We start from the raw sequence: 60886 nt of genomic DNA, 5'->3' as shown, positions 1-60886 counted from the left end.
ACACCAAGGATGAGCACAATTACTCAAAAATGTAATAATTCATAATTACATTTACTTACAAAATTTTTGCAACTAATTCTCTTTTGCAAAATTTTAACAAAGAAGAAGAATGGTTAAAATTTTTAAACTTTGGGTACAATACTTTCAAAATACCTGACATATCACTCCAAAAATCATTAACTCAACAAAGAAAAGATGCCGGTTTAAACATCAACACTCATCTTCATGAGTCCCAAATCTTCAGACATCCCATAAACAAAAAAAAAATAACCCCACTTCAACAAAAAGCCTCATTGATTTCGAAGAAAATTGACAGTCTTAATATCAATGGGGCCCTCAAACTCATTTCAACCAATGACACTCTGGCGGAATCCAATTTAGAAACCTTAATTAAGCTTCGATCAAAGCATCCCACAACAACATTTATGCCAATATTGCCCCAACCCTTCTCCCATTGTGCAGCAGATTTCACACAGGAAGAAGTAAGGAAAGCAATCCTATCTTTTCATCGGGATTCGGCTCATGGTCTAGATGGGATTAGACCAATTTTTTTACAGGACATTACCTCTCCTGTGATCTGTACACAGGTTTCAATTCTCACTAAAATCACAAACTTAGTCAACAAAATCCTAAATGGAGACGTACCCAGCTTTATTACCCCCTTACTATTCGGTGCCAGACTCATCGCACTCCAAAAACCAAACAAGGACATTCGGCCCATCGCCATTGGTTCAACTTACCGTAGATTGGTCGCTAAATTAATCGCATCTAGAATCAAACACGATGCCGCACACATTCTAAGCCCCTATCAACTTGGTGTAGGGATACCTGGTGGGTGTGAAGCTGCTGTGCACTTAACAAGAATTCACCTTGAAAATAACCCAAAAAACGAATCCATAGTAAAAATTGACTTCTCTAACGCCTACAACACTCTTTCGCGCAACACGTTCCTACATTCAACTTGCTTCCATTTCCCAGCTTATACCAAATTTCTTTTCTCTTGCTACCAATCACCAACAATCTTACAATTCAACAAAGAAAAGATACTTTCTGTTGAGGGTATCCAACAAGGTGACCCTCTCGGATCCCTTCTCTTTAGTCTTGGAATCAATGACATGATAAAATCAATAAACTCTTCATGTACTCTATTGCTCCACGCTTGGTATATTGATGATGGAATCTTGAGTGGCCCTGTAATTAAATTGCCAAAGCAGTCAACATAATTAAAGAAATGGGCACAGCCATTGAACTTTCGCTTAAATAGAGCAAATCTGAATTCTCACTTTTAAATTCTAATGCTCCCAACACTCACGATTTCAAATTCACATCAAGCGTTGAATTAACACATCTAGGATCGCCTGTTGGAGGACACGAGGCAATAAGCACCTTTCTTCATTCCTCACTTGACATACTCCTTAAACTGGAGGACATCTTTACACTTCTTCCATCACACAAGTCCTTTTTTTTGCTAAAAAATTTCTTTTTTATACCAAGGATTCTTTACGCACTTCGGTCAACTCCAATTTTTAAATATCCTATTCCTCTCCAAACTTACGAAAAAGGAATAAAGGACTTAACCGAAAAAATAGTAAATATCAGATTCAACGAAACTGCTTGGGCCCAAGCAACTCTTCCAACCAAATTTGGTGGTCTCGGCATCAGATCTCCACTTGACTTAGCAACAACTACTTTCATATCGAGTAGTCTCTTGACAAAGCCAATAACCACCGCCCATAATTCTAAAGAAGACCTTTCCTTAATCGTTGCTATGGATATTTGGAAAACAAGGATCAATGCTGATTCTCATCCCCCCACAACCCATAAACAGAAAGACTGGGATGCACCAGTGGTTGCTCGCTGCGTTGAAACTCTCTTATCTAGCATGCAATCTACCGACCTCACCCTATTCTCTTCCTTGCTCAATGGTACGGGACATGAGTTTCTTGAGGCTATCCCATCTACCAATCTTCAGCTTCAACTATCCAACAATGAATTTACCCATGCCATCGGCATTCGTCTAAATTGTTCCATCACTCACCCCCACATCTGCTCAGGGTGCAACTCACCAGTTGACTCGAAGGGTAGACATAGTTTACATTGTCGCTCCTGCAATGGACGATTCATCAGACACAAGCAATGTAATACAATCATCCAACATGCTCTGAAATCCGCCCAAATTCCTTCCACGTTAGAACCACAGGGTCTTTTTAGATCTGACGGTAAACGTCCTGATGGGATCTCTCAAATCCCATGGAGGAGAGGCCAACTTTTGGTATGGGACTATTCCTGTATTGACCCCTTGGCCCCATCCAACCACGCCATCAACATCCTTGACCAGAAGGAACAACTTAAAATTTCTAAATACACAGAAATAATAAACGATCATTGCTTCATCCCAATCATATCAACCACTCTTGGCACCTTCGGCAAACTCGCCTTAGCATTTTTCAAAAAATTAGGATCACAAATCAGCAACTCTCAGAAGAACCCCGAGAGGGTTTTTTTCTTCGTCAACGATTATCCATAGCGATTCACAAAGCTAATTATATCAGTTTCTATGGTAGCCTTCTAGCCAAAGAGCTATCATAGACAACGCTTACGTCCCTTTTTCATTTTTGTATATATTATTGTATTCATATATCCTACTTTCAATTAATTATATACTTAAATAAACTATATTGTTATTATAATTACTAATTCCTTTAATTTTTTTTTTTCATCGAAATAAATGAATTTAAATTTTAATTTAAGAAACACTCAAAGTTTTTAAAATACGACTTATTTTTTATACTAAATGTAGTTTAGTCTATGCTAAATAACTTTTGAACTAGGGCACTCTATTTTGATTTGTTTTATATATTTAATGGTATCGTTATTTATTTTCTCGTATTCTTAAATTTTATCTTTTACTTCTTAGGCTATTTAGTCAAAGATAAATAGCCGGGTAATTCAAATCATGACATGGCCGAAAAATTTATATAAAAAAAGAAGATATATGCAAATTTATAGCAATAATTTACCATATTTAGTTATATACTAACCTCTTTATAGTTTTTAATTTCCATTTTTTATATTAAAAAAAACCAGCAAAGAGCTGGCTATAAAAGAACCGGCGGGGTCCAAATAGAGAAGGTCCAGGTCCAGCGAGAAACTGGATCTTGGATACGATTCATTTCTAATAATATCTATCTCATTCAGTTTACATAAATTAGTACAAATTGGTGCGAGGCGAGGAAATGTCAGTGCCCTATAGGTCTTTATGAGATTTAAACAGCTGATACCTATGATAAGCTAAGTAATTTTTTTATGATGGCATCTACCTGGTTGCTGGCATAAAGCCTTATAGTTTGTTTTCATTGAAACATACCCTAATATAACGCAAGAGTTGACTTAACTTGTTGGCATACAGTGCAAGGATATCTCATAAGTAAAATAATTTAAGTAACCCACACGCCTTAGTTTATTTTTTTTTAAATTCTGCCCATTACAGATCTCTAATTAATATATCACCGATTTATAAACATATGATATGACAAGTCAATAAGTATAATGCACTTAATGTGTAAGAGGGCCATTGATGACTGTTTGTTTTTATGGCATTAAATTACATACTATTCCATATAAATAATAGTTTTAAAAAGGTGGTGATTGTCTTACTTTAACCAACGCTTGTTTAATAAATACAACTTCTAAAAAGAATATACATATAAAATTCGTTATATTTCATCAAGCGCACTTATAAATAAGTTATAAATATAGATTAAATCCTAAATACAAATAGTATCACCAACAAATTTTTTTTATATATTAAATATATATTATTGTACTATTTTTTTTAAAAAAATAAAGATTGTTAATAACAAATTGAATAATTTTCTAATATAATTTCTAATAATATATTTAAATTTTTTAAATAAAAATTACTTAATAAAAACGTTTTTATGTTATTTTATTTATTATGAAAATCGCGAATAACATTCACACAAAGATCATAGCGCAGTTTACTCGGGGACAAAATAGGGAGCCAAATAAAAATATATATCATACGTGATAGATTTTTTTCTGGCATTAAAAAAATAAGGCTATAAATTTTAAACTAAGATAAAAAGCAACTAACTTTTAGGTAAATATCAACAATTGGATTGGTGGTCTGTCATAAAAATAATTTTAATCTTATATTTTTGTGATAGTTTTCAGGATAATTCGAAAGTGATAATCAATCATCATGACAAATTCAAGGATCGCAATCTTTTTTACCATCCCACCATTCCGATATTTTGTATGACTTCGCGGGAATATCCTTGAGGTGCAAATGGCGACAAATTTGACACAGGTAATTATCGCTATCTTCTGCCGGGTTGGATCCTAAAGCGAATTTACTTCTCCAAGCGTGATATTCATTGTAAAGGGTTTCGTTGGAGTCCAATTTCAGCAGATATTTAGCTAACTCTTTTAGATTGTGGACATGAAAATAAGGATGAGGTAACGATATTTTGGACGAATGGTTAAACGATTTTTCTGTTTACAGTGAAAAAAAAAATATGAGTTTAAAAAGTATGAGCAGTATGCCAAACAAGTGGTTATTAAATTGTATTATTCATAAACATCTGACATAGATCTACCTAGGTGGCACTAGCCTTTTCAAATTAAAGGGACTCATTTCCTTAAAATTTCTAACATTACCAAAAAAGGTAATTTTTTAAAATGAGCATAAAAATTATATTTAAAAATAACACAAAAATTATACCTAAAATTAGCACAAAAAAAATATTATTACCTAAAGTTCTCCTAAAATTAGCAAAAAAAAACTTAATATTTTTCAGAGGGGCTCTTCCAAGTTTCCAGAGAGTTTGAGCCCCTTATGTGTCCCCTCCTAATAAAATTACGAAAAATGGGAAAAAAATTAAATTGATAAGATAAGAGAAAATTTTTGATCACTGAAAAGAAGAGAATATTAATTATAAAAATAGTAAATTTTGAGCAGAGGTGTTAAGCGATTTATTTCTCTAAAAAACGTTTCGTTGTTTAAAAAAATGTGCAACTCACGAACTATTTCGCATTTTTTAAGATAAAAAGAAAGCTGACCAATTTGCACGTTCTTAATTGAATCGCATTATTTAAAATTTAAGGCAAAACGCCAACTTGTAAAAACTGAGAAATACGTAAATAAACATATTTTTAAAAAAAAGAAACGTGTTTATTAATCAGAAATGGGGTCCTTATATTTTAAAATATATCGCGAAAGTTAATTCCAACAAACTCTGAACATGAAAATGATAATTTTTGAAATAAAAGGGACATTTATAATATTATGGATAAAATAAATGTAAAAAAATGGTTTATTTAAACATTATGATAAAGGCAATTTATTTTAAAATATTTTACAATAAAAATCAGTGTAAAATTTTTTAGGTGTTAGTTACTCAAAAATAATGAACTCTAAAATTGACTCCATATTACAACTTACGAGGTTTCCCATTCAAAAAAGGAAAAGAACCAAAAACAGGAAAAATTCCAATAAAAAAAAGGAAAAGTCTCCCAAGGATAAGCACACAAGAAAAGGAAAAAGTTTAATCAAAAAAAGAAAAATTCCCATTCAAAAAGGATAATCATTATTTATTATATATTTTTTTTAATTAATCTTGAAATGTCATTTTTTTAGAAGAAAATATTTTAGGCTATTAATTTTCTTTCTTAGTTTTTTCTAAATTTTTGCGCTCTCTCTATAATTTGAAGTCATCGTTTCTCAATTTTTATTACTGCCTTTTTTAAATAGTTTCTTTATTTTCTGCCATCTTTTATCATTTATCTTGTAACGATTGCGGGAAATAAGGTAATTTAGTAATAACATACCATTTTAAAATTAAATAACTGGTAACTACAATAACAATAAAATCACGGATCGAAAGTGGTCATATTCATATCGGGGGCTGACTTAAATATAAAATTTTCAAATGCCGGGCCTAATTTTTATATATAATACTCGAGCCAGATAGATTTATCTCCCATAATTGTAATGAGATAGAGATGAAAAATCAGACATTTAATATAAAGTAATAAATTTATATCTGAAATCTATGTTTCCATTTTCTATATGATATCATGGATAAAGACCGTATCAAATTAAGAGAAACCCAAAAGAAAGAAGGGATGAAATAGACATTAGTAAATATAATTTATATATTGCAATGTTAGAATAAACATAAAAACATATAAAAGTATATACCTGAATAAAATGAGCATTAAAAAAAAATATTTTATAATTCCACATGCATAATTACAAAACCCCGTATATAATCAATTATCTAGTTTAAATTATATACACTCACCCATGGCTTCATCGTCCCTCACTCCCAGAGGGGAGGCCACGTAGATGAAAGAAAATGGCGGGGCCACCTTGGCATAATCCGCATACCGCGCACCATACACCACAGGCACAGTTCCTACAGAAAGTGCGCGAAACACTTTTTCGGTCACGTAATGCGCGCAATTGCTGTTCTCGAAAGCGAGATAGAATTTATAAGTGGCCGTGAGGCTCTGTTCACATGCCTGATCGCGAATGCTTTGATCGTCCTCATCAGCAGTGGAGGAAGTTACACATATTCGGGCACCGGTAAATGATAAAAAATCTTGGCTCGAGCATAGGCCATGGATATCTAAGGAACGTGAGTGGTCTAGATTTAAGAAAACAAATATGATGGTTAAATTTTATTAAAAAAGGAAAAAAATAAAGATAAAATGAGAGAAAGTGGATAAGAACCAGGGCAGTACATTTTATTATATATATTTTTTTTAAACTATATTAACTAAATATAAATAATTATTTTCGGCCCAGATTGTTAAGCCCGGTTCAGGATTCGGGCTGATATGCAGGGCGCTACGAGTAGTGATAACGGTTGACTAAACGTTTATAGCATCGATTTATCTAAATTTATTTTCATAATGTATAATGCTAAATATTGCTGATTAATCTATAATAGGAAATAATACGTATCCTAATATAAAATAAATATACACCTTTTAACAATAGAATAATTGCCTCCCATTCCCATTTTCCAGTAAAAATTCCTAAACAGGTGGAAAAAGACAACAAAAATAACATTTTGTTTAAGTATGAGACTTATGAATTTTTTTTTCAAAGATACTTAGGTGGCAGATATTGTAATTAAATTATTTTTTTTTAAAAGGACTGGCGGTAAATTTCTAAACGATTGTTATGAGGAATTAATTTAGTCTGTTAACATTTATAAGTGTAACTTTGCGCCCACCTGATTTATAACTTTTGGTAAGCAAATAACGTAATAAATTAAGATACAACCGTCACAAGTTTGGACAACAATTATATCTTAATATACTTTACAGGTGAATATTCTTAAATTAAATTATTGATATTAAACTGTTTTTTTTAAAAAAGAGAGAAGGAATATTCTTTTATATATAATTATAAGATCGCATTGTGTATAAAAAAGATTTTTTTTACTCGACGATAATGGTGTCCTAAAGGAAGCTAGATGATCCCGAATTTCGTTTATGTATTCTATATGTAAATTAAATATTTTTAAAATTTCTATTAATATATTTCTTCTTCTAGGTAGACCCAATAAAACTATCGGCGGCCAGCGCGAGTTTTAAAAATATAATCGGCGGCCAGCGGTGCACCGTTTTTAGCCGCCGTCAACATAAGCCGCGTAAATCGGCGCCCTGGCATAAATTTTTCATAATATATACCTATTTATTTTTAAATGAATATTTTTTAAAAAAGCTAAATTAAATTTAAATATACACTACAGATATATCTGCATATTTTTAGATCTTCATTGAAAAAAAAAATTAATTTGCAGGAGATAAAGATGATCTCCTTGAATTCAACATCAAGTGGTAAAGAAAACCCTTTCACTAGGTGTGCGAGTAATCAAGAATTAATATAATATTACAAAAACATAATTAATATGTTAAGATTGTAAGTAATACAAAATATCGAGATAAATCGAAAACGTTAAAAAATATATTATTAATTAATTATAAGGGAAAAATGCCATAATTTTGAATTTCAGTTATGGAGAAGTATCATATAATATTAGCGTTTCTATTTCATTTCTGAAATGTGATGCTATCAATGTAGGCCATAAATTTCGAAAGAAAAATTAATAGTTTATCTACGAGATCCTATTCTTAATTTAAGATAATGCTTTTAATTCTAAACAATATTTATTAAATTTTCATTTAGCTATAGATAATGATTGTCGAGAAATAATTAATATGCTATGCCATCTGGTTGGGACATATTTTAATGTTCTCATTTGAGTGGGATTATTATTATTATTATCACCATTGGAATCGCCAAATTGTGAATGGGTATCAGGGTTTAGATCAGTGCTATCAAGATCTAGCATAATGTAAGATCTATTTTATTTAATCATCATTTTCTTAGATAACATTGTACAATTACAACAGTGATGTTGACCAATAATTAGAGTAAAAATGTATATAGGCCGAACCGGCAAAACTTTTTTAAAAAAATATTTCGAGTTCGGATCGGGCCGGCAAAATATTTGGGCCGAGCTTGAAAAATTAGGCCTGATGCAGATCACTGATATATACTATAACTAAGAAAAAATGAAATTTTACTTCCTTACACTACTTACTCACTAAGATATGGACGTTTAAAGAGCGAAAAAGTGGTACATTTTTGATAAAATTCACTTATTTAATTTTCAAATATCTCAAAAATAAATTAAGTTAGAGCAATAATTTAAATTATATTATAAAGCTTATAATAGATCTATTATACGACATATAAATAAATGTGATAGAAACCCGATTAATACCAAAAACTGGAAGTACAAAACGAAATTGCCATAGGAAAAAAAGGTATTTTTTTTAAATTTTTCTCTGTAGATGTATTTTAGATTGCTTTTATATTTGTACAAAATCCTAAACTGGGCTCATGGGTCTAGGAGTTATAACCCTTTATATGGCAAAATTGATCAAATTTAACATATATCATCATAGTGGCCTGCATCGGGCTTAATTTTTCAAGCCCGGCCCGGAATTTTTCCGATGCAGGTCACTATGATGATATATGTTAAATTTGATCAATTCTCGAAATTTTTTTAAAAAAGTATTGCTGGCCCGGCCCAGCATGAATTTATTTAAAATATAGAAATTAATTTATAGAATTATTCAAAATAAAAGACATATGTTATAGGGTGTCTAGTTTCTATAAATAAAACAAATATTTTTATTTTACATAAAAAATTAAATATAAAATTGTTAAACTTAGATATATTTTAAAAAAACCAAGGCCCGACCCGGCCCGAATATTTTAAAGATATTAGGCCCGACCCGGCCCGATTTATTTTTAAAAAATTAGTCCCGAGCCCGACCCGAAGCCCTTTTGGGCTGGGCCGGGGGCCTACTTTTGCAGATCTCTATATCATCATATTTAAATTTAATGGATGCTTATGTAAAAATTTTTATTTAAAAAAAACTATTTGAGAGGGTGTGAGGGTGGGCAATGTGGTTTCTTTAACAATTTGGTTAAATTTTCTCTTGAAATTACTTTGCAAAATAATTTTAAATCTGTAATTTTATAGCATAAATCAAAAATAAAAGAACGACTATGACGGCTTAATTAGACAAGTAATAAAATTGAACTTATTCTTTAAAGGGAGGGCAGAGTAGCCAAAGTTCATTATTTTTCTGATGGGGCAGTTACCCAATATAAAAATATAAAAACTTTATTAACCACTACAATCATGAAAATAATTTTGGAATAAAGGCAGAGTGGCATTTATTTGAAACCGCACCTGGTAAACGTCCCTGCGACAGTTTCAGTTAGCAGTTCGACCTAGCTTGCAACGTTCATATGATCATATATTGACAACAACGAATTTATATAACTAGCAAGAAATAACATCAGAGGAATAAATTAAATATTTGTGAGCATTTATGAATATCTAAGTATAAAAATCATCTTAAAAACAGGTTTTTGACAACAGAACAAATTTCTGGAACACAAAATTTTATAGTTTTATTTCCCAATAAGAAAATAAAATGAATGTGAAAATTTATTCAAATTCTTCGGGTGAATTAATATATAATATATTTTAAAATTTCTATTTAATATAAATTTGTGATATGTATTACATGTAATTATAGAAATTATTTTGCCAAATAAAGTTATAAATATGTTTTGAATGATTTTGCCACGTAATTTTAAAATAAAGATAAACCATATTGACCATCCCCTCCCTCTCAAAAGATTTTTTTAAATAATAAAGTAAGGGTCTCTCATTTGGACATAATTTTAAAATAAAAAATATTACGTAAGCATCTATTAAATTTAAATATGATGATATTTATCTTAAATTTGATCAATTTTGCCATATAAAGGGTTATAACTCCTAAACCCACGTTCAACCAAGTCTAGGATTTTGTACAAATATAAAACAATCTGGTATACACCTACAGTGAAAATTAAAACATACTTTTTTTAATGACCATTTTGTTTTGTACTTCCGGTTTTTGGTATTAATCGGGTTTCTATCAGATATTTATATGTCATATTAAAGAACTATTATTAAGCTATATAATAAAATTTAAATTATTATTCTCTCTTAATTTATTTTTGAGATATTTGAAAATTAATGAAGTGAATTTTATCAAAAATGTACCACTTTTCGGCTCTTTAAACGTCTATATATTAGTGAGTAAGTGGTGAAAAAAAGTAAAATTTCATTTTTTTTCTTAGTTATAGTATATACTACCAATATACAAATCTAAAAAAATTAGGGGGTTGGGTTGAAAATCGACTTTTTTTTGTTGAATTGATATGGAATTCACCAGGGATTCGAACCGAACCCGAACCCGGAGAAGTGAACCCGGGTTTTTAGAAAAAAACTCTGAACCCGAACCCCATTTATAAAATTTTCAAAACCCCGAACCGAACCCAAGAATTTTATTTGAACCCGGGTTCAATCGGGTTCAGTGTATTATTTAAAATCATATATTAATATATGTAAATACAAATATTATATTTTCAAATTTCCAATTAAATGAAGTCTTAATAAATTTTAAACAACTTAATTCATTTATGCCATTTTTAAATTTATACTCGATTCCTATTGGAGTGTTAAAAATTTTTAAACAATTGAATTAATTTACGCCATTTATTTTTAAATTTTTATCTTATTATTCTTAAAGATTATTAATTAGAAGAAAATGGTTAACAAATCAAAGTAAAAATTATTATATTGTTAATTTAAAAAATTCTAAACATCTAACCTAAAAATTGTTAAATGTAGGGCAGTTTTTGTGAACTTATTAAAATTTATATATGCTAATCATTTATTTTTGGTTCAGTTTAATTTTTACAAGATATTAATGAAGTGCATATTATAAAAGAAATTAAATTTATAAATATCTCTTTTTTAATTCTGAAATCATTGCTATTTAAAAAAATTGTTCTCTTATTATAGATTTAAGATTAAAGATAAAGTCATATTTGATAAGCATTTTACCCTTAATACAATAGAAAAAAAATCAATATGTTCATATTGCAAAGTAAAAATGTCTGGTAATCACTTGTCAAATTTAGAAAGACACCTGGAAAGAAATCACAACAATGAATATTTTCATTATTTAAATGAAAAAACCAAATATCAGGAATTGTTATTGACAAAAAAACCTAAAATTAATATAGAAACCTTTTTTCCAAAAAAGCATATAAGTATAAATATATCATCTAATGATTTGATGAGTTCTATACTAGAACTTGTTACTGTAAATGGCCGGCCTTTATCAATTATTGAAAATTCGGGATTTCAAAGAATTATAAATCCACTCCTATCTGGGCTCAATTTAGTTATAAACAAAGAAAATTTATCCAGAACTATTAATAAAACAGCCCAATCAATTAGAGACAAAATATTGAGAGGTAGAAGGAAAATTAATAAGTTTAAAAGTTGATGCAGTTCAACGACTAGATAGGTCAATTCTTGGTGTAAATATTCAATTTATATCAAAGTCCATTATAAATTTGAGGACTCTTGGAATTGTAGAGCTGAAAGAGAGATGTACAGGAGAATATATTAAAAACTTTACTAAAATTTAAAATTAATATTCAACAAATATACACAATTACTTCTGATAATGGTTGTAATTTTTTAAGAGCTATAAAGCTCCTGCAACCTGAAACTGATTATGATATAAGGAGTGAATCAGCAGATGAGGAAAATATGGATGTAAATGTATATAAATATGATATTGATGATATACAAAATACTTTTTTATCAACTATTATATCCTATCCGATTTATAGTGTACGGTGTGCAGCTCACACACTTCAGCTGGCACTTCAAGATGCTATAAAATTATCACCTATTGTGGAAACCATTGCAAAGGCTAGGAGCCTAAATTTAAAATTAAGACATCCCACTTACCAAAAGTTATTAAAAAATATGAAACTCCCTAAGCCTGTGTTAGATTGCCACAGATGGCATTCAACCCATGATATGTTAGAAAGGCTGATTTTACTAAAACCCAATATCGAAGATTTTTTTACAGAGCAATCTGGTTATTTATTGACTGAAGATTGGAAAGAGATAATAACGATTGTTGAAATTTTAAAACCGCTAAAAATCGCAACCAAACAATTCCAATCTGAACAGTTAACACTGACAGATTTTTATGCAGCATGGTTAAGATGCTGCATCGAACTGGAAAAAAATCCAAACCATTTTGCTCAATTACTGTATTCTTGTCTTAAGAACAGAGAAGAAAGGTTTATAAAGAACGAAATTCTCTTAGCTGCCATATACCTGGACCCAAGATACAAGGTTAATTAAAAGCTTAGTAAATTAATTATTTTAGATTTATATTAAAATTGTTATTTTATGAAATATTTAAATATAAACAATATAAATCCTTAAATATTACAGGTATTACTTAGTGATGATGATAAGATTTGTGCGAAAAAACATCTTGTCAATTTATGGAGACGAATTAAAAGCTTAACAACGCCGATTTTATCTGATGATATTAGTTCCGATGAAGTTATTGAACAAGAAGATGATTTAGAGAAATTGATACAACTTAAAGAAAGGCAGGAGAAAATACTTAAAAGAGGGCCAACGATTGCTGAGAAAAGTATTGGAACAATAATTACTGGATTTAGCGATTATAAAAGATTAGATAAGAAGGAAAATATTTTGCATTTTTGGGAGTCTGCTAAGCTGGAACACCCTGAATTATATATTTTATCTAAAATCTTATTTGCTGTTCCTGCAACCCAAGTTAATTTTTCATATTTTCACATATAAATACATTTAACATAGGTTAGCGTTGAAAGATCTTTTTCACATTTGAAATTCATTCTTTCACCACATAGATCGAGGATGAGTGAACAACTCTTGGAAGATATTATGCTAATACGTCTAAATAAAATTTTTAAAATTGATACATGACTATATGCTTTATATTTTTAACCAGGGATGCGAACCCGACAAAATTTTAGACCGGGTTCGGTTCGGGTTCGGTTCGGGGTATAAAAAAAAGTTGGGTTCGGTTCGGGTTCGGTTCAGGGAAATATTTTTGAACCCGGGTTTGGTTCGGGTTCGGTTCGGGTTCAAGAATTTTTGAGTTGATAAAAAAAATTCTATATTTAAATCATAATAAAAAACTAGACATAAATTTGATATAAAAAATAAATTTTTTATTTTATTTATAGGCAAATATAGTTAAAAATACAAAGCATATAGTCATGTATCAATTTTAAAAATTTTATATAGACGTATTAGCATAATATCTTCCAAGAGTTGTTCACTCATCCTCGATCTATGTGGTGAAAGAATGAATTTCAAATGTGAAAAAGATCTTTCAACGCTAACCTATGTTAAATGTATTTATATGTGAAAATATGAAAAATTAACTTGGGTTGCAGGAACAGCAAATAAGATTTTAGATAAAATATATAATTCAGGGTGTTCCAGCTTAGCAGACTCCCAAAAATGCAAAATATTTTCCTTCTTATCTAATCTTTTATAATCGCTAAATCCAGTAATTATTGTTCCAATACTTTTCTCAGCAATCGTTGGCCCTCTTTTAAGTATTTTCTCCTGCCTTTCTTTAAGTTGTATCAATTTCTCTAAATCATCTTCTTGTTCAATAACTTCATCGGAACTAATATCATCAGATAAAATCGGCGTTGTTAAGCTTTTAATTCGTCTCCATAAATTGACAAGATGTTTTTTCGCACAAATCTTATCATCATCACTAAGTAATACCTGTAATATTTAAGGATTTATATTGTTTATATTTAAATATTTCATAAAATAACAATTTTAATATAAATCTAAAATAATTAATTTACTAAGCTTTTAATTAACCTTGTATCTTGGGTCCAGGTATATGGCAGCTAAGAGAATTTCGTTCTTTATAAACCTTTCTTCTCTGTTCTTAAGACAAGAATACAGTAATTGAGCAAAATGGTTTGGATTTTTTTCCAGTTCGATGCAGCATCTTAACCATGCTGCATAAAAATCTGTCAGTGTTAACTGTTCAGATTGGAATTGTTTGGTTGCGATTTTTAGCGGTTTTAAAATTTCAACAATCGTTATTATCTCTTTCCAATCTTCAGTCAATAAATAACCAGATTGCTCTGTAAAAAAATCTTCGATATTGGGTTTTAGTAAAATCAGCCTTTCTAACATATCATGGGTTGAATGCCATCTGTGGCAATCTAACACAGGCTTAGGGAGTTTCATATTTTTTAATAACTTTTGGTAAGTGGGATGTCTTAATTTTAAATTTAGGCTCCTAGCCTTTGCAATGGTTTCCACAATAGGTGATAATTTTATAGCATCTTGAAGTGCCAGCTGAAGTGTGTGAGCTGCACACCGTACACTATAAATCGGATAGGATATAATAGTTGATAAAAAAGTATTTTGTATATCATCAATATCATATTTATATACATTTACATCCATATTTTCCTCATCTGCTGATTCACTCCTTATATCATAATCAGTTTCAGGTTGCAGGAGCTTTATAGCTCTTAAAAAATTACAACCATTATCAGAAGTAATTGTGTATATTTGTTGAATATTAATTTTATATTTTAGTAAAGTTTTTAATATATTCTCTTTTATATATTCTCCTGTACATCTCTCTTTCAGCTCTACAATTCCAAGAGTCCTCAAATTTATAATGGACTTTAATATAAATTGAATATTTACACCAAGAATTGACCTATCTAGTCGTTGAACTGCATCAACTTTTAAACTTATTAATTTTCCTTCTACTCTCTTGATATTTTGTCTCTAATTGATTGGGCTGTTTTATTAATAGTTCTGGATAAATTTTCTTTGTTTATAACTAAATTGCGCCCAGATAGGAGTGGATTTATAATTCTTTGAAATCCCGAATCTTCAATAATTGATAAAGGCCGGCCATTTACAGTAACAAGTTCTAGTATAGAACTCATCAAATCATTAGATGATATATTTATACTTATATGCTTTTTTGGAAAAAAGGTTTCTATATTAATTTTACGTTTTTTTGCCAATAACAATTCCTGATATTTGGTTTTTTCATTGAAATAATTTAAATATTCATTGTTGTGATTTCTTTCCAGGTGTCTTTCGAAATTTGACAAGTGATTACCAGACATTTTTACTTTGCAATATGAACATATTGATTTTTTTTTCTATTTTATTAAGGGTAAAATGCTTATCAAATATGACTTTATCTTTAATCTTAAATCTATAAAAAGAGAACAATTTTTTTAAATAGCAATGATTTCAGAATTAAAAAAGAGATATTTATAAATTTAATTTCATTTATAATATGCACTTCATTAATATCTTGTAAAAATTAAACTGAACCAAAAATAAATGATTAGCATATATAAATTTTAAAATCATTTTAATAAGTTCACAAAAACTGCCCTACATTTAACAATTTTTAAGTTAGATGTTTAGAATTTTTTAAATTAACAATATAATAATTTTTACTTTGATTTGTTAACCATTTTCTTCTAATTAATTTAAGAATAATAAGATAAAAATTTAAAAATAAATGGCGTAAATTAATTCAATTGTTTAAAATTTTTTAACACTCCAATAGGAATCGAGAATAAATTTAAAAATGGCATAAATGAATTAAATTGTTTAAAATTTATTAAGACTTCATTTAATTGGAAATTTGAAAATATAATATTTGTATTTACATATATTAGTATATGATTTTAAATAATACACTGAACCCGATTGAACCCGGGTTCAAATAAAATTCTTGGGTTCGGTTCGGGGTTTTGGAAATTTTATAAATGGGGTTCAGGTTCGGTTCGGGTTCAGAGTTTTTTTCTAAAAACCCGGGTTCACTTCTCCGGGTTCGGGTTCGGTTCGAATCCCTGTTTTTAACTATATTTGCCTATAAATAAAATAAAAAAATTATTTTTTATATCAAATTTATGTCTAGTTTTTTATTATGATTTAAATATAGAATTTTTTTTATCAACTCAAAAATTCTTACAACCGAACCCGAACCAAACCTGGGTTCAAAAATATTTCCCTGAACCAAACCGAACCCGGGCAAAAATTTTGTCGGGTTCGTATCCCTGGAATTCACCATATATATTTTTATTATATTAGTCAAAATATTTTTTAATATATATTTATTTAAATTATATGCTCATATAAGATAAAATGAATTTTGCATTCAAATATTTCCATTTTTAAGATAAAAAAGCGTTAAATAAAAGTATATAAAATGTATCGAAAATAGATTTTTTTTATTAACTGTATCTAGATACAGATATGGTCTAGATATTTTAACAACTCTCCATATCAGTAATTGATTCAAATTTCAAAATATATATATAATTTTTTTTTATAAATTTAATAATTTTTTTAAATTTATATATTTTTTTAAATTTGATAATTTTGTAAATTTATATATATTTTTTTTAATTTGATAATTTTGTAAATTTATATATTTTTTTAAATTTAATAATTTTGTAAATTTATATATTTTTTTAAATTTGATAATTTTGTAAATTTATATATTTTTTTATATTTAATAATTTTTGTAAATTTATATATATTTTTAAATTTGATAATTTTATATATTTTTTTAAAATTTGATAATTTTGTATATTTTTTTTAAATTTTATTTTATTCCTGATTTTAATTATTTTATATTCGTTAATTATAGGCCCGTTATTAAAATAAGATTTTATTATACTTTAAGTCTTAAATTATTATCATCTATCCATGCATGATTGATAATTTTAAATGATTAAATCTAAACAAACAGATCATTATACGCATTACACACTCATAATCTTAAAAACTGGGGAACCATTTCTGGACAAACCTCATTTTAAAATTTTACCTGATCCCGAACATAGCTCATTAGGCCTAAAAACCATATTAAAATTTATGAAATTCATAATAAACCAAAATAAATTATGAAAAATATAGTAAATCCTTGCAGGCAAATGATTTGGTTGATTGCATCATTGCATGTAGGGATGTACCATTTTATTTTTTTTAAATATCTGTTATCGGCTAATATTATAACCCGATTCGATCCCATAAAATGGCGGCTTAATTTTTAAAATTTCATAATATATTTGCTTGTTACTTATTATTAGGGCTGTGCCTATATTTAATATCGGATCGGCCTCCAAAAAGTGGTATCGGTACATGCCTAATTGCATGCAAGGTTTAAAAAACTATCATAACGGAAATTACGTTATTTTTTTTAAAAAACCCCAATATTAATCGAGCAATATATTATTTTACAAAAATCAATATACACCTTTTTATAAATACGATTTTGAGGTTATATTATTTTACAAAAATCAATATACACCTTTTTATAAATACGATTTTGAGGTATAACAAATAAAAAATATATTTATTATTTTTCATTCTTTCCTTTCTCAATATTTAAAATACATTTTGCGTGGAAATAAAAATACTTAATCGATTATTTGTGGTGGCACAATTGCTGACAAAACTGACGGCCAATTTATTTTTCCCTCCAGAGAATTTCTGAGCGTTGGAAGCGCTATTCGTAGAAGGGGCAGATTCTTCTATTTTGTAAAAGCCTCCATAAGGAACAGGGATGTCCGAATGGGGTAAGTAAGTAGAGGTCCAGTTGAAGATGTCATCGTAAGATTTTATGTTGCACATGAATTTCCAAGAGTAAGAGCAGGTGTGATGAGGAGATTCCTAAAGATATTTTTAGGTCCAAAAAAGGTGCATAATTAAATAATGATAATGAATAGGAAAGTGTTCGAGATTTAAAAATGTCAGACAGAAAATTTGTCAACAAATATTTCATAAAGTATGAATTGCTATTGAATGTCATTTAAAAATGTTTTTTTAATGGGAAATAGTAAAAGTACAATAAGCCGAGACGGCCCGCGGCCCATGGGTCGGGTATGGGCTTAATATTATATTTTCTAACGGGTCTGGGTGGATTTGGGTAACAATTTATTTCTTCTTCTAATAATAAATTTCAGTATTGAAAATAAAATGATAGCCTAAATATACTGAAATATTGTCATTATCATTAAATACAATAAATTAAACTTTTGGATAGGACTTGGGTAGAATTTTTGAAATTTATTATGGGTTTGTGAATTTTTTTAAATATTAAATATAGACCGGGTCTGAGCTTATAAATTTCTTTTTACTGCGGGTCTGGGTCGGGCCTGATCAAAAAATCCAGGCCAATAAAGGTCTCTGGGGTGAATAGGGTAGATCTCAACCTATCTAAATTTTTAAATATTAATTTGTTATTTTTTTTGTTATTTTTTCTTAGATTTTTCAAATTTATCAAGAATTTATACAAAAATGGATTATATCATACCTTTTGTCCTTTCTTTTTGAACTTATAAGTTCCATTTGTTAGGTATGCCTCCGATACAGATAATTAGATCCCATTTATATATCCACAATGATTTTTATACTGAAACTTTAAATAAATGTATCTTTATTATAAGGAGAGGATAGCGTATAATTCAAACTTTAAAATCATACGTACGATATCATAATAATAGGTTTTATGCTTCTCGCTAAATATCGTAAATCTCTATCAAAAAATCTCAGAGGTGGACAGTAAAACCAGAAAAATTGTGGACTTTAAAATGTGAGAGTTGATAAGTGCTTTTAATTTCGTTTTCTAATGTTGGCTAATCGGACTTCCATAAAAACGGAATATTCAATTTTATTTCTTTTACAAATTTTCTATAATTTTTAATAAATTAACCCAAATTCCTTAGATGGTTTATATATTATAATTAAAAAAATGATGGATTATTAAAAGCATTTTTTGAAAAAAAAGTATGAAAAGACGCATCAAAAATTTTAATCACGGTTAAATAGGAAATAATTTCGAAAATTTAAAGGTGTGTCAAATATTAATTTATTTATTATGTTTAAAAAAAATAAAATAAATATTTTTTGGCTTTGGAGATTTAGCATTCCCTGAAAAAAATTTCTTTTTATCATTATATTCCTTAAAAATCAGGGAAGTAAAATGATCAACATTTTTAAAAAAACAAAATCTGAGCTGGGATCGGGGTTTTCTCTCAAATTTTTTTTATGTTTTGTTTGGAATAGGTTCTAAATCGCGAAAAGAAAAATCACTAGAAATTGGGAATCCCGTTTATATCTCCTAGAAATTTTTTAAAGCAATATAGAAAATAATAAAAATAGATGTTACGGAAGTAAACAATCAATCGTATTTGAATAAGTTTTTTAAAAAAATCGCTATTAAAGTTATACATTCGAGAATCTTTATGTATTTCCCCCATTAATAGAGGTTTTATAGGAGTCATTTTCTTAGCATCTATCATAATTATATTTAATATTAAAATTCTTTAGGAGATATAAACAAGATTTTTAATTTTTAGTGATTAAGAAACGTGAAACTTTCTCTCAGGACATTTATAATATGAACTATGAGATTCGACAGAAGATAAATCTTTCAATGTATATTTTTAGTTATTATTAATTACCAAACTCAGTACCAAGCCTAATTAATGCAGGAATTTTGGGAATAATTATATCATCCATATTATTGTCACTATCAATGAGATCAGCTAAATAATAAATATATTACCAATTCAAATGCTACATTTTACATCCATTTATCTCCCCTGTTATTTCATTAAAGACCTGTTACATCTGGTGGTATAAATTTCCTACCTCATCTAATGAGAACTTTTGTAATTTAAATGATTATTTTATCTTGATTCATAGGTGTGATATCTTCAAAAAAAATCATTGAATTCATTTCAAAAATTGAGTAATTTAAAATTTTATTTTAAAATTACCACTAAATATAGAATAATTTGTGCCAATTCACCAAAAGAAGTATTTAACAAATCAATATTTCAAAATCACGTAATAAACACAAAATAATTTTTATTTTTAAAAAATCGCGGCGATTAGCTTTCGCTCGGTAACTATAAATGCGATATATATACTGTATTTTGTATTTATCGCGGCTAAATCGCGATCGCGCCACTATGAATTCATGAACAAGCAGTAAAATCCTATTACTTTAATAATAAATTTATATATTTTTATTCGATTCTTCTTGATGTTTGATTTATTACTTTATGAACTTATAACGTTAAAAGTTTGCCGAAATCTTAGTCTTCATGACCGATAGAAAAAAAAATTTTTGGAGTTTGATCGAATGAAATTTTACATGTTAATTTGGAATGGCGGGCCATAAAAAGCTTATCATTAGGAATTCTTATGAAAATATTATCATCAATATCCCAACCAAAATCTAACACTCTAACTAACTACCGTTTTTACGCTTATCAGTAGCATAAACATTGAGTTATAATTATTTTCTTTCTCATATTAGAGATAAATATCAGACCTGCAGGGCTAAACGCCCCTAAGCTTGACTCGAATCTAAAAATTTTTAAAAAAAATATCCGGGCCTGCCGTATACTTTAAAACCAAATATTTTAAATCGCCATTAGCTATAAAAATAAAAAAACCCGGGCCGTGTCTGGAAATATAAAAACCGAGCCGGACCGGAAATTACTTTTTTAAATCCGGGCTGGGCCGGGCCGTGCAAATGGTACCTACTGATAAATGTAGTTACCTAAAAACTATACCTAAAACAAATTATTCGCTATTTGATTCGATTTTATCCAATTCGTATTCGAAGGAAAATATATCATCTGTAGATATATTTTAATTTTACTATTCAATCTATTATTCTAAATTATCCATATAATTTAAAATTATTATTGTGAGAAATAGAAATAATTTGTAAATACTCGAAATTATTCGCTAATATTCGAAATAATTTTTAGATATTGGAAATAATTCGTAAACATTTGTAAATACTCGAAATTATTAATAAATATTTAAAATTATTTTTAATTATTCAACATGTTCCTTGCGGGACTTTTTTAAAATTTTATTTAGCTTTTTTTCAACATTTTATAAATCACTTTTTAAATTTTAATAATATTTTAGAAATTCTTCCTGATATCTATTTTAGTTTATCGAGTATTAGATGTATGAATTGAGGGTAACAACTTAAAAGAATCTGTGGAAGATTCAAATTAAAGGGGCGATAAAATTATTGTGGGAGCTGAAAATAATTATTAGTTTCTGCAGTACACTAGATTAAGAATGAAATTCCCACAAAGAATTCAATAATGGATAAAAATAAATTAATTTTAAAAAAAATGAAATATATGGTTTATCAAGATTAACAGGCCTTCTATATCAAAGTGAAATCCTGGTTGCAAGACTTCAAGAAGAAAAAACAGATTAGAGAGAGATTATTTTTAACCCTGCTATTTTAAAGATACTCTGTCAAACAGTTATTTTATTAATAATAAATATTCAGGGATGAACTTAGATATCTGCAATGGGCTATGGGTGGGGTGGGCTGGCTAAATGATGTTAAAGATAGGATAGATAAGTAAACAGGTTAGGAAATATTTTTAAAAGGGTGGGTGAATTTGAAATATTTTTCAAGAGAATAAACTTCCATTTAATATAAATCATTTTTTTATTTAATAATATTGCATATTTTATAATTAAGTAAAAATACATTATATATATAAAGAGCTAACAAACCGATAGTATAATTTATAAAATTGAGCAGGGTGGAGAGGGGGGGGGGGGTGGGTTAAACAAATTTTTTAGATAATTGGGTGTGGTGGGTAGGTGAATTTTAAAAAAATCATGGGTGGGTATGCCAGTTGGTTAAATTCTTGTGCATAAACCACTAGTAAATACCTATATATGAAATGGCTTTTTTAGCATATATTAGCCAGAGCTATATAAAAATGACTAAAGCTAGCCATAGCTATTACATGGTTTAATTTCAACCAATACCGAAAATATAGGTTATACACAAAAATATGTTAAATAATTTTTATATATTTTATATACTTTTTTTTTATAAAATGAAAATAAAATCTAAAAATATTTTACTAAATCAAAAATAATATATAAATTCTAATAAAAATTGAGTTCATTATGAGCAAAAGAATTAGCATGTTAAATTAATTAGTAAATGGGAATATTCTTATATATAAAGATTAGTATTTCCCCTCATCTATTAACACTAGCCCTTATCTTTGTTGCATAGCCCCAGAATGGCTAACATAGTCCATGAGCATGGAATCAGGCAACTACAACTGCATAGTTCATTAAAAACTAATAGAAAATTATTGGTTGCTTTAGCAGCCCTAAGTATCTGTTCAATTATAACAAATAATGTGGCTTTATTAAACATGCTGTGGAGTTCCGTTCAAATTAAAAGAAACTTATCCATAACTTTCTTTTAATTACCAAATGTAGTGGGCTTTATTTTTTATATATTTTGTCACACTAAAAAAAATAATATAATTTACCAATATTAAAATTTATAATGAATTTATGAGTAAATTAAAAATTAAAAAGGAATAGTGAAAAAATAAACAGTACCTTCCTTACATATCAGTTTATATATGTAATTTATTTTAGATAATTGTAGGCTAAAAATAAAATCAGATTAGTGGATATTGGTTATTGATAGTGGTTAAATTGAAGATATCAGCCTATATCAATGCCAAATAATGGTTGACTCTATATATTTACATAGCTTCCCAACAAATTTTAAAGCACTACCACCTTGGAGAATATCCTTACATATTAGATTATTAAAGTAATGATATAATTTTTATTGTCATTTATCTAAATGGTATAGCAAGCAAAATAATTATGATAAAAATAAAATAGTTCATTTAATTTTATAGTAAGAAAGGAAAAAAAATATTGTTAAATAAAATTTAATTTACTTGTAAAAAAAATATCCATGTTTGTTTTATTGGATGATAATTGGGCAATTTATGTAGCTTTATATCTCGCAAATGAACTAAAAGTGCATCTGCAAATGGGAAAAGATGTTTATTGTAAGAAACTTCACATGATGAATATCGGCAACTGTTAAATGGTACTCTTCCTAATTCTTTTATAAACCAATTCTGTGATTCAAAAAAAGGTGTCCATAAAATAATTTGTTTAACATCATGGGATGGTATATTAATATTTTGCCAATATATTTCATTTGATGTTGGATTTTTTTTAATAATATTTTGCATCCATATTAATATATTTCTATTATATAAGGATTCCTTGAATGTAAAATTAGCATGACTGAGTTTTAGCTTGTCAAAACTGAATAAATTAAAAATTTTGGCTGCATGATGATTAAAATTTTTTTGTAGTGATTTATCTTGAAGGTAATAAATGCAGGATAACAATAAAAACAATAATATAAAAATAAATTTCCAACGTTTTTTACCTTTAGCAAAATTTAGATTGTTAAAAAAATTATTTGATTTAATAAAATTATGAATATTGTTTTTGTATATATTTTTTAAAAGATTATTAAGATGCATTAATTGTATCATTTACTCTAATAGCCCATTTGAGAACAATGAGATTTTAGTTTTTGTGCCGGCATATGGAGATCAAATTTTTTTTAGAAATTTAATGCAATAGCATATTATCGAAACATATGAGAAACAAAATCAAAAATATAATTTAAAGATATACACCCAATGATCAGAGAAAACAATTATAGAGAAACTTTTACGGAGAAAACAATTATAGAGAATGTCAAATATAGAGAATTATTTTATAGAGAATTATTTTATAGAGAATTATTTTATAGAGAATTATTTTATAGAGAATTATTTTATAGAGAATTTTTTTATAGAGAATGTATTTTACAGAGAATTTTTTATAGAGAAAACTATTATAGAGAATGTCATTTATAGAGAATAATTTGAGAATGATTTTACAGAGAATAATTTGAGAATGATTTTACAGAGAATGATTTGTAGAGAATTATTTTATAAAGAATTTTACTTAAATTTATGATTATTTTATAAAAAAATGTTATAATAATCATAGGAAAAAAAAGTTATAGTATTTAATTTTAAATATTAGAATTATCTTATATAAGCAAGGTTTTTCGATTATTAGAGAAATTAATGGTAGAATAAAATTTTGACATGATTTGTAAAGAATTTTACGAATTTTATTTTTAAAGATAATTACAAAATAAAATAAGTGTTCTTAAAAGTTACTTTGACAATGTAATGCAACTAGTTAAGTTAGTAGTTAAATTTGGGAAAATATAACAAGTTACAGTTAATAGTTTTCTTTTTTTAAATATACCTAGCCACTAGTTACAATTATTTTTAGTGGATAGTAGATTCATGGCTAGCCGGATTGATTAAATTACGTTAAATCGAAGATTTAAATCATATAGTAAAGGAATTTTAAAAAAATTTACAAATTTAAATTTATTATTTAATTATATTTATTGAAATATATATAAAAATTAAGTAACCAGTTCGCGGATGCCTGTTTCATATGTCTCAATGCATAAGGTGCCCGGTTCAAAAAAATCCGCTAATTTTCAATGCATACAAAACCGAAACAAATTTTGCTATGTACATAAAAATGTTAATGTCACTGCCATATGTACCAATTGAGGATGTAATTCATGGATTCGAGGAATTATGTGCCTCTAAATTTTATCAAGTATTCTCTCCCCCTTGATAAAATACTTTGAAGAGACGTGGATTGGATAAATGATAGCGATGGAGAGCAAGTCGCCAATATTTAGCATTTCTCTATGGAATTGCTACGAATCGACACTATCTCGTGAACCGAATACAAATAATTCAGTAGAGGACTGGCATCAAAGTTTTTCGTCTCATATAAGTTACCATCATCCAACGATCTGGAAATTTATAAAGAGTTAGTAATTATATTATATTATAAATTTTAGCATTTTAATTTTTAGCTCTCAAATACGAAGATAGCCTGAATTGTTACAAACTGGAACAATATTCTTTAGGGCTATTGGCTCCGCTGTCAAAGATAGAATATCGCGAAAGATCCAAAAGGATTTTTCTAATTGTTGAAGATTTTTATTCAAATGCTGGATTATTTATGGGCTTTATCCCATAATTTAAATTTAATTTAATCATATTTTATTTTTTATATTGGTATATATTATTTATACTATGTTTATTTGGATTTTTTATGAATAGAAATTTATTTGATATTTCGAAATGAATATTGCTAAGCTCAGTATATTATCAAGGTTTATCTTATAAAAACTTCATATAACAGTATTAAACATATTCTTTAAGTCACATTGTTAAAGTAATATCTTTAAAAATTAATTTCATAAAATTCCTTACTAATCATGTCAAAATTTGGTTCATCTCTTAGTGACAAATAACCTTTAACTTAAGAATGGATTATCGGTGTGTCCCAAGAAAAATAATAATATAAGTAAGAACTAAATAAATTTTGCTGAAGATAAAAAAGTTTATAAATGAAAATCTCTACATTAGTTTTGTCAAATTAAGTGGTTACCATTAACTAGCTGCACTATAGCTAAAATATTTATAACTAGTTACATTTACAAAATCGTAACTGTAGCTGGCTACATTTTTTAGAAAGTAACTGCAAAAAGTAACTAGTTACTTAATTTAAATAAGTATAATTAAATAATAAATTTTAATTTGTAAAAAATTTTTATATTCTTTTACTATATGATTTTCCTTACAAATCATGTCAATATTTTGTTCTACCATTAATTCATCTAATAATCGAAAAACCTTGTGCAAAGATAAACAAATAATTTTCTGTACCGATTGTAATAATTGAAAAACTACCCATTTCTCTAATATAAGGTAATTCTAATATACAATATTATGTCAAATATTGAAATTTTTTTTCCTATGACTATATATAACATTTTTTATAAAATAATCATATTCTTAAATAAAATTCTTTATAAAATAATTCTTAAAATAATATTCTTTATAAAATAATTCTATAAAATACATTCATTATAAAATAATTCTCTATAAAATAATTCCCTATAAAATACATTCATTATAAAATAATTCTATAAAATACATTCATTATAAAATTATTCCCTATAAAATACATTCTTTATAAAATATTTCTATAAAATACATTCATTATAAAATAATTCTCTATAAAATAATTCACTATAAAATACATTCATTATAAAATAATTCTATAAAATACATTCATTATAAAATAATTCTCTATAAAATACATTCTCTATAAAATCATTCTCTGTAAAATCATTCTCTATAAAATCACTCTCTGTAAAATCATTCTCTATAAAATCATTCTCTGTAAAATCATTCTCTATAAAATCATTCTCTGTAAAATAATTCTCTATAATAATTATTCTCTATAAACGACATTCTCTATAATTGTTTTCTCTATAAGTGCATTCTCTATAAACGTCATTCTCTATATAAAACTTTCTCTATAAAATTTTCTCTATAAACGACATTCTCTATAATTGTTTTCAAGTGCATTCTCTATTTTTGTTTTCTCTATAAAAGTTTCTCTGTAAAATACATTCTCTGTAATGGTTTCTCTGTAATGACGTGGAACCCAAATAAATAAGTCGGCTAGAAATTTTCTTGAATTTGTCGTCATAGTAGATTGATATAAGCTAATTCATATTCTAAAAAAATGAATAATAGATGCAATCAATTGTGCCATGCCAGCACAGTAGTATTAGTAGTTTTCGACTATAAAATAAAAATTAGCATCCATTCAAATTATTTCTTTGAATATATCTATCTTTATAAATCTAGACTAAAAATGATTCTATTTTAGTGACAACTGTGAGTCAGTCATAGAGATTTGCATGCTATCGAATAAAGTATTAAAAGTTGGTGGTATGATCAATGATATAACTCTCGGCTCGTGATTTACTTTCTTTTCGAGGCCTATCTTTTTAAAACCAGTTATTTCAGATGTTTGGATTGCTAAGGTTTAAAGAGATAGTAGACAAGTTTTCATAAGAGCATTATCAAGTGTTGATGAGCTGGATTGCAAGTCTTTGGCGAAGGAACTTTTCTTTGTCGTCCTATGACCAAAGATAGTGTTTCCAGTTTTAATTAGTCCCTGAGCTTGAGGACCAAAAGTTGTTAGGTCATGATGATCGGAACGAAGTAATATTTATCTGACATGCACATATATTTGCAACATTTGTATTCTTTTATAGCTTCTCACGGTGGTTCAGGTGCGATTAAACAATTTTTTAAGAAAAGCATATTTAGTTTCAAAACTTTGAGGAACTCTTATATTCATATCATGCTTACAAGAAATATTGTTTAATAAAAATATTAACCCAAAATTCTCTGTGCCTTAAAATACACTGCTAACTTCAGATTTACAAGAAAACAAAGAAATAATGGAAAAACTGGCAAGCAATACTATCCAGTTCCAGTGGAGGTATCGGAATTTGGTCTCTAATCGCATTATCTATTTGCGGATTCCTCTAATATAGGCATGCGACCACTTCTTTCATTCTCCCGATTATTTACTAGTTAAGGCTTTTTTCTTTTTGGATCAATACTAAGGTACACTCCTCTTCTCAACCAAGCAGAAAGATAGGGATAGGTCTATGATATCATTGATCATACCTTTCTGATTTATACAATGGTTCAGGACATAATTCTTAAGAGGAAGCTTCATTAAAACCTTTGTTTGAAACATGACAAGTAATTAGCTTTACTTTGACTATATGATTAAACATTAACTCGATCATATAACACAAATGTGCTAGATGTCATAAACAGGCCGATTGGGCAAACATGCCTTCAATACATCAGGAGCAGCGAAGAGCGAGCATCCCGAAACGCTTCATACAACTTTATATTTATTATTTTTTTGTAATCGATATTTTCGATAATGAGTCTCATAATTAATGAAGAAGGTCACTGTTAAGTCTTCCATACTTTACGACAAAGACTCTACTGAAGCACCCAATCTTTTTACGATCGTTTGTTTATATCGTCTGAGTGCTACCAGTTGGGCAGTGCCATAAAAATTGTCTTTTTATCTTTCTTTTCTTTTTAAAAGGATTTCTATTTTTTTCATTTCATTGACAAAAGTTAAAAATATATATTCTTTAAAATATTTAATAATATTTGAACTTTCTTTTTTTCATGGATTCTTGAATTTTGTTATTTTACTTTCTTCTCTATTTTTATAATCTAAAATTAGTATTCATTTATTATCTTATATCTGATCTTGACATACCAATTTTATTGTATACAAAATGGATAATTTAATTTTAGGATTTCTTGCACATATTTATTGGATTAAATAATTAACTTATTTTACAGGTGGAATAAAATATATATATTTATATATCCCTGTCCAGTATTTTGGATCGCCCTTAACAATTTAATTATATGCTGATTTCGACTTGTTAATTGTATGTTTTAAATTTTTTTTTAAATAAATTTTGTGTTTGATTATTATAGTTAAATAGATAATATCATAAATTATTATTGGAATATTTTATTAAGTTTATTAGTCCTCATTTTAGATTTATTTAAAACCATTTCAGGAATTTTAAAATAGATTCTCTGGAGGAATAAACCATTATTTGGAATCTATCTTTCAGCTCATTATAACATGTAATGTAATAAATGATATTTTTCTCTCTACTTCTGTTGGTTGGTTTAGACATCACTAGATTCTTATTTTTGGGTTGCAGACAATTCCTAACAGTTGAGTGGAAAAGCTTTGATATCTATATTTTGTGATCAATAAGTTGTACCTTGACTTCCTCGTCGACTATATAATTTATTGAGCGGAAAGAATAATAAACTTTTTAATAAAAAGTATTTTATACATAAGATACTGTTAATTAGCAAAAGATATTAGAATTTTATACCTTTTTGAATTTATAAGATACCTATATTTGTATTGTATTTAATGATTCTTTTTTTAAAGCCTGCCCAACTCTGGTTAGTAACAATATTTACATAATTTCACCTTGGTCGTAACATTTTATTAGTATAAAAGTGTGTAAGGTAAATATATATTTGTAGCTATCATTAATGAATGATTAAATTTAAATAAACTTTAATGTTATTGTTTTTTTAAAGTGGGAAACGTATTAGTTAAAGATAATTTTTCTTATCCGAAGTACATATAAAGGATTATTAAACTTTTGATTTTCATAAAAATATAAAAAATTCAAATAACTTAACTAAAAAAATAAAGTAAGGAATTGGCGAAAACTTCACACCCAGTCGAGGAATAGCAGTAACTAAATAAATTTCTTCATAGATATCAAGTATAAATTTTATCGAAATTAAATTGTACATGCAGGCTTAAATGTGTGTAAAAAGTGAGTAAGGCCCAAACTGGTATGAACGAAAGTCTTAGAAAAAAAGAGCCATCGTCGATCAGTTCATTACTCATAATAATAAATTTTATTACAATTAAGATTAAAGGGCTGTCTTGGCTATAATATTATGCTTAAAAATTCGACCATTTAAATCAATTTTTGTTTTGTCAGGTATATAATTTATATCAAAATACAATAATTTATATGATTTAAATGAATTGTTTGAAAAATAAAACGTTAACTTATATTTCGCGATTTTTACATTTTTAAAATATATAATCATGTTATCTTAATTTTCTTAATCACGGATTTTGTCTGAGGTCCCCAGTTAGGTGGTAAATTAGGAAAACGGCACATATTAAATTTCATCGATTTCGGGATGGCTAAAGGGTGTGTTTTGAAATCCGCTTTGAATCTGAAAATAATGGTTTTAGTTTTATATTTTTTGTAAATATATTATAACCCTCTATCTTTAAACTAGTGCATTAAAAATTAATATTTTCCATGCAAAAAAATAGCTAATGGAAAAATAAAAAACACTTTAAAATTTTCCGAGTGCATCGTGAATGATTAAGTGCATTTTTTATTTCCTAAAGTTAATCATCTCATCTAAAATGGGCAATGTTTATGGAAAAATATAGCTAGTTAAATATTTTTAAATTCTTTAATTGTAGTGAATAAACAAAAATAGAATCATTTTTAGTCACTCTTTTTCTTTAGTAGCTTTTAAAATATATTGCAAATAAATTTTGGCTCTCGTTTATTATTCCGCTGAATTTAAGTGATAGAGGTTGAGTTTGTATGAAAATATTTTATGAGCCAACTCGAGACCCGAAAATTAAATATTAGAAATATCTTCAATAATCTTAAAAATTCATCAAAGTGTAAATCAGGATCACATGTCATTTTTCATTTCCCAAATTAACAATTTCCTATGATTGTGATTTGTATTCTAACTTAAAAATCTATCACCTTTATACATCACTCTAACAGATTAAATAAAATATATATTATCTGTTATAAATTTATAAAATAATTTCAATTGATAATTTTTGTTTTATCAAAGAACTATTCAAAAAAATTTCAATAGGTACCGTTTCGGGCTGGATTAACTAATTTGTGCTCGGGTTGGGTTCGAGCATAAAAAATAAATTCGGACGCCGATCGGGATCGGGTTTGGGTAGAGAAAAAATCATTTTGCAGGGCTTTAATTATACATAATTATTTTAATCAATTTACATCATATTAACTATATCAACGTAAAAATTCAATCAACATTTAAATCGGACTATATTAAATAAATATTTTAGGAAGAGAAATTATTTCAATTATGATTGTTGCATCCTATATCTTCGATTTTACTACTTCCGTCTATTTGATAATTAAGCTTGATCTCTCGACTGCTTAAATATTTTATGACAATATTTCCATTTTTTAAGATTTATAGGCCATGTCTAGGAAGATCACATAATGAACAATTTTAGTTGACTGTATCTAGAATCCCTAATTTGACGATGCTCAAGGATATTCTCTGACGTAGATAGTAACTCTCATTGAGATCCTTTGTCCTAGCTCTTTAAAAAAAGGCTAGGGTGTGAGAGTTCAAATGTCGTGGCGATGGATAGGAATGAAGTAGGTAACGATGGCAAGTTTATTCAACTCATCATCCGTGAGATACGATTTATATTGGCGCAAGAGGATTAATACAGAAAAATTATAGGTCAGGAATTCACCTTCTCCCAAGGAATCACTTTAGATTCATCTGAGCATTTACCATAGGAAATGTATAGTTCAATGGGCTCAAGGGTTGAAGAGATAGCGGCAGATTTTAATGTGCTGGCTAGAGTATCGTTGCATTTTGAGTGTCTGAAAAATCTAACTCAGCAACGCTTGCAATGCAGAGAGGTGGCTTTTGGAGTTGTCGGATATATAGCAGAGAAGGTAATAAGGTATTACCATATCACAATTAAGTCTTAAATCGATGGCTTAACGTAGCTCATCGATGCTTAACAGTTGGTCAAGGTTTTCGATTGGAAGGCTTCAGAAATTTGTCGTTCCTTTCTGAGATAGAAAATAGTAGGGAATAGTTCTCGAATTGGTTCCTAGATTTAATTTATGCAACGGAGTTGCCAACTAAAGAGTTATCCTAGTCATTCTTATGCGCGGGAAAGGTGTGTCGATTAAGGATAAAGATTTCCAAAGATGGGTCGCCTGTAGAAGCAAGAAGTCAGAGTACTTTGTGAGTGAAATTATGATGGGCTAACATGATAGACGTGAGGATATGAATGGGTCACCTTATGCCAATGCCACTGGATTTTGTCGGTAAGGTAGCTTATAACCAAGCTAGGTCTCTAAATTAAAGATTGAGTATCCATTCTGTTAGGCACATAATTTCAATCTCATGTGTAGAGGGAATGAAATCATATTGAAAGATTCACGAGGAACGCAGTGCCTACAGAATCTTTGAAAACAGATGGTAGTTCAATACGATGCTCCTATAGACGCTGAAATGAATAAACATTTGCCACCATTATCTACTAACCTTAAATTCTTACCCATAATCGACATGACATTAACATTGCTCGGCCCTCATGCCCTAGCCTTTTTTAAAGAGTTCGAACAAAGGATTCCAGCGAAAACCGATGATCCCAACAAATGTTACTAGGATCCCTTCGCATCGCAAAAATAATAATATCTTAGCTTTATATTGTCAATCAATGAGACCCCATAAATTTGGGATTGTGAATTGTTATTACGGTCAATTAAAAGTATTCATGATATCAACTAGCCGGCACCAATAAATCATCAAAAGTTATAATATTGTCATAAAACATCAATAGGCAGTCGAGAGATCAAGCTTAATTATCTAGATGGCAGCAGTAAAATAGGATGCTTAAAATTATTTATCTCCCTAAAATATTTACTTATAATAATCGATTTGAAATGTACATTTATAAGCTTTAAAAATAAATTTTTCACTTTAACAACTGCCTCTTCTTTCCCTCACCAAGTGTGTGGTTGAAAAGTAATAACCCGCCTGCCCCTGAATGTTTACTTAAAAACAAAGCTGACAAGTGGACAATTATTACTAGCCTAAAGAAAAGACCATTAATGTAATAATTGATGGGGTGGAGATAAGCCGTACCATATTATTATTTAAAAACTCAATTCCTTATAAGGCTTACCCAAATGAGCGTTTTTTAAGAAAATATTTAAACTTCCATGGTTAGGTATATAATGAATGATAAAAGGGGTATAATAATTTTAGACTATAATGATAGAAATAATTGTTACTTAAAATTTTGACTAATTATTCGTTTGGCTATATCGCTTTTAAGTTTTTCGGGATCGATTTTATTCAATAGAGCCTGATTTCATTTTGATTAATAAAAAAATAAAATAAAACTTTGACAATCGATATTTGCCGATATCAAATAAATTTTATAATAATCTTTTTTTTTAAACTATCATTGTTTTTAGGAAGTAAATACTTTAATTCTTAATTTTTTTATGGTAGAAGTTTGATATTTTAAATTTTTCATAAGGGCTAAGTATAAAGGGATAAATTAAATAAATATATATTATAATATTAAAATAGCCTAACCCAACACGTGAATATTCCCCATAGTACGTTAAGAGGGGCATCGGTTTTTATCGATCCAGGGTCACAATGAGATATGCTTACCCTATAACCTGCATTGAGTATAGCGGATCTATAAAAAGTTATGTTTGTTTATGATGCATTTATTGACAAGCTAACTTAAGATTCGTTTGTTATATGATGAGGTAGCCAGATTAATATATTTTTTATTATTAAGGAGATACTACCGAGGTAAATTTTTAAATTTTATTTATAACTTTTTTACGATTCATATAATTTGGTTTAAAAGAATGGAATTAAATATCAACAAATCATTGTATGCTTGTAAAATTATCACTAATTTCATCGTATGAACATCGATAAGAAAATTTCTTAATTATTTATATTGCAATTTAAATTGAACCTAGATTGTTATAAAATTGAATACATAATTAGTTTAGTCTGAGACAATTTAAAATATATTTAAAAAAGCAATTCGATGTGACTTTACAAATCAAGAACAAGATTAAACCCTTTAAATTTCGGAAGTCACAAAATATCAAATTTCATTTGTTAATGTAACTAATTGGGATTATCATTTAATATTCATTTTTTGTTGTATTATAATATATAAAATTGTATTTAATAGAATTCATTTTTTATATAATAATTCGAGAATTCTTATAAAGGGCAAGAGACAAAAGTTTTTGGACTTAATTCTACTTAGAATCGCATTTTTCTACCCGACCTGAACATAAGATAAATCTGTCAAGGAAGGGCAATTTAAACACGAGTCGGTTGGTGCATGAAAAATAATGAATATATTAGGAATGAATAATGATAATTAACAAAATCGATAATATGGTGTATATTAACAAGAAATAAATAAATAAATAAAAAGAATAAAAAGAATAAAAAGCCTTGAAATTAATGTAAAAGATAGTTTTTTCTTTTATATATGATTTTTTTTATAATATGATTTTTATTCATTGTATTGCGTTGAATTGAATAATAAACGGTAAAACAGAGTTGTTAAAGTAGCGCGCTAACTTTTTTGGTAGCTATAGCTAAAGCGGCAATTTTTTTGTAATTATTTAATTTTTTAGCGCGCTACTTTTTTTGAAAGTAGCTAAGTAGCCGCTACTTGGCTACTTTTAAAAAATATAATGAAGGTAAGTATAAACATGAAAATTTAAATATAATATCATAATAAATTATAATTTTTATGATTTATTATTAATTTTGAAATTGAAATATAATTACAATTTGTAATTTATATTTTCATTTGTATTATAAACCTAAATCACGTGTTAATAATTTAAAATGTTATCGCAGCTATAATACAAATTTCTATTCCCTAGATTTGAAATTTTTTTTAAATAAATATATAACCAAAACTGGTTTCAAATTTATTTGTTTAAAATGTAAAAAAAAATATTTCCTCAAATCAATCATAAGCTATAACCTCAAGAAACATCTAAAGGTAAATTGTCATTTTTACATTCTAATAATATTTATTTTATAAGACTGTTCATTAGTTTTAAGGAAATGGAGAAACATCTAAATAATTTTGGTATAGGCGACTCTACATCCAAAAAGACTAATTCAATTCAAACCAAATTAATTAATAATGCAAATGACAATATTTCTCAGAAATTGGTTGATAAAGTTATTGTTGATTTTATAATTTATACTATACAGTTCAGCCAATGTCCTTAGTTGATAATACATCATTTACCATGATGATTAAAACTCTAACCCCTGGTACAACAATTATATGCCGCCAGACATTAATGAATAAAATAGCAGATAACTTTAAAATGATGAAAGATGTTCTAATAGTAGAGTCATCAGAGATATCATATATATGTACCACGAGAGATAGTTGGACACAGAAGGTAAAAACTTATTTATATTTATAAATTGATCTGATTAAATATTTTTGAGCTTATTTGGGAATCACAGGCCATTGGCTAGACCCTAGGACATTAAAAAGAAGATTGTGGCATTAGCCCTCAAAATGATAATAGGATGCCATGCAAATAAAATTATTGAAATCTATAAAAATATGTGTATAAGATTAAATACGCCCTTACCCTCAGGTGCTAGTGTCGAGAGATTATTTAGTAAGGCAAAACTTATACTTTCTGATCGTCGCTCTAGACTTGGGGATGATAATATTGAAATGATTTTATTATTAAAATGCAACAAATTACCATAAATATTTATTTTTATTACATAAATTTTTTTATAATCAAAACTAACTATATTTTAATATTTATAAATGTTGATTTTTATATATTTACTATACAATAACGTTATAAGCAAAAAATAAATTTGTTTGTAAATTTTTTTAATAAAAATTAGCTAATAGCGAGCTACTTTTTTTTGACAAATAGCGATAGCGGTAGCGCGCTACTTTTAAAAGTAGCGTTTAACAACTTTGCGGTAAAATAAACATTTATATATATAGTAAAAAATAAATCATATAAGAAATAAGAGCGCGAAAGGAAAAAATAAACCATATGTAAAGTAAGAAAGTGAATTCTATATTCCTAACTAGTGTTGTCAATTTTCCTGGTTGTAAAAATTATGATCCAATTTAAATTCTCGGGGCTGCTCTGAGAATATGTGCATAAACCCAAACTTGAGCAAACCCCATGTTCAAATCCCGAGCAAGTACCCTGAGTATGAACCAGAAACAAACTTGTAAAAAATCTGGGCAAACCCCGGGTATAAATCAGAAGTACGAACCCTGAGCAAAAACCATTTGTTTTAAGTTGCTTTTTTTTGGCTTAGACTCCATAATTAAGGGGGGAAGTTACCTCCAACTGAATAGATCAATTGATTAGGATATTAAACGTATATACTTTCATAAGGTCAAGAAAAGAACAACTTAAAATAAATGGGTTTTTGTCCAGGATATGTGTGTCCGGTTCGTGCTCGGGTTGCTCAGGGTTTGTACTCTGGGTTTGCTCCAAGTACAAGCACCAGGTTTTCTTAGGTTCTGTACTCGGGATTTGTGCTCAGAGCAGACCTAATCACCAACAAATTGGGTTGTAATTTTTACAATAAAATAAATAAACAACACTATTCTTAACCAACGCTAAGTTCAAAATAAAATTTTAAAAATAATCTAAAATGAACAAATTTATAAAGTCATATATAATCCAGCCAAGATTTATTGATATTAAAATTCTAAATTGTGACAAAAATATTTGCAAACCCAACCTACCTGAAAAAAATGGGTTGGTGGGTTGGGTCGGATTTTGCAGACCATTATTTCTTTATTTATAAAATTTAAAGCAAAATACTTTATGACCGTAGATTTGGGAACGCTCATTTGCAAACTACTTGTCATTTTATCCATTTTGTAATACAAAGGAACATCTGGCAATTCCTAATTTTTTTTAATAAAACCAAGTATATAAATAGGAGGTATAAATAACAAGTTCGGCTTTAAGTCGACAGGAAAAATAAGTTGGGGAGCGCGGACTAATCTGGAATTCAGTTTAAATGAGGTTAAGGGGAGAAAAATGAAATACACGAAAAAAGTAAATTTTAAGCATTTATAATATTAAGAAAATTTAATTTACTATTTGAAAAGATAGGTTTTATCAATAGAAATACATTCGAAATATTTAATTATAGATGTGCTTCTCATTATATTTAATCAGCAAAAAGTGTAAAAGAGCAAAATATTAAATAATTTAGAAATACTCATTTTATATCTATTAAAACACCATCCTAATGAGGGTACGCAGAACAGAACACACTAAAAGAAAGTATACAAACATTTAAGTCAATCGTCAAAACTGCATCAAATTTGTAAAAAAAAAACTCCATAAAATATTGACAAATATTACCAAAAGGTTATAAATATCAGCCTCAAACCATCTTTTAAAGATATTAAATTCAATCACAAAGTTCTATGATAATGCAGGACGCAAAAATAATTTATGGGCCAGGGCGATCAACCTTGTCAAAATTTTCTACGGGCTGGTTCAGGCTGGGCTGACCCAAGAGTTTCACTAGTATATATTAATACTAAAATAAGTAAGACAAGTGGCCATGCAGGACAGGTCATAATACCATTACGGATATAGAAAAAAAAGCATTACGGAGATTTTAGCTTTGACTATTATATTAGAATAAATTGCTTTACTTTATTTCCGCAGCATTTTATTCAGAAAAATATTATGCAAGCCTGAAGATTTTGGTCATAGATGGCACGCAGGTGTAGACAATACTTTTCTGGGTAAAACATTGAGTTAACCGTTTTTAAAAATAGACTCATATCGAGCCGTTTAACAACACTACTCACGACATTTATTATTTTTAATAATGTAATAAATTAAAATTTAACATATTAATTTTCAAAACGTTCCGGTGTAACGTGTGAAAGTGATTACAGTGAGATTTCGATTCTCACACGATCAAAATCTCACGGCTGACACCGTGTGAAAGTGATTTCATGAGATTTTGATTTTTATCGCTTCAAATACATTGGGGGCCATTTAAATCATCAAAATCTCACGGCTATTCAATATTTCAAAATCTCATAGATATTTTTAAAATCTCGCATTATTAATTTAAATATACTTTTAAAACGTCAGATTTGAATGAGGCTGTCAAATTAGAAATATTTCTATATAATACAATTTAATTTGAAATTCTTTTTCATTATGAAGTAAATTTTTAACAATATATTTTTTATTTCAGGAATATTTTAGCTCAAATTATAATGATATATATGACTTCCTAAAATGTTCTAAAGTTCCAATGCACCGCCTTCAAGATTATAGAAAATCAATTATTCTATGGGGAAAGTAAATTTTAGATATGTCATGATTAATTTATTAAAATTAGCCATTATAAGTTTAATGCAATATATTATTTTTTAACATTAAAAAATGCTCATGATTATTATCTTTTTTTCATCTAAAATTAATTATAGCTACAAATGTAAGTGTATATATATATATATGTAAGAACATTTGATAAAATTTTACATATAGGCATTATTAAATGCTATTTTACAACTAAAATTTAATTTAGATTATCACATAAAGATGAAAAGTAAATGTTAGATACTTTTATTATAATGTATATTGGGCTTATAAATGATTGCATAATTAATTTATTAAAGTTAGGTATTATATATATACAACTAAAATTGTATGACAAAATTAAGTGCAGTTTATTATTCTAGCCATTGATTATATATATTTTTTCTGCATCACAAATATTATTATATATATAATTTAATATTATTTTAGAAGAAAGAAAAGTTATACTGACAGGAGATGAACAAAAAAAAAATTAAAACAATACATGAGGGGGGTGTATCTACAGTTGCAGGTATTGCTATGGGAGGGCATTTGGGGATTAATAAAACTAATCAAATAATAGCTGAAAAGTAATGAATTATCTTTTGAATGATAATCTTATAATTATTTTTTGAATAATAGCCTTATTAATTATTTTTAATGTTTTTATTATAATTAATGCATTGCCTTTAGATAGTAGTTCCCAAAATGGCTTTTATGATGAAATTATTCCACTTGCTACGGAGTTTGTTGATCCAAACTCTCCCAGAGGTATTGTATTTAGGATATATATTTGAATTAACTTTTGAATGATAATCTTATAATATTTTTTAAATAATAGCCTTATAATTATTTTTAATGTTTTTATTATAATTAATGCATTGCCTTTAGATAGTAGTTCCTAAAATGGCCTTTATGATGAAATTATTCCACTTGCTACAGAGTTTGTTGATCCAAAGTCTCCCAGAGGTATTGTATATAGGATATATTTGAATTATTTTTTGAAAATAAAGCAGCACGTGTGTAACTTATAGATAGTGGTTCCCAAAATGTTGAGTTTGAAGATAAAAATATTCAGCTTGACAGGGATTTTATCAATCCAAACTCCCATAGGTAATGTTATTTCTGATATATATTTGATTTATTTTTTAATTTATTACGTATACAGAATTGGATGATGATATTTTGATAATAAATAAATTAGAAAATATCCCTAGATATTTTTTTCCTACAACAAAGGTATGGAAAAAATATCATGCTAAAATATATGGTCTAAAACCTCCCAAACGTTGTCGGGATGTAGACTATGGGAAACAACTTGGTGAACCCACCATCCTGGTGCAAATTGAAGGTGATGGGAATTGTTTTTATAGGTAAAACATATTAATATAAAATTTCATTTTATTCTACTTTATATAATTTAGGGCGATTAGTGTAGAGCTTACTGGAGCTCAAAATTCCCATGTTATTCTCAGGCAATGGTTGGCACAATTTATGCTAACATCCGAGATAAGAAAGGTAATTGAAAATTATCTTTACGACACGAACAAAAAATAGACATAAAAACTTATGTCTTAAATAATGTAATGACACAGCAGATATGGGCTTCTGACACAGAAGTCAGGGCGATGGCCACAATGTTAAATACGGCTATTTTTACTTATATAAAATATAATGATAATTTTGTATGGGCCCGATATGACCCATTTTATATTCGCGACAATATTAAAATATTTAATAATAATTTTATTTATATAAAAAATGGGGGGAGTCATTTTGAAAATGTTTTAGATTACGATTTATCTTCCATCTAATCACTATTTATTATTTTTATTAAAAAAAATTTTTTATATAAAAATATATAAATATATTTCATTCATATTATAATTTATCGCCTTATATATATATTTTTTATGAAAGTTGTAGTTTATAAATAATATTCAATTACATTCTGATATGCAATATATGATAATAATTATATTTTTCCATGATGTTTTTATTAAATTTAAAATTATGTATAAATATTTATATCAATAAAGTTCTTCGTCTATTTTCTTATACCAAATAAAGTTTTATCTAATATTTGTGACCCAATTCAGTACAAAATAATATAGAGATGGATTATCTTTAAAACATTATATTAGGTAAACAAAATAAGCATTACGATTAAGCCATTTAGGCTAAGAATTTATCTTACTGTTTCTTTGCAGTGATTTTTAGAGGGTTGGGTAGAAAAGGCGGTTTGCCTCTAGTAAATTTTCTGTCATATATGAGCTTTGTCTAAATTAATGTCTATCGAGAAGATGTACTTTGTATAAGAAATATCATGGGATCGGAGTATTTGGTTATTTTATAAATTTCATGTTGTGTAAATTAGCATGTTAGTAAGGATCTCTTCCCTACCTAAATATTGCTAAACTTTAATTATGATATTGATTGGAGCCTCCTATCAATAATCTGAACTAGAGGTCTGGATTGGGTGGTTTTTTCGCCGTACTTTAAAAGAAATATTTTCAACATTGGGCGAGAGGGTTAAATATTTTGGGCGAATTTGATATTTTTCAGGCGAAATGAGCAGAACAGTAAATAGTTTTTCATAATATTCCATATTATATGTTTAATTAAAAATACATTAAAATAAATAAAGAGCCAAACCAGCCATAAAATAATTTTAAAACAAAATATATATAAAAAAAATTATAAGTGAGAACGAGGGCAGGTTAAATAAATCTTTTCGCTAAAAACCCGCCCATTACAGACCTCTAATCTGCATATCTTATCACACACTATTTGGTATGATATGCAGACTAAAAATATAAATTTAAAACTATAGAGAGGCGGCGACTATTTAGATAAGATAGATAAAAAAAACAATTTAAATAAAAAATGTACGCTACATGGATTTGAACCCGCATTTTGAGGATAGGTATTGTAAGTCTTATTAACTAGACTACCCACCACACCTTGTAATGCTTAATTTTATTTGTTATATATAATCTACTTTTTAATTAAATTTATATATATCAAAAAGAGAAATTTTATTATATTGTTAACTTTAATGATGTTAAAATAAAGATGAGCTCTTGAAATGAAACAATATATATTTTACAAAGCATTACTAAAATATTATTTTAAAACATAGATTATAATTAAATAGTTAGGTGTGATACAATTATTGTCTCTATATTTATTTTATATCCTTAACTTTAATTATGTTCCTTGATTTTACAGCTCTCATTATTCGACTTAATGATCTTAAAAAAATAAAGATGAGTTCTACCGGAACTATTCCTGAAAAGTTAGCAGAATCAGTTTCCGTTTTGCCTTTATTCTATACTTTTCCCAAGTTCCGTTTCCTAAAATGATGATGGCCAATGATCTCTTTCTCGTTAATAAGGATAAAAAAAGAAGAAAATATGAATTACTTCTGATATTAACGTCAAAATTCCTAAAATCCTCTCCTGGGTACCCAAATAGCTTAAGTCGGGTAAGCTTTTCAACAGGTCATCAACAAACGATTTATCATGCAAGAGTCCGTTCCATACGGGACCACCTAACTATATAAAAAATTACATAATAAGATTACCTATTATAATTATAAATATTTATCATTCAATTGATATATTATCTTTAATTTTTTAATTTAAAAAAATGTAAATTTTGCATTTATAAGTAATCGTTTTATTCCGGCTATTTATATTTATAAATATATTTTTTCTTTTAAAATGAAATTCTCTTACTATCAAAGAACTTGAGCATATTTGGCAAACGTTTGATACAGAAGGTCCCGAAGAGTGTTTAAATCTTTTTAAAAAATATAAATTCAAAAAATAAAAACATTTATATCACATCCTATCTTTTATTTTAGAAATTAAAGCATGGTAACTAATTTTATTTTGAATGAAATCTTAGAATAACATTATTAAATAATAAATCTATAGGAATCAAATGAAGAAACATATAAAATATAAGGAATTAAAATCTTCAACTACGAGTGGAGACCTGCATGTAAGGCCCGGAACGGGTCAAAAATGGTATGATTTTAAAAATTCGGGGTGGGCTGGCTTTAAAACTTAAAAATTTGGGTGGGGACTGGCATTATCCCTTATCATTTTAAAATAAGAGTCAGGTAGGTTTTTAAAATTAAATCATAACAATTAATCAGTTGCAATATGATATAAAGAAATGTTCAGTATTAATTTTCTGCTAAATTTATTTTTTAAAAAATCTGGTCTAGGCCAAGCCTAAAATTTTGATTAGTCTGAAGATTTTAATCGTTAAAAAAATGTAATTCCATCGATTACCTACTTATTATTATTGTCCAACAAAGCCAAAGGTTGCATATAATAAGAGTGACAGCCGTTACAATGGTAGACTAGAGATCTTTTACTGCAATAAAATTTAAAAATAAAATTATGGGTGGGCAAAAATTTAACAAACTAATAAAAGACTCCCAAAAAAATTGATTTATTTTAAATACAAAATCACATTTTTAATATAAAAAATTTTTAAATCATTTTTGATCAATCCAACCTTACATATTATGAGTATATTAGAATATTCAATAATCCCTTAACACGTATTAATAATAGAGGAAGCAAGTATGATGATAAAACCTAGGACTTAAATGGACTTGAGCCGCGCTCTCATAGACCCTAACGAATAGTCGAACGTAAAAATCGACGCTCACGCTCACCAACGGGACAATATACTTATTATGTTTGTTAGCGTGACTTTCCAAGCTGTGGAGGACTATACGTAAACTCTGAATTAGTAATGGTTATTATAAAAATTAAATTTTTGAAATTTTTTTGGATTTAAAAAAATCTTAATCGTAAACTTGACTTTTCTTTTTTTAAATTTAAAATATAATAAATAATTGAAATATTTTCTAATGCCATTTTCAGACAACATTTTTTCAAAGCGGTTTCTTAGGCACGTTTCCGGTATTTATTTTAAAATTTCCAAATAAAGGAAGAAAATTTGTTGAATTAATTTTTTTTGTATAATATTTAAAAAAACTTAGTAGTCGTCAAAAAATCTTAAAATATATTTCAAAAAACTTTGGGCCGAGTTCAAAAATATATAAATTTGAATTTATGAGACTTGAAGATAGCTTGATTAGGTAGATTTATACCAGATACAACGATTCGAAACTAATAAGGTATCCGCCGATACCACTGATATCGTTACCAATTTTTTAAAAAAAACTTAGAGGTCTATTTAAACACAAATATTTTTTGTTTGTTTGTAACTTAAGCTATATAAAAAATGCATTTCAATTTTAAATGAAGCATTGTAGTCTTAATTTATTTTTCTGGTATGTTTATTCTTTTTTTACTTAAAATTTAATTGCCCAATAAAAAAAAGAAATAAGATGATGAATTAGCAACGTTTCCTTCGTCATTAACTTAGATTTTATGATAGTTGTGTTATTATTTAAAAAGTAAAATATTAGTCGTACAATAAACATAAACACTGTGATGGAGTATATTTTAAATTTAAATGATTTCCTTCTTCTTTTTTAAAAATCTGTTTAGAAATTTGAAGATCAATTTTTATCTTCTAAAGTCAATTTAGAAAAATATATATAAGGGTCAATTATTATCTTGGTTGGGTATAGGTTAAAATTAAAAGTATCGGTTTATTCTAGCATCGGTGCGCCTTATATTATAGTAAATGTAACTGGATTTAATCAGATTATATTTTTTCATATCTGAGATAAAGTTTTATTTAGGGTTTCTTATAATATATTTATTAAAAAAAATCCGTAATAATTTTTGTTTCATAAATAAACATCAATTTATCAATAAGATTCGTTAATAGTAGTTAGAGCCCTGCACCCGGCTCTCAGACCTTTTTTCGGGCTCAGGTCGGACTTTAAGAGGTAGCCCGACAGGAGGTCCGAATAAATATTAGAAATATCCTCAATAATTATCTTGTTTCATCGAAACGTCAATCAGAATCACTTCGTCTAAGACTTAGGACTGCACCGATCCACAATGCCAAATCAATCATAATTCGATCGGCCTCTTTTAAAATCGCTAAAAAATTGCTGGAATTATTTAAATCGGTAAAAAGAATGAGAAAGTCACTTATTTTATCTCGCAAACACATATGGTCACAAGATACAGGGTCTCAAAGGTGAGAAAAATGGCGATTTTTACACTTACAATGTAGGTAAAAAAAATATCAAAAGGTCTAATGAAAGGAGAAAAAAATTGGCGCCAATTAGAGTCTTTAATTTATGGTTTGCGTTTTTACATGTGTATTTAAAAAATTAGGGGAGTCGATTTTCGAAAATTTTTTTGCCTTTTATTAGTGTTGTTAAACGGCTAAGCCGATGAGGCTAAGCCGCCACTCGAGTCGAGTTTTTAGTCGTAATAAACGGCTCAGCATTGAGCAGCTCAATCAGCCGTTTGAGCCGACTCCTGAGCCGATTTTATATTTAAAATATTTTATATATAAAAGAAAGATATCAAATTTATAAAGAATTATACAAAGTTGTCAAAATATACTTTTTATTTGGTGTTACTGAATTATATATTTTAACCGACCCATAACAGCTTTACCCCAAGGTGACATATATTATAAACATCGTTATTGCGTGGCTTCTAGTATAGCTATAGATGTCGGATAAATTTTATTTTATAACTAATACATTACATTAAGGAACATGTGTGCCAAATTTTGAATCCTGAGGATATGTAGTAAAAGCAAAATATACAAGAGAATGATTTTTATATTTTTTGGGTAAAAAACAGTTTTTTGACAAAATAGAAAAACCAGGTAAGTTTTTTGAAAGATGAACATAGGTATGAAATTAGATATAAAAATACATCTTCACACCAAATTTAAAATCTTTGTGCTCAAGGGTTAAAAAATTATTCGCGTTAACATTGTTACCCCGTCAATCGCTTTACCCAGGTCTCCCCTACATAGAGAAAATTTTTTAAGAGATATATAATATAACATGATATTGCATCAAACTTTAAAATTTATTTAAAATCTTTTACATTATTATTTATCTCATAAGAATTCAAGTAAAATTTCTTTTACCTGAGATTATACCTATATAAATCCTGCATAATAATTTAATTGTATGATAAATCAATTGAAATTGACGCAATAATTTGTTTTTTATTAATATATTTTCGAATATTATAATTTTATATATGTATAAATAATGTAAAAAATATTATATAAACAATATTATATAAACAATTTAAATAGTATAATACATAAATTATTTATTCCCAAATATTATCGGTAATAGTAAAAAGATTCACATCCCACGAATTTAACGACAGCGTCTGTTTAAGAACGGATGAAGACATCCTATTTCTCTTCTTAGTCATTGTATCGACAGCTCTAGAGAAAGTTCTTTCACTTGATACGGATGTAGTTTGTTGTGCCATAAAATCTTTAGCTATTTTGGACAACCTTGGAAAACGATGAGTATACCGAGACCACCATCCCAAAACATTCTCGGTGGTCTGTGCAACTGGGTCTGATAAATAATCCTCTATTTCCCCCATAGCAGGATTCACGGCTTCTTGGGCACAGCTAAAAATGAATATATAATTTATATATAAGTTAATAAATACTTACGTTCGCAATTCATTAAGTATATTTACTGACATTAAATGAGATTCATTTTCTTCATTAGTAAAATTATATCTATCCAAATTATTATTATCATCATTATATTGAATAAATAAATCTTTCATAATATTCCGATGTATTCAAAATCGGCGGCAAATATTTTTTCTTAATCCTTGGATTAAGTATACCGCAAACGTAATTAGGAAATGATTCCATAATTACAATGGGGGTATTAGAATACCGATGGATGTTGCCACAAGGTGGAACAGCAAGTACATCATGATTACAGCCATTAATAAGGTATTTTTAATTATAACATTTAACATATTTTAATTTTTAATAGAATCTCGAGGCCGTTATCCAGCTAGCTAAAGATTACAGTGGTGATAAAGACTTTAGCTTAAACACCGAGGAATCTAAATTTTTGGTGCTTTTGGAACAATTTTTGTTTCCATTTTATAAAATAACCTGGGAAATAAGTGAGGAGAGCCACAGTAATATCGGTATGGCCAGGTTATACATGGATAAAATACAGACTAATTTGGAGTCTGTATGTAGATTTAGTACAAATAATTGTATTAAAAATGGGGCTACAAGAATGCTGGAAAAATGTAATAGTTACATTGTAATTATGGAATCATTTCCTAATTACGTTTGCGGTATACTTGATCCAAGGATTAAGAAAAAATATTTGCCGCCGATTTTGAATACATCGGAATATTATGAAAGATTCAAAGATTTATTTATTCAATATAATGATGATAATAATAATTTGGATAGATATAATTTTACTAATGAAGAAAATGAATCTCATTTAATGTCAGTAAATATACTTAATGAATTGCGAACGTAAGTATTTATTAATTTATATATAAATTATATATTCATTTTTAGCTGTGCCCAAGAAGCCGTGAATCCTGCTATGTTATCAGACCAGTAGCACAGACCACCGAGAATGTTTTGGGATGGTGGTCTCGGTATACTCATCGTTTTCCAAGGTTGTCCAAAATAGCTAAAGATTTTATGGCACAACAAACTACATCCGTATCAAGTGAAAGAACTTTCTCTAGAGCTGTCGATACAATGAATAGGATGTCTTCATCCGTTCTTAAACAGACGCTGTCGTTTAATTCGTGGGATGTGAATCTTTTTACTATTATATAAATCCTTAAATATTACAGGTATTACTTAGTGATGATGATAAGATTTGTGCGAAAAGGCATCTTGTCAATTTATGGAGACGAATTAAAAGCTTAACAACGCCGATTTTATCTGATGATATTAGTTCCGATGAAGTTATTGAACAAGAAGATGATTTAGATAAATTGATACAACTTAAAGAAAGGCAGGAGAAAATACTTAAAAGAGGGCCAACGATTGCTGAGAAAAGTATTGGAACAATAATTACTGGATTTAGCGATTATAAAAGATTAGATAAGAAGGAAAATATTTTGCATTTTTGGGAGTCTGCTAAGCTGGAACACCCTGAATTATATATTTTATCTAAAATCTTATTTGCTGTTCCTGCAACCCAAGTTAATTTTTCATATTTTCACATATAAATACATTTAACATAGGTTAGCGTTGAAAGATCTTTTTCACATTTGAAATTCATTCTTTCACCACATAGATCGAGGATGAGTGAACAACTCTTGGAAGATATTATGCTAATACGTCTAAATAAAATTTTTAAAATTGATACATGACTATATGCTTTGTATTTTTAACTATATTTGCCTATAAATAAAATAAAAAATTTATTTTTTATATCAAATTTATGTCTAGTTTTTTATTATGATTTAAATATAGAATTTTTTTTATCAACTCAAAAATTCTTGAACCCGAACCGAACCAAACCCGGGTTCAAAAATATTTCCCTGAACCGAACCCGAACCGAACCCATCTTTTTTTTATACCCCGAACCGAACCCGGGCAAAAATTTTGTCGGATTCGCATCCCTGCAAAAAACTAACTAACATCTCTTTTTCAAATACTTTTCTAAAAAGGCCATCCATATTGAATGTCATCGATACATGTTATATATCCATTTATTTTTTCTATTGAAATTTATGTTTAATATTTGCGTTTCTGATGAATTTGAATAAAATTCCGCTTCAATTTTATCTTGAGAAATTAGATAGGCTAAGCAACGGACTAAATATTTTTGGAATAAATGAACGGCAATTCGTCAGTCAAATAATTTAAATTATTAAGTGTCTTGTATTTTATTTTGAACTACAAAGGAATATACTTCAGAAAAATTTGCCTGAACGAATAGAAACAATTTAAAAATTTTACAAGTGAGAAAATCGTCATTTTTCGCACTTTTGAGACTCTGTATCTCGGGAATCAGGTGTGCTCGCGAGCTAAAACAAACGGCTTTCTTATTTACCGATTTGAATAATTCCTGTAATATTTAACAATTTTAAATGCCTAATATAGGCCTTTCAGATCTTTTTAAAAATATCGGCTATCGGCGTATTATAAAATTTTCCGATCTGATAAAGTGGCGTCTTAATTTTTAAAAAAATTATCTTTATAATATATTTATTTATTACTTATTATGTAAATGAATTAATGTTATTATATAAATATGTTATTTATCAATAAAAATATTTTATATACTTTTATATTCATGAATAAAACTATAAATAATCATTATTAAATGACTTATGCAATATGTAGATATTAAAAAGTGTGAGATGAGTAGATGTATTTAGTAATGTAAAATAACTTGAATTGAGGAGATTTTTAAAAACGATTAACTCAATATTTTAGAAAAATATTGCATTAGTCTCGCGATTTCGCTAATAGTGATAAACTTTGTGCCATCTATCATCAAAATCTTCAGGCTTGTATAATAATTTTCGAGATAAAATACCAAGTTAGCCGCTTTTAAAAATTGGCTCAAATAGCGATTTTACAACACTAGGTGTACATGTATGCATTAAAATTAAAACGATTAATATATTTACACCGATATTTTTTATCGGGACGGATCGGGCCGAAATTTCACCCATTTTAAAATATCGGTTATCGATCAATATTATAAAATGGATCCGATATAAAATGGCGTCTTTAACAAAAATAAAATTTTATAAAATTTTTAAAAAAAGTTATATCTAAAATCATTTATTTTTATAAATAAAATCGAAATCCATTTTTATGTATATTTTTTTTAATAATAATAATTAATTAATAAACATTCTGCCATATTGTTATTTTTTTTGCGCATTATATTTATAAAAGTGTGCGATAATCTCTTCAGAATCTATTTTTAGTGAAGCTGGTGATATTGATAGTTATCATCGCCGCAGGCTGACCTCTGATAAATGTGAAATTTTGGCATTTCTAAAAAGATATTAATGTTAAATATTATTTTAAATATTTATTTCAAATTTCATAATATATTTGTTTATTACTTATTATGTATATAGATTAATGTTTTTACTTATTATATAAAAGTGATTTAACAATAAAAATAATTTATATACTTCTAGAATTGCAATAGAAATGAATTAAGTTATGGTATAATTAAATTATAGATGTAATACTTATAAAAAGTATATTATAAATTAAAACCATTGGTATATTTACAGAAAACAAAATTAGATATGATATCGGATCGGTAATCGGCCGATATCAATTTTAAATCAGGAATATCGGATCGGATCGGCCTCCAAAAAGTGGTATAGGTGCACCCCTAATTTACAGAATACATAATAAGATATGATAGCCGATATCAATTTAATATCGGTTATATCGGATCGGACTCCAAAAAGTGGTATCGGTGTACACCCCTAGTAAGTTAGCAACAAATTTTTATCCATATTCCATAGTATTGTATAGCGCTATCTATTTTATACAAGTGATTTCAATTTTGGTAAAAAATGCGTATTCAGGAAGATTCGTAGTGTAACCAGGGGTTTCCTCAAATTGGCGCCAATTATTTTTCTTCCGATAGACCTCTAGATTTTTTATACAAAATGATGTATTTAGTTTATTTTTGCCTTAAATAGTTTTTGAGATATTAGCAATTTAAAAATCTTACAGCCTTGCGAAACTCGTAATTTTACCACATTTGAAGTATTTTCATTGTACATATTTTATTAATATTCATTAAATATATTTTATATGGGCAAATTAATAATAAATTATAAATGATGTAATAAATTGAATTTCTTTTGTTGGCTATTATTTTTACTTATAAGATGAATAATCCTTTAAATTGTATCAAATTCGTTAAGAAAATGATTAAAAACTAAAAGGATGCCCCCTTTTGGGAAAATAATTATACACTTTTATAATCATTTTTTTCGATTTTAAGGATGAAGCTAGCGGCGTCCCAGATAAATTGTATTTTAAAAATGTAAAAGAGAAATTTATTAATGTTTATTAAATTTTTTATAAAAAGTGATGGTGGTATTTTTTAGTTCCTATTCAGTTCTCCAAGAATTTAATTAAGCCCGATAAAATTCCAATTTTAAATTAAAATACAACTTTATTAAATATTAAAAGTCAAAATCTAAATGTTATTAATATTATTGATCTATATATAATTAATTTTTATTTAACAAGAGACGGTTAATTTACATACAATTTACTTTGATATTAACAAGAAAAATAAAATTACTTATATATAGATCAATAATATTTATAAAATTTAGATTTTGACTTTTAAAATTTAAATAAAGTTTTATTTTACTTTAAAATTGGAATTTTATCAGGTTCAATTACTATATCTGTGTAATTACCAACCAAGCATTTAATTCTCTCTAATCGATAGTAATCCTTTCATGGTGGAGGATAGGGGCACCAGCTTATTGAAAGCTGGTGGGGAAGGAACCCCGTACAATCCTGCGCTCGCATGGGATGGTACTGAAGACGACGTATAGTATGTAACCAAGGACGAAGATACCCTTATTAAAAGAAAAATTGAAACAATTTCCGTATATCTGCTAGAAATTTGTATGGTATTTAAGACAAAGAGCTATGTATTGAAAACATTGTAATTGCACATTTTATTTTTACATTCAAAAATTCCTTTAAATTATTTTTTAGCATTTAAATCAATAATAAATTATAATCATGATTTATTTTAATCATTGGTTAGTATAATCGCATTATAAATTAGTAAATTTTAATGTAATATATAATGCTAATCCATTTTTAGAATATTTTATGATTAATTACATGTATTTAGTTTAGAAATGCCTTTTGTAATATAATATTAAGTTAATTGGGAAATATTATTATTACAATTGTAATATCAATTAGCCCATATATAGTGTAATTTAGCCTTTTAAATCAAAGATATAATTACAAAGAAAACTATTATGAATAGCTCTATTGACCCCTCCCCATCTCTTTTCTATGATATGCTGGTATACTAATTATTGTTACTTCATTCCTTCCCATTATAATGTATTAATTGATTGTATTCCCTTTTAAGGAAAAAAATATAACCTCTCCAAAATAATGCTATAATTTATTTTAAGGAAAAAACATTATTGCAACTATTACATCAATCCATAACAAATATAATGTAATATATGATTACAATTATCTAATCACTTTGTATTGTAAATTTTATTGAATGCTAGAGTTATTTATTTTTGTTTTAAATGATGCATGTTGTGATATAATATGTTAAATTTATATTTAAAATGTTTATTTTTTACTGTTCTTGCGGCGATATTTTTTTATTATAATATGTTCAATTTATATTTTAAATGTTTATATTTTTACTGTTCTGAGGCGATATTTTGTTATATATAAAAAACATACAATTTACTTTGATAATAACAAGAAAAAAAATTACTTATATAAAGATCAATAGATAACATTTAGATTTTGACTTTATTTTTTTTAGAAATATTATTTTACTTTAAAATTGTAATTTTATTGTTATTACAATTTTAATATATTTGAAACATCATTACATTCTTAGTACTACCATAAAATAAAATCACTATCGATTATTCTGGTTCTACAAGCTTATCCCTACCAGTATCAATGATAACGATAAGTATTAAGTCAAAAGCAAAATTTTCCTTTTAAATTCACAATGAATAATATTTCAAAATTCATACCATTAAAAAAACACAAGTGCCTTATTTTATAATTAAACTATTTTATAAAAATCAATAAAAAAAATATAATAATAATATATATATATATATATACTATAGTATTATTTCCAAAAATAGTTTTAAATTCTTATATATTAAATAAACTGGCCGGAAATGAAAAAATCTAAGAATTTTTTTTTATCTAAAAGTATAATCTTCGTAAGTATTTTTGATATTAAATTTGTCATTTACAATTATGTAGTTTTTAAGATATGTTTTGAAGGCAGATAATGTTAAAAATACGTCATTTTTGCCATTATGAACCCTAATATCTCTAAAAATATAAGTGTTAAGAGGCTAGAATTTTGGTCATTTCTTAGTACATTAACCTTTCTTTGCTTACCAAATTTTAAATCAAAGGGGGTCGGCCAAATCGTGGTTGATTTGTCATGAAATGACCCGTACGTGTGTTGTTTTTTAATGCAATCAAGTCTTCTTTTTCTTTGTCAAGATCTTTTCTCAAACCTTAATCTAGTTTTATCAGCCAATCTGATTTAAATAGCGGGACGATTGTTGATAATATATATCCAATTGAAATAAAGTATTAATATTTCAACTGTATAACTTGTATCTTAGTCTTGCAAAATTGCATTAATAAGTGGCTTACAAAATAAAATTATTTAAAGCCATTTTTTAATGTTATGTTATCGTGGGAGTGAGATTTCCCAAATTTATATTTTCTTCTCTCTAAAATCGAAAGAACCGTAGGAACAGGTTACATAGCCTATAAAATCATATATATCGCCCTACAATATTCACATGTGAACGACTTGTCATTATCTGAACTTTGTAATTTGGATTTATCACAAGATTCTTCAATTTGTGGCCATTCTCCTTAATAAGATTTTTCCTTAAAAATAGCTTCAAACATAATTATTTATAAAATAGATTATAATATTGAAGAATAAGAATATAAATTAACATACATTGATTGATTCAATATTAATTAGATTAACAATCTTCTGAAAATTTAAAATAAAAATGAAGGACTGGTGATTGATGTGAATTAAAAACTCGGCTTAAATTATTTATAAAATTTAAAAATTAAATAAAGTAATTTTATAATTACAATAAAATATGTTTTTTCATATTTTTTAAGAAAAATTTTAAGTAACGAATAAAGTTTTGCGTACTCAATAAAAAGAAACGCGTTACTCGTTACCTTTAGAAGAAGGAAACTGACGTTCCTTTTCTTCAAAAAAGTTTTGACGTTGCTTTACATTATTACTTTTTAGTATAGGTTAAAAAGTATTTGTACTAGGACATCCTATTTTTAGTTTGTTTTAAGTATTTGGTGGCATTATTATATTTCGTAATTTTATTCTTGCTTTTATTTTTTTTTTCGGTTATGCTGTTTTTTTTTTATTTTTAAATTTTTACTTTTACTTTTTTGGCTATTTAGTCGATATTTAATAACCTGTTAATGGGAGTTTGAAGATTTATTACTAGAAAGGGAATTAGTTCAAAAATAAATACAAAATGTGTATAAAAATAAAAAATTGCATAAAATCGGTATTAAATTTTTTTTTTAAATATCGCCCGATCCAATATTTTTTCTAAAAGTCAAATATCGGCGACGATTCGATACCGATATCTAATATTGGTACAGCCCTACACATTTTACTTATTCATTTACGTAATTTTCATTTCCCAAATTAACAATTTCCTGTGATGTGATTTGTATTGTGACTAGGTAAAACTCTATTATTTACATACATCATATTCTATCAAGTTAAATAAAATGTTATACTAGGTTTTTGCAACTTTATTTGATAATTGATAATAGCTTATTTATGGTGAATAAATACAAATTTTTTTTAATTTTTCCTTATGATATTGTATATTTAAGTTCAAATCCCAATAAATTTTTAATCGGGCTTGGGTCGGGCTATTTTTTTATTTGGGCTCGGGCCGCGAAAAATTGGTATTCAGAACTCTAGTGGTAGTGACGAATAGTTTTCCTAAAGGAAAGATTTTATTGGTACCGGCAATTGATTATTATGAGCTTTAAATTTATAAAAAAGGCCTATTCTAACTATTTAATTCCAAATCTGTAGTTTAATTTTCCCCCAAGGTGTGAGCTATCATATTCGCCTTTAACTTGTGAATAATATAACATTTCTATTTTCTAGTTGTTGCAATATAATATTTTATCAAAAATAATGGTAAATATTTTTTCTTTAAATTTTACCATTTCGTGGGCATATTTAGTATGCAAAGCTATGGAATCGTATTTGGCATAACAATTGTGGCCAGTAGCTCCGCACAACACTCCCATATCGGTACATGTCACACATACAAGACCTGGATTAATTTTAAAGTTTAAAAAAATAAAGTCGTGGTATCTTTAAATCAAAGAATAAAGATGATCGGCATATGCGGCTTCGTAAAATGGAATTTAAGCAAAACTCATGCGATATTTATATAATTTTTCTCAAAGAATTAATCGAACTCCAATTATTCTTTCGAAAAATATACAATAAACAGATTAAATCGACCTAGAAGAATTGCATCGGATTGAAACCTTAAATCCAAATAATCTCCCTTCCTTTTATTCTCTCTCTTATTACTTACTATAACATGTGCAAGATAGAGGTCATAACCCTCAAACCTATAGTAAAAGATATTTAGCTCAGTATTTGGCCAAGTCTCGATATTATATCATTTCATTGCAGTGAACATTTTTACCATATAGAAACTATTTTATGGCTTTTGCCCGTGTCCAGCGAGACCATCGATCACTTGCGAAGAATGGAATAAATACAAAAAAAGGAATAGGAAGATTTGGAGTTAAATATTTTGAATTTTAGGATAGTAATTGATTTTAAACTTTAAATTAATGATTTTAAAAAAATGAAGATTAAACTAATTACTCCTGTTCTTTTAATAATTAAAATTTTTCAGTATTTCTATAATAATATATATATATATTAAACTATAACCCTGCATCGGGCTTTTTCCAGGTCCACTCAACAATTCTTAATTTTTTTGTGCGCCAAATAATCCTGCCCGATTTATAAATTTTAGAAATAGGTGTATACAAAATGGCGGAAAAATATTAAGTTTTTATTTCTAAGGAAAGAAGATTTAAATACAGTAGTCGGAGCCGGATGAGAAATTTAAAACAATTTCCGGCTGTACAACCAATAAGTACATGCAAGATTCAAATTTTTTTTATATAATAATCAATAGCTTTAAAAATGGAGTTAAACTTAGATCAATACTAATAAATATAAAATAATCAAGCTCCGTGATTAAAAAATTATAATAGTTGTAATTACATACCTCCATTGCTAATAGCGCGCATAGTAGCGTCTAAGAATGGAGCAGCGGAACCGTATGGGTCTATATCGATGACATCGATTTGCGTTTTATGTGTCGAATGATTTTTTAGCATCAACAGACTATTTTTAGAAGAAAAGAAAAATTACATATTCAAGTATACATTTGCAAGATTTTTTGTGTTCAGTTGCATCAAAATTTACTAAAACAGCTGTAGAGGAAGACATTGACAAACCTTTTTATTGTGTAATATTTAATTTATTATTTCTATATTTTTTATGGTGATCACCGGACCCCCTTTTGAGAATTTTTAAACCATACAAAAATTAGATTGCAAATTTTATATTGCTGATAGATTCAGCAACAGAAAAATGAGCAATCTTGATAAATAATTTCATAACAAGGACATTACACATAGCATGAATCACTAGAATGACAATCAATTAAATATAAAATTGAAATAAGCTGACCCTCATTTTTATTACGATTGATTTATATAAATCATATAATATGCCCCCAATCGACCATTATTGGGTTCTTGGTTGTAGAGCTTCTAAACAGGAGGAGCGATCCAAATGAGAATAAAATTTCAAATATTTTAAATCAAGGTATAAAAAGTTTAGTTATGTTTCCTAAATTAACAGAAATCTTGCAAAAGACAGAATTTCAGGCCTGGCCCGGATTTGAAATAAATTTCCATTTTCAATCCAGGCCCGGATTTTTATTTTTGATAATTTTTTGGCCTAAAAATTTCATTATTTTAAGTAATTCTGGATGTATTTTGTAAATTGCTTTAAAGGGAAGAAAATATGAGCAGTAAATGAGTATTACTAATTGATATATTTTTATTAAAAAAAAATAATTGACCAGGCCAGGATTTATAATTTCCAATTTCTTTTAAGCTCGGCTCGGATTTTTTAAATCACACCATTTTTCCTAAGGGTTTTTAAAAAAAAATCCTATACTTGAGCATATTATCAACCATAATCAAGAAGGTGATCGAATAAGCTGATTTCAATTTTTCCCGTTTCAAATTTCATTCTTACAATACGATTACCAGTCTCGAATATTTAATATCATTGATTCTAAACTCTTCTTATTGTAAATTATTTGTCTTTTGTAATATTTAAAAATTTATCACTTAGCCTCCTCGTTGGAGATTTTTATGATATCTTGACTAAGACCATTGTGATCGATATTTTTAGCGATAACTTGAGTTGCTAACGTTGAAAGATCATTAGCTATTACGCATCCGATGTTTGGAAGTTCTTTTGCATACCTGACAGCTCTTAATCCAGTAGCAGAAAATGCGTCTAATATAGAAAGACCTGACTGTCGGGGCAATAATAAAAACAATTTTTAATTCAAAAAATATTTATATAATGATGTGGATGCACGGCACGTAGATATTTAATTATGCACTTTCGTTTAATTTAGAGTTTATGAAAATTGCATTATATTATCATGTTTTGCCAGGTCTCTGGTATTTGACTAAAAGCTTCCATTAATTTTACTCTCAAATATGCCAATAAGATTTATATTTTATTCATTTCTTTATTCACACGAAGACCAAGGTTAGGCACCACACCCCTTTTAAAAAAATCATCTATAACTTGGGTACCTTATTACATCTTAGTATTATATATCAATAGATACCTAAAACTATACCAAAGTTTATTTTATCATAATTTTTCATAATGTTGATTTTGCCTAACAAATCCGAATCACAGGGTTATAAAGGCATTAAAGCTGTTTTTGGTACAATTAGAAATTTAATTTTTTAAAAAGTATGTAGCAAATAATTAAATTTAAAAATAGATAGTACAGAAGACTTCAGCTGATCAGGTGTGGTGAATCAAATATAATAATAATACTATACCTTTCTAATTAATTTGTCTGGCCAAAGCCGAGTGGGCTTCAATAAATTGGCAAAACAAAGTGAAAGCTTTTAGAGAATTATATATAGTAGGTTAATCCAAACTTGTAAAAATAATTTATGATATACGGTTAATATTAATTCATTTAAGACAAATTGAAAATCTTGGCACATTTAAAACGTTAAAATACAGTTCTTATTTTTTTTGGAAATCTTTGAAATAATATGGGGACCGCTTTCATTATATCTTTAAATAAAAATTTATAAAAAAATTTTTTATCAGCTTGAAAATGATCAAAGATGTCATCTTCTGTATCTTTTATAGCCTTCATATTCATTTTAAATAAATATATACATTTAAATGAAAAGATGTACTATTTAAAGCTGCCAGATAGCATCTAGGTAAAAAATATAATGCCATATAGAAAGATAGAACAGGGAGGATGTATAGCCATGAATGCAAAGATGAAAGCCCACATGATCCGAATGCCCTCTATACTAAGTAGTATGACCAAATTATAAATATATGGTTGAACAATTTTCGATAAATAGAAAGCTTATAAAAGAATGTACAATATTTTTACCCAGAGCATTTTGATAAAATAAATATCAAATGCATTTCTGAAATAGTCTTACGCTGCGTTTATAGCAAACGTGTTACCTTCAAGCATTGCATTATTTGAGCTGATTCAGTTTTAAAACTTATTTAAGATAAAATTAAAATAGAGATTATTTTATACAATATTTAAGAAAAAACTTATATCGAATTTGCAATTATTTTTATAATCGTATGGCATATTTTTTATCAATGCATTGGAACATATGTTTTTCACCTATTTATTGGCTTAATTTTGTAATAACGCAACACTTGAGCAAAATACATTAACTATAAATGCAGCCTTCTGAAAGTTTTATATTTGGTAAATGTACCCAGTGACAAATTACAACCTAATTGTCTTCATTTGCATTTGCAAAGATTAAATAATCAGGTTAAATAAAAATACAGATGATATAATTTGTAATAGTGAGGAGTCTAACAAAAATGAAATAACATAAGATAAAAATGATTAACAATGTAATATGTGGCTATGAGATTATTTGGTGCAAAAATATGGCAGCCATTGTATAGAGTATTCCCTTCTTTCTTTCTTTTTACCTATAGTAAAATTGTGAAAGAATGTTTAGAAAATTAAAAAGCATATAAAAAACAGAACAAAAATAAGGGACAAGATAAATTGGATGCATTTTTTATTTATATTAAAGAAGAATTGCAGGTGATATCAATTTTTATGATTAAAAAGTTAAATATAAAGATAATAAACATTCCTGGTAAATATCAACACCCAAAAAAAATCCTTTATGACTATGAAGATATATATCTTTGGATTGGGTTAAGCTACTGATCTAAAATTTTGATTTCATTAAAATTTATAACATAAATAATCAACATGAGTTTAATTCATTTTTGAGATGGTTGTCTAAAACATTGGTTGATTTGATGAATGATTTAGTCCTTTTCTTATTAAAAATGTAAAAGCTGCAATATAGTATTTAACCTATTGTTATGGACATGTTTGTGACCAAAAATATAAAAATCTTATAATAGGAATTAGTCATGGGGCCAGCCCAAAATGGATGGCATATAGATCAATTACCTCCCTCATAAAAATGAGGTCAATAGATAAAATAATTTGCCTACAGGGTCCCAGATTGTCCATCTGCCCTGTTCCAAATTATATAATACTTCCACCAGCTACCTAGTTAGAGATTAATGGTCTGCAGGCTAAAAGAAATAAGTAAAATTTCTAAAAATAAAATAGAAACTGTTTTATTTCTTTAATTAAAAGTGATAATTAAAATCAACTTACTCTATTTTTTAAGATAGTAAATAATAATGGGTTAAATAAAAACAGAAAATTAATAAAAATTTTGGGCTATGCTCTGATTTTTTTTTATAAAAATAATAAATTGTCCATCAAATAAAAAAAATCCTAAAGAGATCTATATTGTATTTATTGACATACAACTTAAATTAAATATATATCAGAGACCTGTGGAGGTACCATTTGCATGGCCCAGCCAGGCCCAGATTTTTTTAAAAAAAAAAATTTAGTCCTGGTTGAGATTTTATTTTAGAAAATTTTTTTGGCCCAGATTTCTCTAAAATATATTATATTTATTGTTAATTTTTATAAATAATAATGGCAATAACCTGCCTGGTGAAGTTATTTTTTTAAAAAAAATTTTAGGCCCAGCCCAGGTATATTTAAAAACATTAAAAAATTATTGCCTGACCCATGTAGCCATGACAGGCTTGCAAGTATTTGTATGTGTGATGCAAATTTTATCATTTTAAAATATAATCAATAAAATTGCCTTGATATCTGGCATGTATTATTCGAATTATTGCTGTCATATATTTATAGATTTATATTAACGGTACCTCAATTTTTAACTTTTCCTTATGAATAATAGAATTTTTCAAAAAATGTATAAAGGAATTAATAATCAAAACTCTAAAAAAATGGATATAATACCCAATACATATATTATATTACGTTAAATCTCGATTAAACTCCTGTACTGGGTTAAAAAATACATCATCTGGCAAAATAAATTCACATTTTCCTTCAATAATTTTACTCATCTAAATAAAGACCGAATCTTAAAGAGGACCTCTTAAAATTTGCAAACAAATTTTAGAATAGTTTAAGCCAAAATATAAGTGGTAGTATCTACAACCATCTTTTTTAAACATACACTTAATCCTGTGTTGCGTGTGTGAATTATTTAGGGAAAAAATAAAATGTCAACTAAATGAAATATTAAATCAAAACTCTTTTAATAGAAAAATTAATGTGTAAAACAAAGAAAATTTAGAAATAATATCGTGGCAAAAAGTGAATTAGAACCTGAGGTTAATTAAATTAACAAAAGGGAATAATGTATTAATTAATTATAAAAGAACATGTGTCGCTTATTTTTATGTGATAAAGTAAAATTGAAATTGGCCAATGTAATGTAATATTCCTGAATCCCAATATATCAATTAAAACGATTAAATTTAAATTTCTTTCTGTGAAGAAAAGAAGGAGTCATCAATAAATGGCTTAAATAGCAAAATTTGAATCGAAAAAGTGGCGAATCTAGCAAAATATAATTCAATTATATAATGAATGTGATTCTAAAATAAAATAAAGAAAATTTAAGGACTAAAAATATTTATATCGTGGATTAAGAAAGAATATAAATTGGTATAACAAACTATTCTTAAGAGAATAAAAATATTGTGAATGTACCTTGTACGTATTTGTTTCCCTGTACTTTATCGTGCCTGGGCTGGGAGGACCATGACTAATTTTGAGAATTTTGATTCATAAACTGCTTTACTGCGTATTAAAATGAATACTTAATTTTTTAGTAACTGATATGGCCTTTATTTATAATACTAATAGATATCCCGTCAAAAATGACGGGGAATGAGAATTTTCTTCTTATATTTATGCTAGATGTTACCTGTTATTTGAAAATAATATCCAATTTTTATTCTTTTTATTTCCCTCCCCCTTCAGGCCAGATTCAATACATTAAAACTAAGTCTAAATATTATGGTTTGAGTAAGAATAAATTTAAAGCTTCTTACTTGACTATACCAATATGTTAAATATTACTGATCATTTATACCTAATATTTAATATTAAAAATAATTCCCAGGCAAAGTATAAAGCCATAATAATTTTGAAAAATTCTTCCAAGCCTAATGAAAGATCATAATAATTTTGGTAGTTGAGAACTGAAATAAAACATTTAAATA

At 27.4% G+C, this 60886-nt stretch overlaps 3 protein-coding genes across 5 annotated transcripts; 1 reads left to right on the top strand and 2 right to left on the bottom strand.

The window, feature by feature from the left end:
- Positions 1–3802: 3802 nt before the first annotated feature.
- LOC135926128 (glycoprotein 3-alpha-L-fucosyltransferase A-like) lies at positions 3803–23681 on the bottom strand. Its single transcript, XM_065461826.1, has 5 exons — positions 23342–23681; positions 17987–18239; positions 7481–7537; positions 6330–6674; positions 3803–4518 (listed from the first exon to the last, which is right to left on the bottom strand). Exons 1-5 carry the CDS (start codon positions 23642–23644, stop codon positions 4235–4237), a joined length of 1242 nt encoding a protein of 413 aa, XP_065317898.1. The 5' UTR covers positions 23645–23681; the 3' UTR covers positions 3803–4234.
- Positions 11758–13475, top strand: LOC135925841 (uncharacterized). The gene is made up of 4 exons (XM_065461361.1): positions 11758–11957; positions 12173–12839; positions 12942–13295; positions 13338–13475. The coding sequence occupies exons 1-4, from the start codon at positions 11758–11760 to the stop codon at positions 13464–13466; spliced, it is 1350 nt and encodes a 449-aa protein (XP_065317433.1). The 3' UTR covers positions 13467–13475.
- A 5827-nt stretch (positions 23682–29508) lies between the features above and the next one.
- LOC135925965 (tRNA (guanine(26)-N(2))-dimethyltransferase-like) lies at positions 29509–59729 on the bottom strand. 3 transcript variants are annotated; one of them, XR_010571767.1, is made up of 14 exons: positions 59631–59729; positions 59516–59588; positions 56338–56528; positions 55200–55318; positions 54106–54218; positions 42795–42943; positions 42487–42567; positions 41919–41982; positions 41604–41735; positions 36664–36749; positions 33374–33482; positions 33064–33137; positions 30864–30974; positions 30053–30184 (listed from the first exon to the last, which is right to left on the bottom strand). XR_010571767.1 is itself a non-coding variant. In XM_065461573.1 (13 exons), the coding sequence occupies exons 1-13, from the start codon at positions 59717–59719 to the stop codon at positions 30049–30051; spliced, it is 1416 nt and encodes a 471-aa protein (XP_065317645.1). In that variant the 5' UTR covers positions 59720–59729; the 3' UTR covers positions 29509–30048. The 3 variants fall into 3 exon arrangements, 2 of the variants coding, with proteins under 2 accessions (XP_065317645.1, XP_065317646.1); XM_065461573.1 differs by lacking the exon at positions 30864–30974 and having other exon boundaries at positions 29509–30184; XM_065461574.1 differs by lacking the exons at positions 30864–30974; positions 33064–33137 and having other exon boundaries at positions 29509–30184.
- Between the last annotated feature and the right edge of the window lie 1157 nt (positions 59730–60886).

This window comes from Gordionus sp. m RMFG-2023, chromosome 3, assembly GCF_954871325.1.
Source record: "Gordionus sp. m RMFG-2023 chromosome 3, tfGorSpeb1-WG-v2, whole genome shotgun sequence".
Lineage (NCBI taxonomy): Eukaryota > Metazoa > Nematomorpha > Gordioida > Chordodea > Parachordodidae > Gordionus > Gordionus sp. m RMFG-2023.
The sequence above is the reverse complement of the archived record's forward strand: the minus strand, read 5'-3'. Positions and strand labels throughout refer to the sequence as shown.

Coding starts and splice junctions, on each gene's coding strand:
- LOC135925841 (XM_065461361.1), top strand. CDS start 11,758: ATGAGTTCTATACTAGAACTTGTTACTGTAAATGGCCGGCCTTTATCA. Junction 12,840..12,941: donor ACCTGGACCCAAGATACAAG/GTTAATTAAAAG, acceptor TAAATATTACAG/GTATTACTTAGTGATGATGA. Junction 13,296..13,337: donor TTGCTGTTCCTGCAACCCAA/GTTAATTTTTCA, acceptor CATTTAACATAG/GTTAGCGTTGAAAGATCTTT.
- LOC135925965 (XM_065461573.1), bottom strand. CDS start 59,719: ATGAGTAAAATTATTGAAGGAAAATGTGAATTTATTTTGCCAGATGAT. Junction 41,983..42,486: donor TTGTTGGACAATAATAATAA/GTAGGTAATCGA, acceptor TTTTTTAAAAAG/ATTTAAACACTCTTCGGGAC. Junction 33,138..33,373: donor GGGGAATATTCACGTGTTGG/GTTAGGCTATTT, acceptor AAATGAAATCAG/GCTCTATTGAATAAAATCGA.
- LOC135926128 (XM_065461826.1), bottom strand. CDS start 23,644: ATGCAAAATATTATTAAAAAAAATCCAACATCAAATGAAATATATTGG. Junction 7,538..17,986: donor CACCACAAATAATCGATTAA/GTATTTTTATTT, acceptor ATTTACATATAG/AATACATAAACGAAATTCGG. Junction 6,675..7,480: donor TAGGACACCATTATCGTCGA/GTAAAAAAAATC, acceptor TCTTAAATCTAG/ACCACTCACGTTCCTTAGAT.